Below are 62571 nucleotides of genomic sequence, written 5' to 3' on the forward strand. Positions count from 1 at the left end.
CTCCTAAACCATCCCTTAACTCTTCTCTTTATTACCATTGTTCTCCTTATGTTCGTTACCATTATTTCTCCCATTACAACAATCCACTACCCTCCTCTCATAACTCCCCATCGAGTCTGAAGGAGTTGGTGCCAAGTTTCCTATTCTTATATAATCCTATTGAAACATGGGTCACGAGACATTCTATGAGATTACTCCAACTATGATAGTAATCCTTGCTCTCAAAAGTATCTTACATGCCTCATGAATGTCCGCGAGTAAAGTGCAAGAATTGTTTCATGGGCAGCAACCTTCAAACTAATCCAAATCTATGGCCGGTTGTTCTTCTCAATAAGAACTAGCTGTTGTATATCTTGAGAGAATCCTCTTTATTTGTCTCTTCAATGCTAGCATGGAATACTTTCTTTTTTCAAATATCTAAGCACCAAAACTCCATCTTGGTGGCCTTTTCATTCCTAAGAATTCCTTCGTGGCTAGACTACATTTCTTCACCGAGTCCCACACTAAAGCAACAACTCCATCTGAGCCATTATAAACCCCTAACTTAATTTCTATCAGCCCTCTAAAGATCATTCTTGCTGCAGTCTCTTTAAGCAGAAGAGAGAGAAGGGACGAGAAGAAATCAACGAGGATAAGTAGAGGTATAAAAAAAGAGAGAAGAAGAAAAAGAAGAGAAAGAAGATGACATTTTTTATCGATTTTTAGGCATTCTTCTTTCTGTTAATTTTTTGTTGACCTTAAAAGGTTGGTTTTAATAATGCAAAATACTTGAGCAAAGGGATCACTAATCTTTTGCCTTGAGTAAGCTTGATTGATTTCAGAAAGTCAACAAGAAAGTATTCAGTACAACTCTAAATGAAGAACATTCATCTGAAGCTCTACACCAAATAATACAACTTCAAAAAGGCCTTGAAGCAATCCTTGGAAGCTCACATGCAAATACTGGAAATTTTGTATTGAGCTATCTCAAAAGTAGACCCTTAGTTTGCAATGAGTTGATCCTAGCACACTGTCATTGACTGATATGCTTTCACAAGCTGAATCCAGGAGATTGTGAGTCATGCCAGAATAGTCTCAAAAAATAGATAGAAAGTTGTAAAATTCATCATTTTGGCAAGTCAACCCATAAAAAACATGAGCCGAATCCAGTCTAACAAGAGTCGACCCTAGAGACAAGCAAGTCAACCCCTGAATGGCCATAAAAAAAAGATGGAGAGCTAAAAATTTTATCACATCAGCAAGTTGACCCTTAAAAAACACCAGCCGACTCTAGTCAAACATGAGTTGACCCTAGCAATAAGCGAGTCAACTCCTGAACGGCCACCGTAAAAAGATAGAAAGCAGTAACACTTAATCCGTTGAAGAGGCGATCTATGAAAATATTGAGTCGAATCCTGCCACCAGACGAGTCAACTCTTAAATAGAGAGAGCCAACTCCACAATGATCACAGAAGAAAGATAGACGCAAGAAAAATAACAACAAGTTCGAGTCGACCTTTGAAGATCACGAGTCGACTCCTGGAGATCACGAATCGACGTTTGAAATGCTGAGTCGACCCTTTGCGCCTAACAATAGTAATAGCTAATTTTCTGTAAAACAGAACAGTTGTTTTCATCTCACAATGACTCTTTCAACTTGTCTAACACCTCCACTTTCAAATGGTGTAAATGCATGGGAACACTGAAACTTAGGGAAAGATCCATCTAAATAGTAAATTAGATTGTGTTGAGCTTGGGGATAAGCTCGGTGTTGGTTTTGGTTGATTGTCTATAAAAATTAACTGGGTTGATTATGAGCTCCTATAAAACAATCGAACCATAATTCTGAAAAGATTATAGTAGAAATTTCTAAGAAGAGTGTCTTAAAGAGTAGATGTAGGTGCATGGTTGGCACCAAACTACTATAAATTTTATTTATTTGTGTTGCTTGATTTGTTTACATTAATTTTTTGCATATTTACTTATTACTTAGTTGCTAAAATTAATATTCATCTATCAAGTTTTATTATATTATATTATATTTAAGTTTTCAAAAAGCTCAATTCACCCCTTCTTGGGATGCATAGCTAGGTTACAAGTGGTATCAAAATCTAGTACTCAAGTCTCTCATTGACCTGACTATCAAACAGTTAAGAATCTATGGCAGCCCCAATTGAAATCTCTTTTGCCGAGAGACAATCTACAAACAGACCTCCACTTTTTAATGGCACAAACTATACCTATGAAAAAGCATGCATGTGCATCTTTGTTTAGGCACTAGACTCTGACATGAAAAGTGACATAGTTAATGGTCTTCATACACCCACAAAAATTATTGATGGTATATCTCCTTCCAAACTCGAAGGAAAATGGGATGAGTTTGATAAAAGATGGCACAGCTAAATATTAAGGCTATGAATATTCTTTATTGCTCACTAGATGCTAATGAGTTTAATCACATATCAACTTGTTATTCTGATAAAGAGATTTAGGATAGGCTGGAAGTAACTCATGAAGGCACTAACCAAGTCAAAGAATCTAAAATTAATATGATTGTACATAAATATGAGTTAGTTAAAATAGAGTCCAGTGTGTCAATAACTGAAATATTTACTTGCTTTACTAATATCATTAACGGTCTTAAAAGCTTTGAAAAATCTTATGCTAACAGTGATTTAGTAAGAAAAATTCTTAAGTCACTGTGAAGAGCTTGGGAAGCTAAAGTCATAGCCATTCAAAAAGCAAAAGACCTCAACACTCACCCTCTAGAAGAATCATTGGGTTCTCTAATTGACTCATGAGCTATCCATGAACCAGAATTTTGAATAAGATGAGTCAAAAAAAAAAGAACCATCACTCTCAAATCGATAGCTCAAGAAAAAAAAAGAATGAAGAATCATGTCCTCAAGTTAAATAAGGCATTATGTAGTTTAAAGCAAGCTTCTAGAAAGATTAAGTAAATTTCTTTTAGAAAACAACTTTTTAAGAGAAAATATAGATTAAACTCTCTTTATAAAAAGAAAAGATGATGATACCTTGATTGTACAAATATATGTTGATGATATTATCTTTGGTGCTACTAATGAAGCTTTATATCAAGAATCTGCTAAGCTCATGCAGAAAGAATTCGAGATGAGCATGATGGGTGAACTCACATTTTTTTTCGGACTTCAAATCAAAAAAACAAAAGGTAGGATCTTCATTAGTCAAAGCAAGTATAAAAGAGAAATCTTGAAAAAATTTGGCATGGAGAAAGCAAAGCACATTGGTACCCCTATGTGAGGACCCGTGCGAGCGTGTGTTTAGTCCCACATTAGTTATTCGCTGGGTAGATCTTGGGTATTTATACAAAATCAAGAAACCCAAATAATAGCCGGAATGTGAGGATCCGTGCGGGCGTGTGTTTAGTCCCACATCGGTTATTCGCTGGGTAGATCTTGGGTACTTATACAGGATCAAGAAACCCAAATAATATCTTCCGGCTAGCCATTTTGGGTGAGATCCTGGATTTTATAAATAGTATCAGAGCGGATCCGGCCCATAACCTATGTGGACTAGGGAATACTGCAGCACGGGTCCATTGGGGCTGACCACGAGCCAATCGTGTGTTTGTGATTAGATTTGAATAGATATGAACCCTTAGCCTGATGAGGACACCAGGGCTTGAACGGGGGGAGTATGTGAGGACCCGTGCGGGCGTGTGTTTAGTCCCACATCAGTTATTCGCTGGGTAGATCTTGGATACTTATACAGGATCAAGAAACCCAAATAATACCTTCCGGCTAGCCATTTTGGGTGAGATCCTGGGTTGTTACACCCTATGAGCTCCTCTTGTAAATTAGACAAAAGTGAGCATGATAAAAGTATTGATTTATAGCTTTATAGAGGCATGATAGATTTTTTATTATATCTACCTGGTAGTAGACCTAATATCATATTTAGTGTTTGCTTGTGTGCAAGATATCAATCTAACCCTAAAGAATTACACTTAATTACTATTAAAATATTTAAATGGAACACAAAATCTAAGTTTATGGTCCTCTATATAATCCTCAGTCAACCTAGTTGAATATTCAGATGCAGATTTTGCAAGTTGCAAAATTGATAGAAAAAGTACTAGTAAAACTTGTCAATTCTTAGAAGTTAATTTAATCTTCTAGTTTAGCAAGAAATAAAATTTGGTAGTTTTATCTACAATGGAGGCTAAATATATAGCAACCGAAAGTTGTTGTGCTCAAATCTTGTGGATTAAGCAACAACTTGAGAACTATGGTATAAAATTTGATAAAATATTCATAAGATGTGATAATACAAGTGCTATCAACTTAACTAAAAATTTCATACAGCACTCATGGCTAAGCATATTAAGATAAGACATCATTTCATAAGAGATCATGTTCAAAACAATGATTGATTTTATTTGTTATGAGAAGCAACTAACTGGTATTTTTACAAAACTCATTAGTGAAGACAAGTTCTGTTTAATTAGAAGTGAACATAAAGTTTGTAATCATTTTTGTTAAAATATGTCTGTTAAACTCCTAATTATTGTATTGAATTAACTCTATTTCAATTTCACTCTAATGAAAATATTGATTTTTTTTCTTTGTGAGCTTACTCTGAATCTGAGAAGTTGACTCTAGAACATAAGGAGCCGACCTCTTGGAATAAGGAGGAGCTTCGAGTCGACTCGAGAGTTAACTCAAAGCTCTGTAGGCTATAGGGGAGTTGACTCGTATCTAATGATGAGTCATCTCTAGTGTGGTGGTTGATCTTCTAGGTCGACACTTGGAGACCTAGAATGTCTTAAATCGAGCTAACATTTCTCTTTCCCCTCTCCATCACTTCCAAATTTGCCTTCTCCTCAGTGATCTATTGTTTGAATCTTCTTTACCTTCCTTTTGCTTTCACTGCTCTTTCCCGCTCACCTAATTTCATCGCCCTTAATCCCTCTCAATGCCCCCAAGGAAGATGCTCCCTTAGAGAAGAAAGCATTTTGAAGAAGAACAAGAAGGAAGAAATAACAAAGAAATGTCTCCAATCCATTAGGGGCTCACTCTTCTCTTCTTCCCGTGCAAACATCCTCTTCAAAGATTCTGAACATGGTACCCCTCTCCATGAGTAAAATTGCTTCTAGAAGAAACATTGATTTCTATATTTTGGAGAACAAGGGTTTGACTATTAGAGTGCTTATCAAAAGCCAAGGATGGAAATACTTCTGTAAGCTCAGAGGACTAATATATCTAGACCTTATTCAAGAGTTCTATCAGAATCTCAAATTTGGAATAGAAAATATGTCTTCTGTAAACTCGATTCAAAATACTCAGGCTTGGAACTCGACTCAATTCAAGTATCAATCGAGCCATACTCGAGCTCGAGTTTAAGCTTGAATTCGAATCTTGGTCATAATAATAGCCTAGTGAACCTTTGAACTGACTATTTTGTTACTCGAGCTCGATTTGAAAAATTGTTCGAGCTACTTGAGCTCCACTCGAGTTCGGTAATAGTTGAGTCAAGCCGAGCTTGAACAGCTTATGACTGTTTGGCTCATATGCACCCCTACCTGCAGCACCTGTGCCCTCTTTCTCTTATCCAACATGCTTCTCTGGTCCTCTGCCTTCACTGGTAACTTCACCTTCCCCTAAGTGATCAAAGTGTATGCCACTTGAATGCCATCAAACAAGGGAAGGAGGTCCATGGCTTGATTTTCACATTCAAATCAACTCATATTCATCGAATCAACTCGTTTGATTAGCTAGCACAACTTTACATAGGAGAGATAGTGAAGTTGGAAAATTGAACTACTTTTATATAGTGTTAGGAAGGCAAGGCGCACTAATTAAAATATTGTCTTAAAAATAGTAGATGCGAGTGGGCTACTAGAATTTTTGTCCTCATGATACAATGCCCAAACAATTAAATTATTCGGTTCTGCAACATAGGTTAATGACAAGTACAATATGAAAAGAGGAATAGGAATTAGTGAAAATTTTTTGAGAGATTTGTAGGTATGTAGAGCTGCATGGGCATGCTCATAATACAACCCTACTTATAAATAATAAAGGGTTGAGACAGGTGACCATTCAATGCCTAATAGTTATCACTCAACAAAAAGAAGTGACAATTAACCAAGCAGCCATTTTTTCAAAAAATATATAAATTAAAAAAATCAAAGAAAATAGTACAAAGCAAGTGACTGTTGGAAAAGAGACATAAATTTTGAAAGAGATTTAAACTACTCTGACCCAATAGTCAAAAGTAGTAATCCACCAAATCAAACATTAGACAATCATTGGGACCCATCCTTTATGTTCCCAACATTTACAAGTATGAAAATAGGAATGCTATGCTGGTTAGTTGAATCTGAGCTGTCAAACCTGAAACAAAATTCAGAAATAGTAGTTAACAATATTAACAAATAGGTTTAGCGGATGCCATCAAATTATATTTTAGCTGACTTAACTTGACTACCTTATACTCATGCTCCAAGCTCATAAATTTTAAATTCATATTCCTTTCATCCATTACCCCCCATTAATTAGAATTCTAATATTCTTATTCTCTATAAAGTATTTCTATGTATTAATAGTGCATCGGTTTGATTAGTTTTGATTATCTAGTCAAGATTTAGTTGATTAAGTTGATTCTCCGACTACTCAAAAGTTTAGAAAAGGAAAATAAACTACTGCCGATTATTCAAGAAAAACACAAGTTGAATAGAAGGTAAATTTTATATAAAACAATAAATAATACATCAGATAACATCTAATAAAAAAATCCAAAACATCTATCAATCTAGAATACAACACAATTCAATTACAACAAATGCTACTTTAAAAAAATATTTAATCAATCATGAGTGAAGAATTTATGAAAATTGACTAATATATATATATATATATATATATATATATATATATATATATATATATATATATTTATAGTCCATAATGCATGTTCTAAAATAAATCCAATAGAACTTTAACCTATTCAACAATATTGTGATCCTCATCAAGCATAAAAGAGAATTTATTACACAAGATGTTTTGCAACAACAATAGATAAATTCAACAACAACCACAACCTAAATATATATCTTATAGTGATAGGGGAAGTCTTGGAGCTGAAAATTACCGGAAGTCACAAGAAGTTGAATAATTTTATATGTGAAACCATGCCACACTTCAACATTTAAACTTTATCCACTTGTATATCATCCAACTTTCCCCTTCCATATAGGCTCCCAACTTTCTTAGGTTTTCATAGGCGCTTTGATTTTCTTTAGGATTTTTTCTACGACACTTATAAATAACTTTTATCCATTTTATATCTCTAATCTCTTAAGAGAACCCAGTTACCACTTCTACTTTAGCATGCAAGTCTTGAATGTCCCCACATATATCCTTTTCTTCTTCTTCTTCTTGTTTTTTTTAATCTCATCTATCCAAGGGTTCTCCATCCAAAGCTTTATCTTTATTTACATAGGTGCATTACAAGAACATATACAATCGATGGTCAAAATTTTAAGTCTAGCCCATGCTCATGCTCAAATTTGCTTCATGCTATTATATGGAGAAAAGTGACTTCAAATCCATATTGAATCTCAGCCTATGCAAGAAAGGATTTTATGAGATCATTCTGTTTCACGTTGCAATTAACATGATGAAGAAGAAATTAGGACTAATGGCAATCTTTTGGAGTAGATAAGTAGAAAAGAATTGATTCTGTAATATATTTCAAATTATGGATTCTTTATGATTAATCATCAAAAGATTAGTGTGAAATCCCTTGGTAATAGTCAAAACTTAATTCAATTTTTTCATTATTCATTTTAGATGTCTATAGAAAATTATAGCATTGCATATATCTATGCACTTTAAGCAATCTCTTATATGCCTAAGTCTTACTATTTTTGACTGATAATAGTACATGCGAAGCGAAAGTTTCCATACAACAATATCTTGGTTAGCTTCAATATATTACAACATAATTAAGCATGTTGATGTTCATATCACTATATATTAGTCAAGTATTTTCTTTTTTCATGGTTAGCATAGGACATTTGTGTTAGCATAATTTTAGGAATCATGTAACAACTTGCATTGCCCATAATATTTTTCTTTATTAGCATTATTCTGTATCAACCTATATTATTTTTCTTTATTAGGACGGTCTTGTTAGAGTGATTTTAGGCATTACATAACAACTTGTACCGGTCGATAATATTTTCTATTGTTAGTGTGATCCTATATCAGCATATATTATTTTTCTTGTATGAAATTTGTACACAAGTATATATAACTCTTGAGATGTACCAAATATGATGGAACATAGAAATAAAATTATTTTTGCTCTATTTTTCTTTTGTTTCTCTTCTTTTGCAAATATTTTAACATGGTATCAAAGCTACCGATCACATAACCTGCTGCCACCATCTCTTCCGCCTTTGCTATGGCCGTTGTCGCCATGTCTAGAAGCTTTGAAGATCCCTATTGTCGATCTATCGATCTATGTTCCTAAATGAATCAACAACCAAAGATCTTCTAGTTTTTGGTGGATTCGCAGATCCTCGGTTTCTCCGCATATCCTCTATTTGTGGTAGATTAATACCTAAAGATCCTTTGTTTTTTAATGGATCCGTAGCTCCCCTCCACTACTTTTTTTTAGCTTCAGATCTTCAGTCATCTCTCCTCACTTTGGCTCGGACCCTTTCTCTTCATTTCTGATTTCATTTGCTATCTCCGGCTTCTTCACTATCTAATTTGAAGTCTCTTGCTCCTCTTTCATGGTGCCTCCATTTATGAGAATCATTGATCTTTGGTTGCCTTCTCTTTAAGCTTTGTCATCACTACAATAATAATCTTTTATGTGTCTTCTCGCTACCACATCATCAAACAAGTTAATCAGCTACATCGATAGATATGTCAGTCTATTACATCAGCCTACCATATCAACTTCTGAGTTACTATGTTAACTCTTAATCTGCTACATCAGCTTTTGAGCTGTTATAATAACTCGTGTTCTGCCATCAGGTTCTACGCTGCCACGTCAGTTTTTGATCTACCACCATGTCAGTCTTTGAGCTGCTATGTCAGCTCCTAGTCTATCACATTACCTTCTGAGCTACTACTTCAGCTCTTCATCTAGTACGTCAGTTTTTCGGTACATTCATGATCCAGTTTCCAAACTCAAGTTGGCACCTATAATACCATCTTGAGTTTGAGAGAGGATATTAGCATAATTTTAGGGATCATGTAATAACCTGTATCGCCCATAATATTTTTCTTTATTAGCATGATTCTGTATCAATTTATATTATTTTTTATTAGAGTGATTTGAAGAATCACATAACAACTTGTATCAGTCGGTAATATTTTCTATTATTAATGTGATCCTATATCAGTCTATATTATTTTTCTTATATAGATCTTCTTCTAACTTAGACACTCAAATTGATCTGACATGGTTTCTAAAAAGAAGAATTGGACCAATCAGATTTTGTTTGACACCAAACCACACGGTCAAGCAATCTGCAACCGCGTTTGGATCGGTTCTCGGATTGACGGACCCAACCCTATTTGGCTATTTGCAGTCCTACCGTGCATGCCACGGCTCCATTGTGAATTCCAAATCCCCTTCGACGCAGGCATGGGCATCCAAACGACTCCGCGGTCTCCTCGCCGCTCTGGAGGCGACGAATTCAAGTTCTCGGGTCCCCATCGTATCTATCCGGATCCGGATCTAATCCAAAGCCTTTTATAGTAACCCGGCTTCGTGCTTTGTGGTGTAGGGTTTAAATAAAACCTTTCCCCATTTCGCACTCGGCAGCGGCGAGGCGATTCAAAGAATTTGGCGAACTTGTCGTCGGCGTTGCAAATTTCGGCGTCGATGGCTTCCAATTCTTCTTCCTTTTTGGGCCACCGCGGCTTCGGTATCAGGTCCATTCGGAGTCCTTTTTGTCTTCTCTTTCCCTCAAGTCCGATCGCTGTTTCTTTATCTTTTTGCTTCGTTCTTGGCAGACCGTCGAAGTCTTCTCTTCCGCCGGCGTCGAGAAGCCATGGGATTTGCCAGTGCGTCGCTGCTCCCTCTGAGCAGACTGGTAATTTTGTTTCTCTTTCTTTCTTTATATCTAAATCCTTTATGATTGATTTACTGCTTGTCTTTATGATTCATGTGCTTATGTTGTTGATGTATTCTGCTCAGACTGTTTTAACTATCTGTGATTATATGATGGTTTGACAATATCTTTATGGAATTTGCCCGAGAGCATTCTGTTTTTTTTTAGAACAAGGAATTTTTTTTCCTGTAGCTGATATATGACTCCAATACCCGTCTGGAAGTATCAAGCCGCTTGTCTGTGTTTCTAATACCCGTCTGGGAGTATCAAGCCACTAGTAATGTGTGCTCTTGGTAATGCTTCTTGTACTGCTTGCAGTATTTGCTCAAGAAAAGTTTGGTGCTGATAGGTGTTTCTGGAGTGGCTCAATTGATGTAGGTAAAGCCATGAAGAAACAATTTGATAGAAAAATATGTGGATAGCTTTGTTGTATGTGTACTAGTCTAGTGGATTGTGTCGGTATAAGATGAGTGTACCAAAGGTTCAAGTTTGTAAACTGGGCAAATGAAGACGGAATTAATAAAATGGGGTGCTTGAATATATTGAAGGGTCAAAGGATGTAAGGCCAAATGCTGCCCTGATGAGGGCATAGATAAAACTAGCACGATCAGATTGTAAAGCACTTTCTCTTTGTGGAGGGCTTGATCGTTGAGTCTTTGACAAGAATGATGGCAATTATTCAGACCTCTAACAAAAGGGATAAGATTTGTCATTTATATTTATAGGCTATCTTATGCTGAAAGGAAAAAGAGCATGGGATGCTCTAGACATATAATAACAAAGTAATTTTGCTTCTAGTGCTTCATCCATAATGTTGTCACCAAAGAAGGTCATGTAACTTTGTTTATTTGATTTTTTTTTTTTTATTTTCTTTCAGACTGGCTCTCTTTTGGAGAAGAAAATTTTGCTTTTGTTGGAGAAGGTTCTGGTCAATTATTTTCTCTTTATTTTCTCTCCCTAAGTTTTTTTTTAGTAACAAACAACAACAAAGAAAATTTTTGCCCACAAATTTTTGTATATCACTTTCTAAGCAACCAAATAGAACCTAAGGTATTGAGTTAGGATAGTTATTGCATATTACTTCTAATAGGTTTGCAACATTATTCGACTCCAAAAGAATGAAATGGATTCACATAAAATGATCAAAAAAGCCATTTAGAGTCTTAACTTGTCTGTTAGAACTGTTAGGCCTTATATCAACTATTATTCTTCTTCATCACTTGTTCCTATTAAAGGTCTCATTTTCAAGGTTCTAAATATTGATACCGAACCTTGTACCTTTTTTCCATTGGAACGGTATGATATCGATATGGTACTAGTATTGACTATACATACTGAAATTGACAGCTTCCAAAAATTAGAAACCCATCGGTATTGACCAGTATTATCAATAAGATATTGCTGATATGCATTGGTATGGATTGGTACAAACTGGTAAGGCGGTATGTACTAACCATACTGGTAGGTACCCCATACTTGGAAAGGGTTCACCAAAGCCTTTCCAAATGTCTCCTTAAAACTACCATTATGTCATGCTAGGTCTTTCCTTTCTCATATATGAACCCTTGACACAATTATGATTCCATTTATTGGGGTTCCTTTAAATTTGATCTATTGCATATGCCTATTGTATGCTAGTTGATTCTCGATAAACTTGTCCTAGATTGATGTTGCTCTTGCTTCTTGATTGCGTTTGTTGTCATGCTATTTGTATTAAGTTGTTCAAGTAGCTAGCTTAATATTCTCATATCTTCCATGCTCATCTTGTTCATTTGGACACTTTTATGTACCATACCAAACCGCGGCGTAACGGAACCATGGGGAGGAGAGGGAGAGTGCCGGAGAGGAGAAGGTGAGGGAGGGAGAGGGAGAGATGGGCGGGGGACTCATCTGTACCGACAAGCTTCAACAGGATTGGACATTCTTCGATGGCTTTGTGATGAGGGAGAGAGGCTGGAGAGTGGTCGGATCCGGAGGGAAGGAGGAGAAGGGAAGAGAAAGAGAAACCAGAGTTGATTTCGAGCGGATCCACCATCGTCTTCCGCTAGAGCAATGGTATTGGAGCCATTCTAAGCCCACATCTACTGATTTCTTCTTCGAGGGTTGGAGAGAAGCTATCGAAGTTCTCATTTTCTGATTTCAAGCCCTCGCCCTCCTCTCTCAGATCATATTGGGGGGATTTGTGGATGTCTTAAATCAAGCCTTTGAACGATGACGGTAACCAACATGTTCGGTAACCCTGAAGGAAGAGTTTCAAAATCATTGCTTTGGCATGCTCGAGGATGAAGGAACTTGTCTAGCCTATTATTTAAATGGCTTACGATTTTCGATCTATGATGAGATTTGCAGAACACACGATATGGTGTGAGTGATACTTATCAAAAGGTATTGCATGCTGAAAGGAAGCTAAGGACGGCTCAAACGCTTTACTATCCCTCAGCAAAGTCACAAGGTTTGCAACGAGAACCTTGCTCTAGCCCCATAGGAGGTGTGCATATGGACAACTCCAAAAACTACACCAACACTAGCCAAGGAGTGACAAAAAGCATGCAAGAACAGAGACTAACTCACAAGCATCCCAAAATGTTGGTCGTCTCATGACTTTGTATGTTATACATGTGGGGAATGAGGGCATCATGCTTTTGAATGCCTATGATGATACAAATGATGAATGAGATGGTGAATATGAAGAGCATGACACTAATCGAGCTTGATACAGATAATGGTCAAATCCTTATTCCACGGAATATGATGATGCACCTAATGCTAAAGAAGGCAGTGGCTTCGAACTAACATTTTCATACTTATTGCACTACTGCTGGATGAGTTTACTGTGTCTTCATTGATAGTGGGTCAATGTGAGAGTATTATCTTTCAAGAGGTCATCGACAAGTTTAATCTAAAGATAGAGAAATATCTCCAACCACACAAAATTGCTTGGTTTGAAAAGGGTAATGAGGTAATTATCTCCCCATTGTTTTGTTAATTTCTCAATTGCTGACATTTACATTAACATCATATGGTGTGAGATAACACCGATGGATGCTTGTTACATACTATTGGGTCATCCTTGGCAATGAGATCGAGAGACCATGCTTGACGGAAGGTGGGAGACTTGCACTTTTAATAAAGATGGAGTAAAGATTATTCTCAAATCAATAATAAAGGAAAAGAAAGACTTGATAGTTGACTGGAGCACAAGTTCCTAGTTGACATGTATTTGGGCACTCCATTGTCTGGTACCGGGTTGAATATAGAAGATCTTTCACCTATCTTTGATATAATTAATGGAAGACTTCATAGCTAGAAGTGGTGACAACTATCATTTGCTAGTTAGATAATTTTGTTTAATACTATTCTGATTTCTACTGGTTTATATACTCAATATAGGTGTGTGATCCCTGTTAAAGCTTTAGATGGCATGGAGAGGATTTTCAGATCATTTCGGTGGGGACATTCATTAGAGCAAAGACAGCTACGTCTTGTTGCTTGGAAACAAGATTGTCAATCTAAAACTCAGGGTGGCAGTATGAGACATAAGCAGTAGGCTTTATTGGCAACAAGTGCTGAGAACTTGATTCCTCATCCAGACTGCATATGGAGTGAAGTGATTAGGTCCAAGTATGATTTAAATTTTAATGGCAATTGGATGGGCTATTCAGTTGGCTGAAATGTTTCATGTCTCAAGAGAACCATATGGTGTAATGCTCCTTTGGTTCAAAATGTATTTCTTTGGGTTGTTGCCTTATTGATGGTGATGGCCAATCTATTAATATCATGAGCTCTCCTTGGTAGTCTGATCTACCCTTTAGTATAAGGCCAATTACTTTGAATTCTGACCTTTGCACTAATAATATGCAAGTCTCTAATTTCATTACAGATACAAATGGTTGCAATAAGCCACACTTGCATTCATGATTCTTCCCTGATATGGTTGATCGTATTCTCTCAATGGTGATCCCAGTTAACCAAACAGCTAATATGTTGGTCTGTGCTGCTACTAACAGACCTAAGATGAATTTGGAGGCACCTATCATGGCCAAGGTTCACTGAATTGGTCTTGGAGGGGGTATGGGTGGTGACCAGCTCGACACGGTATGGGTCCATACTGTGTTGTTCCTTGGTATAGCAACACAAGGAGAGCTGAAGAGGGAGGAGGAGAGGGAGGGGAGAGAAAGAGGGAGAGGAAGGGTTGGAGAGAGAGAGGAAGAGGAAGGTGGAGAGAGAGATGTTGAGAGAGAGAGAGCTCGAAAGCCCTCATCCATAGGGGGTTGCCCTTGTTTCATTTTTCAATAAGGGATCTCTATTTTTTTTCCTGATTTTGAATTGAAATCGGCAAATGGTTTGCCGATTTCAACCTACATGAAGTCGACATAGATTTTAATTTAGGATCGGCAAAAAAAAGTAGACATATGTTTCAAACTGATGCAATGAATTATACTGGTAATCGATCGGTCTGGTTCGATACGCCTCGAATCAGCCGGTTTGGTATAGTTTAGCCAACCTTGATCATGGCAACTGGGAGCAACAATTTTAGGTGGATTTGGAAATGTCAAGTGGCACCAATAGCTCAAATATTCTTGTGGAATATAGCATGGAATAGATTCCTTTGTAAATCAATCTTGACTCAAAAAGGACCCCTCTATTATGGCTCGGATTTTGATCTTTGTCATAGTGTTGTGAAGGATGTTGACCATATCTTGACTACATGTGTTATTGCCAGCAAACCTGGGAGTGAAACTCTCGCAGTTTCTTACTATGGCTTTACCTACTACTTCAAGGAATGTAGTTCTAACCTATCTGGCCTATTCAACTACTGATGGCATGCCAGGAATGATAGAATTTCAACCTTGACAACATTGCCGCTGCTACTATGAGATCGGCCATAGAATTTCAACAGATCAAATCAGAAGAAAATTTTGGATGTGAGGTAAGGTATTGGTGGTTCTTCAACAACATGAGCTCATCCCAGCACACTCTGCAACCAGTTCAATGGAAACCCCGACCCTTGACATGGTTAAGATTAGTTTTGACTGATCTGTCACTAACACAAGAGAAGTATCATAAGTAATTGTCAAGGAAGGATGTTATATGCCCGATACATCCACTTATCTCCATGCAATGTGCCAGAATCTGAATTGCGTGGTTTATGGGGAGGACTTAATGCAGCTGTTCATCATCTCCAAGTTTCAAGAATCTGGATTGAAGGGGGTTTGGCAGTAGTTGTCCATTGGTTATGACAAATTGAGGAGCAGAGATCTCAATCTTAATTCCGTGGTTTGTGGGGAGGACTTAATGCAGCTGTTCATCATCTCCAAGTCTCAAGAATCTGGATTGAAGGGGGTTTGGCAGTAGTTGTCATCGGTTACGACGATGTGAGGAGCGGAGATCTCAAGAGCACCCACAGCTGAAGGATATGGCCAACACTCCCTGACATCTAAGTCATGTGTACAGGGAAGGTAACCAGCCAGCAGATTGTCTTCTAGTAGTGGGGAAAATTTTTGTATTTGATTAGGCGATTTCATTCCCCCCTGATCTAAATTATATGATTGTAGTGGATTCTTTGGGCACTAGTTTTATAAGATCTTGAGACAATCTCCCTTCTATCCCCCTAACAAAATAAACACAAGTTAAACATTTAGGTTAAATTTAAGATATTTGGAAATTTACATTTATATGGGGTCCATGTTCCATCTAAGTTGTGTTTTCACTGTCTAAAGTGTTAAATATTTGATTGACATTCTAGAATGGTTCAGAGAACAAATTTCTTGTCATACTTTTTTGCAAAATCAAATGATTAAAATTAGTAACAATCAACAAATATGCTTTAGGTAAGATCATCCTTGAATTGAAATTTCGAGCCACATTTTTAAACTGAGCAAATATTTAGAAAACATGCTTTGAATTACAAAATCTTGAGTGCTGAAACTTCTGTCGATTGTAGGTTCTACATAGTTCAATGACTGCAACTTTGTGAAAATTGCATACCCATTCATGTTTTTTCTTCTTATGTCTTCTTCATAAATCTCATGGGTGCAGCATTTTGTCCACTAATAATGTTCATCACCTACTTCTGTTTCTGCTTGTGTTTAAAATAATGCCTACCTTGTGCTTTTAGAATTTTGTTTTATGATTTTGAGGGTGCCTACAAAGCACTAAAAGGCAGTTGGTTTGTTCTGAAGCTTACAACACGAAAGTTTCTCGAAATGCAAATATGGCAAAACTTCAAGCTGGTTATCTGTTCCCAGAGGTAAGTAGATCCTTTTCTTTTCCAATTAATGGAAAAGATGATAGTTTGTTAGTAAATTCATGTTAGCCTTTAGTCAGAACTTCCATTATTTGTGGTTTTATGTCTTAAATCAGAAACAATTTACATCTGAGCTATTTTTATTCTAACATTTCATGCTCCTGAAGAAAAGTGGCATATATAATAGCTGATAGTACATATTTATATGGAAGCTTTTTCTTGTATGTATTATAGTTGTAACTGTATGACTCATGATTTGCTACACATGAACCTACCACACCTACTTACTATTGTTTGAGTTTTAATGTATCAGCAGTCATCCAATATTGATACCTTACGAGTATATTGATACCTTACGAGTATGTTATGGACTACCACACTAACATGGTTCACCTCCAAATGCTGGTACAGAAAAATGGGGATGCTATAGATATAGGGGGTGCAAATGGGTTGGGTCAGGTCGGGTCTTGAGTGACCCTGACACGACCCAATTTTTTGTTTGGGTCCTAATTTTGGACCTAGATCCGACACAATTGAAGATCGGGTCAGGTCGGATCCACGGCTATAATTTTTGACCCAACGGGTCATTCAGGTCGGGTCGGGTCGGGTGCATGTATAACCCGAACCCGACCCAAAAAATTCAGGTCCATGGACCCGACCCAAAAAATTCAAGTCCGGGTCAGGTCCACGTCGGGGTCGGGGTCGGGTTCGGGTCCGAGTCTGGGTTATAACAGAAAATTTTAACAGAGAATTTTTGGGTCACCCTTCGTCACACCCAGTTGGACCAACCCTCATCTGGAACTCCATCGTTTGGGTCCACCCATCTCGCTTCCCCTCCTCTCATTCTATTCACAGGTGGTGGTCCTAGTGGCTGCAGAGACGTATGGAAGAGAACTCCATGGAACCAACATTATGTGGATCCGAGCGTTGACAAGGACGCGTTGCTCTTGGCTCTGAGCCAAACCACCACCCCCGAAGAGCTCCACACTATGATGTCTCCTTATCTCGGCACCCCCGACAGCTGCCACCATCAGCTCTCCCCTCGCTTCATGGTCTCCCTCCTCTCCCGTGAGCCCGACTAGCGCCGCTCCCTCGACCTGCTCGACTAGATGCTCGATGTCGCCTCCTGCCCGCCTTCCGTCTTCGCCTTCAACGTCGTTCTCCGCAACACCCTCTGCGCCTGCCAATTCACCCTCGCCCTCGGCCTCCACGAGATGTGCCTCTTCCTCTCCCTCTCCTCCGACGCTGTCACCTACTCCACCCTCATCTCTGCCCTCGGCCAAGTCGGCCACCTCGACGCTGCTCTCTCCCTCCCCCTCCTCGACATCGACGGTGTCTCCCCCGACCTCCCCCTCACCACCCTCATCGACCTCGCCCGCAAGCTCGACAACCACTCCAAGGCCCTCTCCCTCTCTCCCGCCTCAGTCGCGCCCAGATCTCGTAAATTTTTACGTCAAGTAAAGGCGTCTCTAAACCAATGCTCAAAGGATCATCCAACAATCTTGCCATTTTCCTCTCCCGAGCCTCGTTACTTGCCCGTGGTCATACCTTCTTCGCCCCTTTAACTTCAACTTCAAGAGACGACGGTAATCCACCACCTCCGCCACTTTCATGCGACTGATGGCGAATTTTTACTGTATTGCTGCCTCTCAGGAAGGATAGCGTGCTTCTTACACCACCACTTCTATGATAAGAGACTACTCTTCTACTTTGAAAGCACTATAGCTAACCCGTTGTTTGGTATCAAGTGGTTGGTTGGCAAAGAATAAGAAGCAAAAAGTAACTAAGCTTTAGATTTGCTTTAGTTGCCGCTAAGGTTCACCGTCTCGGTACCGAACCTCATACCGGTGCCACACTGCACAATATTGGTACGATGCGGTACGGAATTTTTTTCGTACCGAGTGCTGGTACATCACCCATATCGGGTATCGGTACTGAACTGGTACGGTATGGTACGGTATGCTCCGTTTTTTCCGATTTGGGCCGGTACGACGTACTATAGCTGCCGCTTTTTTTCAACACAACCGAGAATAACAACCTACACAGAAGTTTCTTGCACGCAAGGAGATGCTGCTGCCGGATGTCATGGTTTTGGGGTGCCATGATCCTTCTACCTGGAACAATCAAGGGCTCGACTGACTAATTGCATCAATCATCGCGCATTGAGCTATTAATTGCCGCCAATAGCGCTTCACTTGCATGCAAGGTGGCGCGCTAGGTAGACATGCGCGGGGATGCATTTTGAGTACTGGTGGTATTGGACAAGCTCTAGGGGAATAATCTCTTTCTTATATCTTTTTGCCTTTCTTTTTCATGGCGACTAGGAACGAGCAAATCAAGAATTTTACTTTGAATTCCGAAACTCAACATCCTGCTACTCATGGTGCTTCACAATCAATGTTTGAAATGAATGGAGAAGTGGTGGAACATGCGGAACCACATATTGGATTTCTCTAGTATGGCACGAAGCTGCCGACGCTAAGTAGGCTCCTATGCCGCTAGTTATGCCCTGCTCCGTGTTATCTCATTCACTTTATTAGTATATTTGGACATGCTATTTATATGTCAGATATATACCATGCTATATCTAGGTTTTCCAAATAGTAAGTGCTATGGTTAACATTTCTTTAATTACTGTTAGATTTAAATTTTAATTCTTGGTCCTCATTTTGCTTGAAGCTAGATTGCTAGAAGAAGATCAGCACATATGTTAAAGTACCCTGATGCACAGGTGATAAGCCTTGGTATTGGTGACACTACAGAACCTATTCCAGAAGTTATAACCTCTGCCATGGCTATGGTAATCCATTTTGATTCAAAGATTATGTCTATGTTCTTCTTGTAACTGGAGATATATGTTAATTTTGTAGTCATACAATTATATAATGGGAGATCCTAATTTCATGGAGTTTTGTTACTCTGATATAATCATGTGGTTAGAGTTTCCTTATCGTATGACTAGGAAAGTAATGCCACACATCATGCTGCTTAAGTGAAGTATAAGACCTACTCCCTTTTTCTTTTAATCATTCTAAAAATTGCACAAGTATTTGTTTACTAAAATATTACATGCATCTGTACCATAACCAGGCACAAGCTCATCACTCTACCCGCAAGCTGAGTTCCTTGGTCAATTTCAAATGCTTGTTTGATCATTCATTTGTCATTCTCTACTTTTATAGCTCTTCCATGATTGTTAAAGAGTTCATGAAATTGTTGCTATTAATTTGTTTATTTGGATTTGTCTTTTATTACATGCTTAGAAACAACGAAAAGAAATTTGACCAAACAATACATGACAATCTCATTTTTCTAACAGTTGTCTCTTCTCTGTCTGCTGTCCAATTTTGCATAGAAGATACTGCTATTGGAGCAATTGAGACATATTAGTGTTCCTTCCGGTCAGGTTTGAATACAGAAATTAATTTCTAAGAATGATTTTGCATATGTGCTAAACTGAACGTTTCAAGTCAAGCTTCCTTTTGAATGATAAGAGACTGTTACGTGAAATATTTGCATGCTTTATGTTTTCCTTTTAGGCTAGACAGCAATCTACTAAAAAATATACCTGGAAATAGTATTCAGATAGGCTTTATCACGTAGGAGAATCCAAACTGTTGTCTCTCAGCATCGGATAAAGTTAACTAGAACTTGATCTGCTATGTGGAAAGTTCCTTTTTTTTGTAAAGAAAATCTATCATGGACAGTTCTCGTCAGTTTCCTTGTCTAGTTACTACGCTTCCTGGTTTTTATTATCTAAGAGCATAATGATGATAGAATAGATTATGAGCTATTATTTTAACTGTGAAGCGTTTTTTATTTTTGCTGCCTTTAAAAAAGTTTTTGTAACTAACATTGATGTCTGCTTCTGCCATGAAATTAAATATAATTGTTCTAATGTTTGCAGAGGGCACATTCCCTATCAACAGTTGAGGGTTATAGTGGTTATGGAGCAGAACAAGGTGACAAGGTCGATACTTTTCCTTTTTTCTCCCCATCTTTTCTGATAATCATCTAGTTTTGTGTTTATATACTAATTTATTTATTCATGGTTGTTAAAGTTTCGAAAGGAACCTTCTTCAGTATGTCAATGCTGAGCCATTATTTGTGCTGCAGTTGAGAGGGCACTGTTTCCTGAACATGTACCTATACATAGCATAGCATTTTTGAGACTAATTTCCTGTCTTTTTCTTCCTTAGAATGGCAATTAGAGTTGTTTTCTTTCTTGCAACATTTCTGTTCCTACATATTAACATTGTATAAGATGGATAAACATGCATACCTGTCAATAGAGCTAGTGCATTTTATTTTTAGTGCAAATAACTGGTAGCTATTAGTGGAACTCATAATGGTTGAACTTGTTAACAGTGGAGTATTTTGGGATTGAGGTGGGCCACTTAATTTGTTCTGTCGAGACACTTGATTATGTTTACTTATGACCAGGTCTACTAACTGTTAACTACAGTTTGTTTTCCTTATTGGTGATGATTTCTTTTTGCTTGCATTAACTTTGTGGACTCTACAACATGCAGGAAACAAACAAGAAAAGTAATGCACCAAAACCTTTGTTCTATATGGTTTTTAACTCAAGTTTTCTGTCAATTCTAAAGTTTCCCATTTTACCAGCATGGTTAGGAATTGCTGCTTAGGTTATAATCAATTATGTAAGATGTTGCTTAGATCCTTTGCACTTCTTTATAATTCCAAGTCCTTACAAGCATTTTTCAGCATTTATTAAAACATGAAACAATTTTAGAGCCCTCCAGACCTGTAATTTTCTTTTTCTCGTTCAGACCTGTTTATTTAGTAAAACTAGGGGAGATGAGGATAGCAAGGTGATTTACAAGGAATTGATTTAATGATTTACCTACAGCTGTCATCTTTTTAATTACATTTATAAGATAAAGAAGATACAAATTTCAAGAGTCCAAAAGTGCCCATGAAAGTATTTTTATTACAAGTGGTTGTAGGCTGTTGTGCAGTTAAATGTATTTTATATTAAATTTTTGATTTGGCGTTTGATGCTGTTGTGACCTTTTGGGAAGTTGGGTGGAGGACATATGGTAGGAAGGACTGTAGCGCTCTTATGCCTATGCTTGCCTGGGGCCAGCATAGTAAACATGCATTGTCTTGCTGATTTTTTGATATACATAGATGCAAAAAGATACATGATACAATTTTCATGCTAAGAGGAGACGTAATCTTGCCATGCTAGATTCTTACTAACCTCTTGCTAAAGGTCATGCCATCTCAAGAATTGGGAGATGATTTTCTAGATATGGTTGATGACTTGATTCACCGGTACGGGCCGGTATGTGGAACTCCAAAATTCGGCCATTCAACGGGACCGGTACATGATCGGTACAGGCAGGTACGGGGTTGGTACGGACCGATACCGTACCGGTACCGTCCGCCACCGATATGCCGATCGGTACTGGTACGGCGGATCTTGATAGTGACATTAGCTTGATGGTCTCATAGCCTCTTGTACAACTACTCGAGAGATCTGTAGAATTTTTGAGGAGGATGCTTTTTTTTTGTCTCATACCTGACCATGTGGCCGGTGGCAATTTTAATGATGCCTCCCATAGAAGTGCAAGTAAATGTCCTTGTGTTGAAATCTTTTGGTTCTCTTGTGTATTGGCATATGGTTTGAAGATCTTTTGCCTTAATCTCTACAAATATTTAAACATTTAATTTAGAACTAATAATTAAAGAATATTTAAATATTTTAGATTAATCAAGTTCAAGATTTTATTTTTATTATTAATATTTTGGTAATTCATGTTTCAAGTTTGAGTGGAAAAGTGTTATAGGATCTTTATTAATTTTATCAACGATTTCATAGTAGTTTTATGATAAGAATTCGAGATTTTGCTTATGTCCATTGGTGAGCTCCACCAAAATCATGCTCTTTACAAGGGTCCATATTTTTTATATTTTTTATTTTTTTTTGTAAAACAAAATCTTATTTATTTTAGTTTGAACTTTTTTTTGGGTGGGGGAGGGGTGATGGGGGAGGGAGGATGGGCAAGCGATGGTGGAAGGCCCCCAACGAATGATCGGATGATTGTTAATGCACTTGGGGATCTCTTTGCAAACGGAAAAAAGACTTGCTTAACAGTGTTGGAGTAGGAAGATCGGAGAAAAAAGCAATTAGAATACTGATAACTTAGAAAGAGAGAAAAAATGACAATTCAATTTAACTTGAGATGGATATTTAAAATGGTAGAGCACACCTACATATTGATATAGAGTTCTTCAAATGTAGCCTGAACATGTTCACATTCATTTGTTCTAAATAGAAAGGCAATTCGTCATCTTTGGAAAAATAAGGTAATAGAGAAATCGCATCATGATAACCTAGAAGCAACGTCTAGATAATTCTGGTGTTGGATTCTTCAAATTTAGCTAGATTAGATGATGTTGGTCTTATGTGACCAATCCTATCAAATCTTCAGCATCTATTTCCTGGATCAGATCCATTTGCTTCACTGTTCACCTTCTATCTACTCTAAATGTGGAAGATCAAGAAAATTGGAGAAAGAGATTTGGGTGCTCCAATAAAATTTTTGGTATTTCTACCAAAAATACCGCATCATGATTGATTCTCTCAAATCAATCATATATTACAGCTATTTTTTCAGCCTTTTCCTTGAGTTGGCCTAGTTTTTTAGGCTCTAAATATGGCCTCCTGAGATAGGTCTTGGCTTGATTCTTTCCTCTTGCATTAAGTATCCTGTTGGACTGTTTTTTAATTTTAGCATGATTTTTTAAAGTGAATTTTGGAAAGATTATTTCCTACTCACGGTCTTTCAAATCTTGGTCAAATTCATGCATCTATTTAATTCTTCAACCAAGAATTTGTAAATGTATTTTCTATTGCACAAATTGACAGAATGAAATATTAAAAATTTCAGGTTTTCTCAAAGAGGAAAATATCCAATATTTGTAATTCAGCTGAAGTATAGGTCTAAATGGCAAATACGGGCCACTTTCAAGATAGATTAAGGCCCTGTTTGGTAGAGTTGTTGGCAATAGAGCTTTTGAAAGTATAGCTTTTAGAAGTAGAGCTTTTATAAAAAACTGTTTGTTGTTTGGTAACTACATTTCTAAAGTGTTGTGGTACTTTAACATGTGTTTGGTGAACAAACTGAAAAAGTACTTTTGGTATAACAAAATGACCATAAAGAATATTGCATAGTATTATACAATAGAACGTAATAAAATATAAGAGCATAATAAAATATAATATGTATTAATACATAAATATATAATATAGTATAATATTATTGTAATATTATATAATATTTTTAATATAGTAATATAATATTCTATACTATAGCATAATAATTTAATATAATATTAAATTATTTAACATAACATATCAATGTATTATGATATAATGTAATATAATATTATATTTATAGTATAATACAATAATAAAGATATAAAATATTATAATTATTAGCGTAAATTAATTTTTCATAACATAACATAATATTAAATTAATTTTCTTACATCATAATTCGCATGGAATGCTCAACATTGACACATAGATATTTCAGCAACAAGAAAAGCAACCTTCGTGAAGTTAAGAAATTGCATTCTTCTAACTGCCTAAATATCAAGCCTCAAAATCTAGTTGTCCTAGGGATGAAGTAATCAGCCACCAAAATAAAAAAAACTTGTACTGGAGTGGCTTACCACCATTAATCCATATCAACATCCACGATGGATGGGAGGTGACCAAACATGAGGTAGAATATTATCATTTCCTCCTCAAAATATGAGCAACTGACACACTCTCCTTGAGACTTCATTGCTCACCATGTTCTCAGAAACCATAGATCTCTCGAAGACATCTTAAAGATGCGGACAACTTTCTTGAGATGAGGTACCAAGTAAAATCCTTCAGCTGTTCAAGCTGATCATCTGACTGTAGTAAACTATTTGATGAAAGATCAGCAGAAACTATTGAATTCATTGCATCTTGGTAAGGTTCCTTCTGCTGGCTAAAAGAGCATCTTAAACTTCAAGCACAATGCAGTCATCTAGCAACAGTTGGCACCACCAAATACAATCTTTGAAATTTATTGCAACCCATGTGAGAAAATATGGGTTTCAGCAATGCTTTAATATCACCAATAATCCTTGAATGAACAAAGGCTACCCTTGAAATGGTGAAAATGGATCTTCATCTGATATCTCACAAGAATTTGTTGTGCATGTAATTTTGACACATGCTTTATAAATAAATGGCAGTCGCAGTCCCCACATAACCGTAGGTTCTTCACACTTCTTATTGTTGACAGAAGTACAGCCCTTAGCATGGCAAATGCTAAAGCAAGCTTCTCATTGTACCTCAAAAGCCAAGTCTCTTTATCTTCCTCGCCTAAATCTAACAGAACATCTTCAGTCACTGGGAAAATCCTTCATGTCTTAGCTTTCTCCCGATTTCATCTAGCCAAGAATATAGCATGCTGGCCTCTGGATGGGAACAATCTCCTGCAACAAACTCATAAGCAACTCCATCTAATTCAACCGAACTAGACTGGTTCAGTCCTGATGTCACTATGCTTCAATAAAATCCTCATATTTTGAGGCATCATCCCATCTACTGGCAGTAGCACAGATATTAGATAGTAGAACACCGCAATCAGATTGCTGATGCTCTAGTTTGAGAACTTGACTTCTCACTTTATCGACAATTATGATCTCTATGTGAATCCTACAAGCACCAAGAAGGCACCCAACACCATCACATCTGGCTTCATTGTCATGCTTCTGACGATCCCTTCTGCCTCTTCCAACAACCCTGCTCAAATCAACAAATCAACTATGCAACCATAATGCTTCATCTCAGGCTGAACCCCATAAACTTTTGACATATTCACAAGGTACCTGCACCCTTCATCCACCAACCCACTGTGAGTACATGCAGTTAACATCCCCACAAAGGTTATGCCATTGGGCTTTGTCCCTGATCTCTGCATCAACACAAAGGCTTCAAGAGACTCACAAGCTGCCACATTAATCGCTAACCCTATGATCGGAGCATTCCACCTAGAAATAATCTTTCTAGACAGTGCATGGAAGAGTTTAACTGTTGTCTCGATGCTTCCACACTTGGCATTCATATGAATCAATACCCTAGACTATAGTCATCATCCTAAGTCACTTGGTTCTTGTCGATGTAAGCACGGACCCACATCCCCCGATCCAAGGCTGCAAGATGTGGATAGCGGACAAGCTGAGAGCATATTGATCATTGTAACTTCAATCAGCTTTGCACTCTTCTCCAGTTGCATCTCTTTAAAGAGGTGCAGTGCCTTCATGAACCTGTTACTCTGCATAGCCCAAAATCATGCAGCTCCCGGAAACCACACCTCTTTTTGGCATTAGATCAAATAACTCCCTCACCAAATCCATATACCCATTCAAAGCATACACTGAAACCATCGAATTTCATGACATCACATTCCTCATTGGCATCTTGTCAAACAGCTTCCTTGCCAACAACAACTCATGCCTTGTGAACGCGGACACCATTGAATTCCCAGTCATGATGTTCCTCCCAACTGGCATTTTATCAAATAAGAATTGAGGGACGTCCAACTCACCCTTCCTGGAATAATCCAAAATGATCGCTCTCCAAGATACCTCATTTTTCACCGGTATTTCATAAAAAAGCCGCCTGGCGACCTACATTTCCCCGAATTTCATGTACCCATCGACAATCGTGTTCCAAGAGACGATATCAAATGCCTCGGAGCCGAATCAAAGAGCTTCTGAGCCGAATCCATGACCCGACAAGAACAATACAAGTTGAGAAGAGTATTTACAACATAGAACTCGGACTAAAACCCGTGTTTCAGTGCTTGGGAGTGGGTCTGCTGGCCTTCTAAGATGAGATGGAGATTGGAGCTGGTCTTGGCGAGGATAGGGATGGTGAAGCCATTGGGGAGGGAGCCACCTCTATGGTCGGAGACATTTTGTGTAATTTTTATATTTTATCATGGGTATTTTGGTCAAAAAAAAAAACTTCCCGCTGGGGCCTAAAAATGCTTTTTTGGAAAGCTTTAAAATGGAGCTTCTCCAAAAAAACTGTTTTTAGCTTTTTAGGAAAGCTAAAACAATTTTTCGAAATTTTTACCAAATACTCCAACTTCATCTAAAAGTACTTTTGGAGGGCTAGAAAATGCTTTTTGGCTCTCTAAAAGCTCTGCCAAATGGGGCCCAAGTATCTACCATAACTAAAAAGGATGGAAAAGGCACTTAAGTAGATGAAAGTGATTTGTTGGGTCATCCCAAATAGAAAACAATGAACCGAGGATGGTGCGGCTAGGTTTAAAAATCAAAATAGTGCTTAACTGAGATATTAAGTGTTCCATCTTTTTTGGCCTATATGTAAATGATATTTAAAGAAATTGAGTGTTTATGTTTTTTTTTGGAATATATTAGTAGTAAAGGGGGAAAGGACAGGGTTAACCTTCTAAAGAAATATGTCTTAGATTCTGCATACCAGTCATCCTTCAGATTTTGTTGAACCTCAAGTCAGTCATATATCTCATAATAATGATCAACATTTTTTTATGGTTAAAAAATTATAAAAATTTTTAATGGTCCATTTTCTTTGAAAAATGATGCATAGGATTATAGGATGTTTCCCTATGGACTCAGGAATTTAATTAACAGAAGAATTTAGAAGATTTTTAAATGTGTTGTTACCACTTCGGTGTCTATGCATCTCTAAAACTAATACCTCATTTTGGTAGAAGAATCCATGATCTATATGCCCTCTGATAAGCATGTTCTTTTTCCTTTTTATTTCTCATTTCTTATTTTGTTGAACTTGCATTCCCTTGAACAATATTCTCAGTTTATGGACATTATTGGATGCAATGTATCACATAACTTTATTGTAGCATGTGGGCTATTTTTTGTTCTATATGCATTGGAATATTATAATTTCATTGTCATAATGGCTAGTTAAATATTTTGTGCAGAACCTAAGAGCTGCTATAGCGTCAACCATGTATGGAGACCTTGGTATTGAAGAAACTGATATATTTGTCTCAGATGGTGCAAAGTGTGACATCTCTCGTCTTCAGGTTGCATTATTTTAATTTGGGACTCAACTTTATAGTATTTGTTTTCCTTTCTGCTGCGCCAGGATCCTCCAGTGTACTGTTCACTACTCATAAAAATTGATCATCAGTGCTGAGTCATGATCACATAATGTTTAACAACATGCTGAATATTAAGTAAACTAGCCTTTGTTCTTCATTTAGAAAATCACTAACCCACGTGAAATTAGTATGACTTACCTGCTTTCTTTGTATGCAGCTACTTTTTGGATCCAATGTGAAGATGGCAGTGCAAGATCCATCATATCCAGTAAGTTACATTGTACATTTTTTTTCTTTTTTTCCCTTTTTTCTCTCTTTTTTGGAAAGTTTAACAAGTAAAATTAGTATGGAAGTTTTGCATCTGCTGTATGGTTTTTAGTATTGTCATTTGGAGTAGCATACTTGATATTCATGTGTTAAAGTTAGTCAATGAAGCCATAAGCTGACTTCCTAGTGGATGAACTTCATACATACGGAAATAATCAAATGTATCTTGTCCTAAGATGCTTTTGATTTCATCACAGACCACTTCAGTTAATAAAATAATATTTGTTCACAGGTGTATGTTGATTCAAGTGTTATTATGGGGCAAACTGGCTTATTCCAGAAGGATATTGAGAAGTATGGAAACATTGAGTACATGCGATGCACACCTGAGAATGGTTTTTTCCCTGATTTATCAACTGTTCCAAAGACGGATATCATTTTCGTTTGTTCACCAAACAATCCAACTGGTTCTGCGGCATCCAGAGACCAGCTAACGCAGCTTGTGCAGTTTGCAAAGGACAATGGGTCTATCATAGTCTACGATTCTGCTTATGCCATGTATATTTCAGATGACAGCCCACGATCTATCTTTGAAATTCCTGGTGCAAAAGAGGTGAACTCAATAGTGCCAGCACTCTTAGTCATAATATGCTGAATTGATGATTCTACTAGGTTCTGTTTTCATGCCTCTAGCTAGCTGCTGCTTTGGGTCAATTCTTTGCTTATATCTACCATCATATCATGGATTTGTAATTTAATTATAGTTCATTCAACCCTATATGCCTGTTGCTTTGAGATATAATCTAGCAGATAGAAATAAGAGACTGGATGTCCTTGTAAGAAAGCTGTGCCCATTAAATTCAAGTTATATTTAACTTTTCATTAATGATAACCAATAAACCATGCTTCTATCCATGGCTTATTGTTGTAGCCATATAAGGTCGACTTCCTCACAACTTGGTATGCATGCTAAACAGTGGTCCTAGGGCTGTCAAACAAATCGAGCAGCTCAAGTCCTGTTGGGGCTCGTCTCGAGAGAAGTTCGAATCAAGCTCAGAGTAAGATGAAACAAACCAAGCTTGAATCAGCGGAACAGGTTGGAATTTAATTTCAAACTGAGCCAAAAATTGACCTGCAGCTCCATAAAGCTTGATATATTTGTATCATATACTATATATAACTATAGATTATATATAATAGACCATTGGATTAAAGCTTTGATTGGCTCCTTTTTCTTTTCTTTTCTTGTTTTGGTTCTTTAGGTCAATTAAGTATGAATTCAAGTCTGAACTAAGCTTTGAATCAAGTATGAAATCAAGAATCAGGCTTTAATTCAAGTTCAAAGCAAGCTTGGTTCAAGCGTGAATTGTTTTCAACTCAAATCAGGATTATCAAGCTGATCAATTAGGCTCATGTTTGACTTGATTCAAAATTAAGCTCGAATTGAGCTCAAATTGATTCAAAATTCATGCTTGATCTCAGAGTTAAAGCTTGAAATTAGTTTCAAACATCATAACCAAGCTCAATCAAGCTCGCTCAGCTGCACCCCTAAGTGGTCCCCCTTCGCATCTGCATTCCTTCTTCTGCAAGGAAAACAAGTAACACATTTAATCTTTCTTATAACTGAGTCTTGGTTATTAACTAACATATTCACATAAATATAGGAAGGACTAGGGCATGAATTGTTTCTTTGGATATGCCTTGCCTAATGACCACATGTGTGTTGCTACATGACACCAATATCCATATCAGCCATATCATGGATGGAAAGCCAATGCCTTCTCAGATATTTTTAGCATTGAGTCTTTTACAAGTGCAAACAGGAGACACTCATATTATATCAATAATGATTATTTTAGTGAGCTGATGTTAGTTTGGTGCCAGTTTGGACGATTAGCAGTTTTGCAACATCAGCAGAGTGAAACATTGAGCCAATTTTAATTAGTAGCTCCTAAGTTTAGAAGGTTTCTATGTTGTATTTTGCTGATTGGCGATGTTCTTAGTTCAGCAACATAAGTTCCTAGTTACAGGTCTAGTCAGTTTGGTTGAGGACAACTAGATATAGACTGGTAGTTCAGTGTTAATCATGATAATTCTTGCATAGTTAATTTTATGTTTCTTTGGATTTGTCTCTGTGTCGAGTGTCTTACTGTGTACTTTATCCATGAGCTACCCGTTGTGATCCAACAAAAAATCAGAACATCAAGAAGAAATGATGTTACTTGCAATAGCAGATTGCCATATATAGTTTTTCTTCTAATTATCCCTTTGTAAGTTTTGCTTAAATCTGTTAAGCATATTAAAATGGGCTTAAGGGTGCCTCAACCTCCACCTCAATGTGGACCAAGTATAAAGCTCGGTAAGGAACTGAATGTCAAATTTATATGAACTCTTTCCATTATTTTAAAAAGTGGCATAAACTGCAACGGAATTTGGACCCTTTTGCAGGTTGTGATTGAAACATCATCTTTTTCTAAATATGCTGGGTTTACTGGTGTTCGTCTTGGTTGGACTGTCATCCCCAAGGAGTTACTTTTCTCTGATGGATTTTCTGTCGCCAAGGATTTCAATCGCATAGTGTGTACCTGCTTTAATGGTGCATCTAATATTGCTCAAGCTGGGGGTCTAGCTTGTCTTTCTTCTGAAGGTTTAAAGGTGAGTTTAAAGACATCATGATATTTGTCATTCATTAACATTACATGTCGCACATGTCGCTCAGATTTCATTTTTGTGCAGGCCATGAAGGATGTGGTCAGATTCTATAAAGAAAATACTGAAATAATCGTTGATACATTTACTTCACTTGGTTTCAATGTATATGGTGGGAAGAATGCTCCCTACGTTTGGGTGCACTTTCCAGGTCGAAGCTCATGGGATGTCTTTGCTGAGATTCTGGAGAAGACGCATCTGGTTACAACCCCTGGCAGCGGGTTTGGGCCTGCAGGCGGGGGCTTCATCAGGGTCAGTGCCTTCGGTCATAGAGGAAATGTTATTGAAGCTTGCAAAAGATTGAAACAGCTGTACAAGTGAGTAAGAATGGCGCCATGCAGCTATTGCTATTTTACAGGAGTTTGCAATATCCTGGTATCTTCATTGACAATTGTCTTCTGTTCTATGATATTTAAAGTTTGGGCCGTGGATTAGGAGAAGGAAGCAATACTCTGGTATAGAATGAGCCGTTCTCCAGAATGTAGTTTGCTCTTTGGGGTTCACACATTTATTTAGGAGGAAACCTTCTCCTTCTGGGAGTTGATCAAAGCCGATGCATGACTTCAAGACTGTTGAATATCTGCAAATAACTCTATTCCTATTGTTGGTGCAGTTGTTTCATTAATTCCCCAGTTTGACGCCTCTGATGCCCTATCAGATCTCTTGCGCTGTTTGTTGCAAATGCTTCTTAGATCCTCATAGGGTTCATTTCCGATTTGGCTTTTCTAGGAAAGGTTGCTCATGCAGTCCGGTAGAGCAACTGTTCGTGGAGCATTGCAATTTGATTTTGGATGCCCTATCATTTCTCCCAAGTATGGGAAAAGGTGATTGTTTCTATGAACTGGAAATGTCACTGAATAAATCTTTTTGTCATGTTATGTGGGTTGTTACATCAATGGAATGTATAATGCCAGCTTGGAAAGGATTGATGGAAAAGTACTGTATCAGTAGTGAATGAGTAGAATTCTTAATCATGCTAATCTGACGTCCAAGGTTTGGGTGGAATTGTTGCTGTTCTCAGGTCTAAAAACTGCATCTCTTCGGTGATGACTCGGGTAGCTAAAAGGCTGATGCTGGGGAGGGAAGGGCTTAATGTGTCACACTATCCGTCTAAAAGATTGTTAAAACGGTAACACAGGAAGAGATTAGTGTGTAGCCATATTTAGCCTGCACCCTTACGTTTGTTCGCAACCCACTTATTGCTCTGTAATTGAACCTGACGAACTTAATTGTGGATCATTTGTTCTGTTTGTGGATGTTGGAATGCGATGCAGAATTGGAATAGGATCCAGAAAGAGACTATCAGCTCTTATAAGGATATTTACAGAGATTATTTAGGGGGAATAATGGGGAATGAATATACACTTCTTTTTTTGAGTTAAATTCAAAATAAAAATATATCCATGACTTTTTATCTTAATGAATTGTAGGTTTTTGTATTTTATTGCAGCCTGCTTGTATCGTGCATGTCTTGCTAAACAGTGTAAATGCTGAATTCCCTGACTCTGACACATGCAAGTAAATTGACTTTTAGTTAACTATCACTTTTAACATTCATTTCTTGTATCTTTCTGTAATTTGGATAAAGCTCGGTCTAGGGAAAGTTAAAAATTGAAGGAGATTAATTTGTCAGCAATTAAAGCAATAAAAAAAAAAGGCAAAGGAGTGAATCCGTATGAGAATGGTTAGGCTTTCTTTTATTGTTTCAATCGTTGACAAAGATCTCCTCCAAGTTTACTATTCTTTGTACCTTGATCTGGTTGCGGTTGCAACAAATTCGGGAAAAGTGGGCCTCAATATGTTCCAATATATCTACCTGAAAATGAAAAAAAGGGACTTTTCTGAGATTTCTGAAATTGGTTATGCTTTGTGACTTTGACTATGATTTCTGAAAAGGGATTTGTCACTATGATTTTTTTTTTCCATTTCCCTTTCAACTTTATTAAAGATTAGCTGACATTTTTTGAAAGTTCGATTTTTTAAATGAAATTTAGCAACAAAAGAATGGTTTTCAATGTCTTTTTCCTATGAACTGGATTTTCTAATAAACCCCACTTAATCTTTACATTATCTTCAAAAAGATATAAATTTGAAGGGATATATTAGTCTCTCTTCTTACCTAAGTTGTTTATGTATGGTTTTGGGCCAAAGTTTGTGCACAGATCCGCTTGCTTGGGTGATTTTCTTTCTACAATTTGGAACCAATATTTAAATTGACATGGTAAAGAATGATGTTCAAAACAAAATTTTGCATGAGAAAAATTAACTTGATTTTTCAAATTTAAATTATTGAATTTTAAATTATTATGAAAAAGAATAAAATGTTGATTGTGTCTCATCAATATCCTTTTTCTTATTTAGTTGATTTACTCATTTTAAGTGTAATTTCACTAGAGTTAGGAATTAATATTTAATTTCATATCATCAAGAATGACTTTCTTAGCAAAAGTGTGCATGAAAACAATTAATTTAAAATTTTTGAAATTTAAACATTTACTTTTAATTTGTCATACATTGGGATTGTCTCTCCCATTTAATTAGATTTACTTATTTTTTAGTGTAATATTTAGTTGATTTTCTTACTAGAGGTAGAAATTAATATGTAATTTTCTAGGGCAAAAGTTTGCCCTAGAATGATTCTCTTAAAATTTTTGAATTTTAAACCTCAGATTTTAATTTACTATAAAAGATTAAATAGAGATCATCTCATCCCTTTTATTTTTATTTAGTTTTTTTTTTTTTCTTGTAGTAGTCAGTTGATTTTCTAAGTACAGGTGGGATAGATATTTAATTTAATACGGTTAATAATGATTTTTATAGCAAAAGTTGACGTGAGCAAGAAATGGATTAAAAACCTTTTAAACTTTAAATATTTAGTTTTAATTAATTTATTTAAAAAAAGAATGAAAAACGGAGGTACTTTGAAGTACCTCATTCTCTCTCTTTTCTCTCTCCCTCTCCACCACGGTTCGAACCCCTGCCCTGGCCATAGAGGAACCTTTCAACTAACAACCGAGGACAGGGGGAAGTGGTGAATTATTTGGCAAACTAAATCGTAATATGACAACCACTTTGGATCGCATAAAAAAAAGATAAAGATTTTGATCCTCAAAATGATCACTTTGATCACCTAAAGCTTTAAATATTTAGTTTTAATTAATTTATCTAAAGCTTACTAGGATCATGATGTGATTACTACACTTGCCTTGTTAGGTTTAACAATGAGTTGGATGAAACATATGATAGAGAAAAAAAATATTTAAAAAGAAAATATTTTTGTAATTGGACTCTCAGCACATAACAAAATGATGGAAACTTAAAGGAGAAAACCTTTAATTTTTATTACATACTTGTGCAATTAAAAATGTTAATTTTTATTAAGTCTTGGATTAGAAACTAATGGCAAAATAGGAACGAATGTTTATCATACAGAAAGTTTGTGGAGCATTCTACAAAATCAAAGTTCCCTTTATCATGCAGTATAAATAACAGCGACTAATTGTCCGGTTCAACTATCAGATCAGGAATAATGGTTGAATAAGAGCATCATTCGCTCAAGAAATATATAATCTGAACCAGCATTTCATTTTAAAATGTCATTACTTCAATCAGGTGAACAATGAAATATCAAGTTACCATTGTACTCCCATCATATACAAGTATACAACAGCTGTTATAACAGGACAGCAACTAAATAATACCCCTATCATCTAATTCTCATTATGCAAAACAAGACATGAGCCTCAAAAACTGTTCCAATTGCTAGTATGCAAGACCATACATAGAACTGAGCTGAATTCGCTTCAAATCTTACAATTGGACGGAAACCTCATCTTTGGTGGACCAAGATCGGATACGAACCAAGGAACTAAATCTGAATATTTGAATTAAATTAGTTGGTCAAATTAGAATGAGGTCAGGTCCAGCTCTGGGAAGTCCGTAAACAACCTGAATTGATCCATGCAAGATTTACAGTTCTGAGCTTCAGAAATGAGCTTGATTTTTGTGGGGTTGACAAGGGCCACATTGCGTTCGAACCAACTTCAGATGCTGATGCAAATGAAGAGTAAATTTATCTACAGGGTTTTCTCATGCAGGCAATGCTTTCTTGATCTTTATTCAACTAAGGGGATGATCAGGCCTTAACCATGTAGATATTCAGGAGCACTGGATAATCAGAGCTGCCAAAAAGGTTCCAGCGACGCCCAAGCAGTCACCACAACTTGCTTTTCCTGTTTGTTCTGGCAGTGTCACAAGTTCATGCTTTTGCTGGTATAATCTGATGTCACTGATAAAATATAGCCTTGAAGCTCCGGAGCAAGCATTTTCCCCCACCTTTTGGCGGACTACACTTCTACAACCATTCATCAACAAACACAACAGAAAGAAGAATAGAACTTCTGTATGAATAGCAAAACCAAACAACTGGAAACCAGAGCTGAACACAGAGAATCTAATATCGCAGCTTTCTATCCATCCATTACAATGTCCTAGTGTCGATGGAACAACAACAACAAACAACAAAAAACAAAAACTCATGCGACTTGTACAAGTGCAAAACCATACAAACAAACACATGTTCCAACAATGTTTTTAAATGATTCATTTGCAACAATTTCATTTTGATCTAGCAAAAAGAAACGTGGTCACTCGATGAAGTAAATCTGTAGCAGAAACAAGTAGTCCTTGATCACTTTCCAATTGCACAGTCCTGTGCAGTTGCTAAAACACTGCTTTGATAACAAAATCTTGAGGGAGGGCACATCAAAATCTGACTCGTTCACTTAGCAGGCATGTAATGCCTTGTTCTGAAAGGAAGACTTGTGATGGTTGTTCTTCACAAATATTAAAATCGTAGCATCTTTCACTGCTTCATAAAAGTGTGATGATCGGAATTTCCTATAATTTTCCTCATAAAAAGCTATATCTTCTTGGATCAAGCCACAACAAAAACCTATATATGAAAAATTGATCAACAAGTACATAACACAGCGACTAGAAAATTATATATAACAAAACAGGGATAAGCACAGCTAAACTGTCTGCACACCTAAAACACCTCATAACCCACTAGCCCATAGCAACAACATGCCATTATCCCAAAAGTTAAACAGGGAATGAAAGGGGATTGAAAAACAGAGGCGCAAGGGAAAGGTTAATGGGTATGGTGTAGCATGTGAGGTAAGGTGATTTCATGTAGAAGCTCAAGGTTCCAGCTTCAAGGAGACAACCCGAGACTGCCTATTGCGCTTGGCCACCCTAACAAACACCACTGACAGGCATGATGGGGCCCACCATGGCCTGCGAACTGCTTGCTCTCCTTTCAGGCATGCAACTGCATGTACATGCACCAAACAGGTTAATAGTGAACACTTGCTGCATTAAAACCAATGGCATACAGCTTAATCACAGGTTGTTAGCATACAAAACAAAAATATCAAACGGAAGGAAAAAGAAATAACAAATCGACCACCACCACTGTATTGAAAATCATGTGATAGATGGGATAGTTTTAATTTGCTTTTCTCTAAGTGTCCTTCTATTTATTCTCTCTTTTCGTCGAGTCCCTTAAAAATAGTTGATGTTACACTGTTACTAGAGGATTATATGCTGATTTTAGCATGTCTAGAAACTATGGTTGATGTGGCCTCAATTTGGTGGGTGATATATTTCAGATAGACCCAAAATTATTTAAGCTGAAAAAGAATCAAGCTTTAGACTATGATCGGCTCACTAAATGCATCCAAGGAGTGTTCAAGCTCAAGCAAAGCATGAACTGACCTCACTGTCAATGTTCAAGCTTGCTCGTTTCCTACTAAATGAACTCAAATGAAATTGTTATCAAGCCAAAACCTAGCTTCCACCAATTATTTTTGCAAACCAGGCGCTGTTTGGTCTTAGCATGTTCATAAACTGAGCTTCAACGTAAGGCTTATGCTCCCCTTGTCCTCTGGCTTGAACAAGCTTGAACAAGCTGGTTATCAACCTTAACCTAAGCTGTTAGTAAACAGCTCAAAAAAAATATCAAGTCCCACTGATTTAAAAGATAAATAAGCAGCTGTGGCTATCAGAAGGAGATGGGGAAAAGATGAGCAGATAAATGGCAAGTTTGGGGTTCACATGAACCAAATTTAGAAGCCTATATTGAGGCAAAAAGGTTAGCCTTAGGTTAAACTGACTGCCCACACCCCACAGTCTACATATTCAGAGAATCTCTCTCTCTCTCTCTCTCTCTCTCTCTGTGTGTGTGTGTGTGTGTGTGTTGTGTGTGGTGTGTAAGCAGTAAGTTTTAGTGTCCAAGGAGTTCCATTCAAAGTTTAACTTGTCATAAATAGAAGGCCAATTTATCTATATAAAGGAAGGTCAAATAGATGTATCTCTAGTTTTTCTCTTGCATAATAAATTTATTCTTCTTTTTTGGAGAATAAGAAAAGGATTCAACTCATTATTCTAGGGTTCGACCAACAGAGCACAGATCCAGACAAAAAAAAGAAAGAAAGAAAACTAATCAAGCTACATTTAAGTGTTAGGGTGCAGCAGTTGTATTTCTCATCATTGTCTCTACCCTACGCCCCAATATTTTGATTTCAATAAAATGTTTAGCTCATTCTAAAATCTTGACTATCAATGTCCAATTTTCCACCTTTCTACTTGAATCACAAGAAGTCATCCAAAATCTAAAGAGCAAACTATCTTTTTTCAGGGAAAACATATTTGATTCATCCCTAGATAAATCACACTGAACCAGTATGAGAATGGAGGAGTGTGCAGAATTGCAATGGAATGATGACGGATTTATAATACAAAAACAACAATATATGCAATTACCATTTGCACAAGTCTGAAAAAGGGACAACAATGTTAAATTCATATGGAAGTGATATATCATATGGAATGATAGCAACAACCTAAAACAGCTTCATGTAAAGTTCAAGCCAGTTTTATAGAATGAATATCCAGTAGATACACAAGAGAATTAATTTTGACTGCTGAAAATCTCCAAGACACTAAGAAGGGGAGAGTTGCAAACTTCATCTCTTGTTCATATCAAAAACCGATGTTTCCACACTTCTTTTTTTTAAAAAAGGCTCTAGATCTTCCAATTATCCCAAAATTATTATTATAATAGTATTATAATATTATTATTATAATATAATAATATATATATTATAATATAAATTGTTATTATAAAGTATTGTTAACTTATTGATGGTATATACCTTCTATAGATAAGGATGGGAAGAGCATAGGAGGACAGTCTGACACTTTTCTCAAGTTGGGAAAAGTTTGAAACTTCCAAATCTCAAAATTATAGGGATAATGGAGACAATCTTCTTGGCGAATCCATTACCTAGAAATAGCTTAAATCAGGGGATCAGGAGACAATCAGGAGGTCTCAGTGTCCTGTTCAACTAAGTCCCGCAGGATGATTATAGCTGCCGATCAATAGCTTGTCAGGGGGACTAGGAAATATCAGCATCCAAATGAGCCCTAAAACATTAGGTTGTTTGCTAGAGGCAATAATACCTACAAATGGAATGGTAGCCTCTAAATTCCTAGGTTTCCTTCTTCCTTGACATGCCCAGCTTAAACCATTCAATACACAAGCAACAACTGCTTTCATTTGCACGTAAGCTACCTCCTTCCCAGAACAAGTGCTTAGTCTAGCATGAAAAATTAAGAATTGGAACAAACTCCTTAACTGGAATGAATCATCTTCCAGAAACATCTCTAGCTTGGAAACTAAGTAGACCTTTCTTCATAACTCCACAATCACCGCCCTGAAATAGCTATTGCATGCAGCAATCTACTCATTTATCATCCCATTCAACAACATGTCATCCATTAAGGCAGTTTGCAAATTAAGGGACATTGCATGTCCAGCCTCGACATATCCAATGGTATAGACTAGAGATGTCTCATCTCTCTTAGTTTGTCAAAGGTCCCATTTGGTCAGAATTGGCATGCCTTGAAGGAACCAAGGTAATCATAAATCTTCTATAGAATTGACTATAGGAAATGAACAACCACAAGAACCTTCTCAAAGCGTTTGATGCGATTTTTCTCTTGACAAGCATGAAGTTGATGATAAGGAATAACTTTATGCAAGATCCATGGGAAAGTGTATCTCATACCTCTAAATACACTACGAAGAAAATGACTAGACTGAGTCAATATCAATACCTTCATTTCAAAATTCATCAATTCATCAAATTACTATTCTACCAACAAAGAAAATGGAGGCCTCCACTCCCATGCCATATTACTCCTCACTCTCACAACTGCCTTCTCCATTGGCTTCTCATCAAAGAAGAGGAGCATTGCTTGCCAATCCACATACTTCGTGATTTTGTAAAACAAAATCTGGTTGCTAGAGTGGACGATGGAAACATTGCTCCCCAATCCCAACAACACCATCGCAAGGTCATTAAAGGTTGTCATTACCAAAACACAAAATGTCAAGCAAGTTCCTGTAATGAATTTCAGCAATTACTTGCGGGCAAGGACTTCACCACCATTGCTTGGCCATGGAATTTTTAGTGCAGATTGCAATCAATGGAAGCTCCAATCAAGAATTGCTAGGGGCAGGTTAAGCTAAATAAAAAAAAAAAAGAGCAGCTTTGCCTTGGAATATGTTTATTTTGAGATCGCTACTCGCCTTATCCCCCTCCTTAAAGAAATTGCTGCCACAAATAGCACCTTGACTAGCTTGCCATTGACAATGTTTGCCAGTCTGCCTTCTACCAGACACCATGTGGTTCATGTTCAAGAACAACAACACAACAAATTTCATTGAAGCTTTCCTAACAATAATGGAAGTCAGGAGCAACTACACTTGGCAACCATGTCAGAAGTTTAAGTAGGCCCTGAGCATTAGAGAAGAGTGGCAGCCAAAGGAAGATCTCACCAGCAACAACCAGTTTGCCATGAAAATCTTAAGAGGAAGGCAAAGTTGGTAATATTGTTTTCCTCTCACAGTGCATCACAAATGAAGTGCTTCTCTGACCAATTCCTCTGCAATCTCATCATCAGTTTCATACTGGTCGGGAGAGAAATCACATCAAACACCATAACATGGTTATCTTATCTGGTGGGGAGAGATGACAGTTCCATATTGTCATTTTAAAAACCAAAGGAGATGAGATACCTCCATGTTATACTCTTAGAGACACTAGGCCCTGCCTGTAATGCCCCTTCTAGGATTGCCTTAGTGAGTGACATGCTGCTGATATCAGGAAAACAGTGAAGAAAGAGTGTGCTATTATTTACAACAGCTACACAATAAGGTGGATGACAAAAATATGTAGGAAGGAATGCCAGAATTGCGAGTTAAAGAGGTGGTTCAAAAAGGGATTATTCCAATCAAGAGGCACATTCTAATTCCTGATTTTCCATGTTGCACAAGAACTTGCTTGGAGAACGAGATGAGTTTCATGGAGATGAAACCAACGATACAGCAAGAATGATCGAAAGCTTCAAGCTGGAGGTGGCAAGGAAGAAAAGACTAAGTTCAAGTTCAAGGAATGGGAAGCTTTTATATTTCATGTGTTTTTATAAGTCTTTTTGTTCGGTATGTCTATAATTTAAATCGTTCTTGCTTCCATAATGAGATATTAACATCTATTTTTTCACTATTAATGTAGCCCCCTTTGTTTGGACTGTCGCTGATGTTCAACACTCAATGTGTTAGTCTTATGACTACTACATCTAGATTACAACTCATACCTTAGATTTGTTTTTTGTAATATGGTTTGGCATACCCTACGATAATTAATTATATCTATTGTAAATTTTAATTCTACATTTGCTAATGGATTTCAATTGAAAAAACACATTTAAAAAAGCATCTAAGTATAACTACCAAATTTTTACATGGAACTTTGATGATATCATGATTTGTTTATTAAGTATCAAAGATTTAAGTATTGCATTATATCAGTCTGTACCAAGCATAGCAGATCATACTAATTAGGTACGGATACCGCTATGCCCCTAAACTAGTATAGTATTGACACATAGTATTTCAACTCTATTTTATTGTACTTGCTTTAAAAGGCACATTGTGCCTTGGTACGGTACCATGCAATTTGTACTATACCAATATGGTACCAGTACTGATACTTCAACCCTTGGTTGAGAACGGTCATGAAGTGTCAGGGTGTACAAGTGTTTGGACACATCAAAAAGCCAAAATTTTAAGTGTCTAGATAAAACTGCCTAGAGACCTGAATTTATAGTGCCTTTGATATAATTTCTTCAATTTCACCATTCTATTCAAATTAAACATGGATTCAATTGATTTTTCAAAGAAAACCTAAAAAGACCTCACTTTTCTAACTTAGCAATGCTACTTTAGGTTGCTTCATCATCAAGGAAGTTTAGGTGTTGAAATTTACTCTTAAGTCAAGAGTATTTTAAGCAATTTATTTGCATGATCAGCAAATGGAGTCTTCCCTCTTAATAGCAGTAGTCAATTTATAGAATTTTTCAAAATGCTCATTTCATGCTTATTCTCAGCTTTAGATTACCCTTCAGTTATTAATTAACACAAAAGGAAGAGGGTAAAGATCAACAAGAAGTAACAAGATGTTGATGAACACGGTCAGAAGGAAAAGACGAAATGAAGGAAGAAAAAAAGCAGCAGCTTAATAATCAACCTCCATGGTCCACAAAATCTACCATGACAATTAGAACTGAACGAAAGAAGATTTTCCATCATAAAGTTTTGCATACTAAATGTAAAGGACAAATTATTCAACCTGAAAATCATCAAATCATATCAAAGCCACTAATTTCAGACAATTCCATAAGCTTTCCGAGACGAAAAGAAACCAAAAATGATCTAGTGAAGCTCTAACCAAGCTTCTAGACTGCAATATAAATAACCTAAAATAAGACCCTGCTTGGTTCATGCCACTTCTTATCTGCCGATAGCATGCGCGCCGGTGGAACGACGAGAAAAGATGCAGCAGAAAGGGAAAAATTGCTGATCAATAGAAGCTTTTGGACATCAAATCCCTTAATTTCATCGAGACAGTTATGAATTATCTATGGTACTTAAAAAACGAATTGGGAAGAGTGATAGAGAATATGAAAGAAATGAAGGAAAAGATATAAAAAAGGAAAGAGAAATCAGAGGAAAAATAGAAGAAATATATATATGTTTGAGCTACTGCTGGCCATGCCACCCCTCTCTCTCTCTCATGTATCTTCTAATCTAAGATATTCATGTTTAAAGTAAGTTTTATATTATAAAAAGAAAAGAAAAGGAAAAAATGGTGTAACTAAGTGCATGACAAAATTTAATGAAATCCAGTTTTCTTATTATCTACAATCTTTCCCTTCTTGTTTGTCTACTTGATTGAACAAAATAAATCTGGGACCTGAGTATGTGCCCCCTGACCAAATTATAATCAATCTCATGTACAGATTTTCCATGTAAATATTGGATTTCTGCAATTGTTGCAGATCTGAAAACTTTATTATGTAAAGAATCAACCATCTGGATCTTTTTCATCCCGAACATCAAATGAAATGAAATTTCACCCGAAAAATGGCAAGAAAAGAAAAATGGTTCAATTGCCAAATGCTGCAGCCACACATGCAAACAGTTGTTTCCCCTCTAAAATCCTAAGCAACTACTCAGCAATACAGGAGCTATCCTTTCTTACTAGCAATAATATTTATTTCTTAATAGTTGCTGACTCAAAATGTGAAAGTGCAGAATGCGTAGGCATACAGATGCACATATTATTCAAAAAATGTATATTATTCTAAGAGTATTTTTAAGTATTTTTAAGTGCAAATACAAAGGACTAAGGCCATAAGGCATTTGCTGGATCTACTGGGAGATTAAGGACAAAACAAACAGATGAAGTGTATTTATTAATGTTAAACACAGATATGAACAAGAAATGGTAGGTTAGCAAGGGATTTTTGTACATAAGCACAAAGATCATCCCAATTAAGTCATTTTGGAATATAGTGTACTCAGATCAGAACTATTCTTTTCTTGTATCCTGACTAATGACGAGGAAACACGGCCGTTAATCCAAACCACATGAACCATCAAATGTCATACAGGTGAACTGCATTTCAAAACTTCTAGCTTGACAACCTAATAAATGGACTTGCCTCTTGACTGCTGTCAGCATTTTATGTTCAAAACAGACACACGCTAATGTTCATATGACAAATACCACATGCTAGAAATCTATTGAGCAAATCAATGTCCAAACACCAAATAATTTTACAAACAGGTTTCTGCAACGTAATCAATCCATAAAGTGTTGGTTTCATTGAGCACAAATTCAAAGAATATTAGTCAGAAAATAAAAAATATAATCCACTCAATTATGAATAAAAAAATGAAGATAGGTGAAGAACAAAACCTTTAATGCGCCGTAACTCCTTGCAGAGTGTAATAAAATCTCCCCATTTCATGTGGCATCGTCTGATAAACCGCAGAATCTGTTCCGTTGTGAACATGGATAAGCTCTCTAAGTACTCTCCATTGACAGCATTATCTTCAAAAACCTGGCGGTAGCTGCCCAGATTTATTTCTTCCAGCCATAACCCAACATCCTGAAATCATATTTATCTATCAGGCCATGAAAAAAAATAGCAATACAATATTGTGAACAATTTTTAATTACTAGTTATATCGTGCAAGCATATGCATGCTTATCAAATAAAAATTATTAGGCTGGGTTTTCTACTTCTTTAATTGGGTTTAATTTGGATTGATTATAGCTCAATCAGCCCACCCCTGTTACTCAATAGGGCTAATGTCTATGAGTATGTAATTCTTCTAAAAAGCGTTAATGTCCCAAGTAAGCAGGCTGCCCGTAAAAACTTCATTTATACCAAATAGTCTCGTGGATATCTCATTGCCATGGAAAGGTCATCATGAAAGGGTAGTGGATGGAGAAAACCCGTAAATTGAGCAGACCATGCAGGAAAAAGCACTGTCGGATCCCGGTCATGGCATTGGTAGACCCATATTAGCTGGGCCTTTGTGAGAGGAAGCATGGACAGGAAAAATCTTGCATGAGGAACTGCGCCCATAAAGAAACTTGCTGGCGGCTCCTGATCTCTTGGTTATTTTTGGTAAAGCAGGCACCGCCGGATCCTAATCCTATTATTTTAGCCAAAATGGGTTATTTCAAGAAAGGGAGGATCATTTGGGGAATGCGAAAGTGTTCACAAAGAAGGAATATTGAACCTTATATAGTTCTAAAATAAAATGAGCAGCCATCTATTCCCAAAGCCCTTATTTTAATTTCTACATCTCCTATAAGCAGCTTAGTTATCTAGATCAAAATCAAAATGCTGGACAATCCATTGAAGATTGAAAGGAAGTAATATGAGTATAAGATCAGTTTATAATGAACTACATTGTTGAGATGGGTGAGTTTGAGATAGAAAAAGATACTTTACTAATAAGTACAAAAGAAGTTTAGGAATTGCTTGCTGATAGAAAAGAATGTGAAGTAGGACCCCATATAGTACTAACCACGTGTGACCTATTGTAGAGAGCGCCCTAGAGTCAGGTTAAAATGTCTAGAAAAGAAGGGGATAAATACAAAGTAAAGTTCAAGTAGAACAAGGGATACCTATTTTTAAAAGTTTTTCTTATTATATGAAATTATCGAAGGTTGTTGAGCTAACACTACTCAACGAGATGGGAGTCGCTTTGCTTATATTTCAAACAAAGCTTAGCAAAGAAGGATACCTGCTTTAAAAATCTGAGGTGTGGACAGTTCTTTACAAAATACACTAGTCAAATCAATGAAGCAGGTCACAAATGAGGCAGTGTAGTACTTTAAGTATTTGCCTCTGCATACTTTCTTTTGTTAAATAGACTAGGTCACACAAGAAATAACATTAAACACAATTGAAGTTTATCAGTAAATATCTGAGCTATCTGATAATTAAAGAAACACAAGAAATAACATGCCATTTTTTACTCCTAAAAGCCATGCATGACTACCTTCTCTATGGTAAATACTCTGAAATAATAAAAACTCAATAGAAATCAAGGTATGCCAATTGATCAGGTGGATGCAACATTACACAACAGTCATGAAGTGTAAAATCAATTATCTGATATTATCTACTCATTGGTGGATAAAAAAATCTGATGATATGCATACTTGATCAACCAACCAAATATACAATTGACCATCTGGACTCAATAGAACAATCGACGAAATAGCAAGTTATGAATTTTCAATAAAGATAATCTAATCACTCGTAGCACCAAAAATAAAAAGGCCTACCATAAGAGAAAAGATACATGTTTCGATTGCTTTTTTTTTTGTTTTTTTTTGGGGGGGTTGGGGGGGGGGGGGGGGGGGTGTTGCATAGCATTAAGTTTCTTCTATAAGCATTACATTCTTTTCTGAGTTAACAGAGAAGAGTTTCTATCAATATAAACAATACAAAGAGAATCATATAGTGCTACCATACTAATATTTAGAGAATTCATTATCTGCTAACACAAAAGAAACCTGAGTAATGATATTAGAACTTTTCAACAGCTGATGGTATACATCCATCAGAATAACAAATTGTAAATGACAAAAGTAGCATGCATCTTCACTAAATTTTAGGTGGAGTAAATGGATAGCTCTCTCCTTCATCATCTTTCCATTAGAATCAGAAAGTTTTTGGGGATCAACATTAGCAAAGCAGTGCCATAAATAATTAAAAAAGGTAAAAGATGGTGTATATGGCAATAGCAGGGTCCGTGCGACCCTCATAGTGATTTAAGACAACCAATGGCATGGAAATACATAAATTCTATTCCGAGCCCTTAGATCTATTAAATTCTGCTTATACATCTCCTCCAGCTGATACCAAGACTGTGTCTGTGGAGACCAATAACCCATCTACATATCTCAAGGAGATGCAAAATACAAAAAAGAGCACTTGGCCGACAACTTTTTTAACGTTTAAGCTCCAAGATATAACGCCAAGCTAAAAAAAAAACTATGAGATTACAAAAGGCTTGAGCAGATTATATGATGCGAAATACTTGGACATTTCAAGTTAAACAACATTATCAGGAAACGGAAGACAACTACTTCACACTCCTTATGGTCCATTCACACAAATAATCAATATCTGCACAGCACCTGACAAGTTTAAATTGTCTTTTTGGTCCAAAATAATTTGAAAATGTTTATGAAATGTAACTTATTAATTCGTTAGTACCCCTGATAAGTCAGGCAGATAACATGCATATGTTTAATTTTGAGTCATCAAAAGCAGTCTTATTTTTCCTCCAAGATAGTTATTTTTTTAAAACATGATTGATTCATCAATATTCATAGTCACCAATTTTTCACCATACATGATTGCGTATCAAACCAAATAGGGGTCACAATACACCATTCCACATATGGAGAATATGGATTTACTGTCAATGTATAGTTTAACTTACACAAAGTAAAAAAAAAAAAAACCAATAATTCTGGTATGGCATACCCATACAGCAATTTTTTAGCCATTTACCAATAGTAACTTTAACTTCCTTTCAAAGGACTACAGTTGATTAGAATATTTCATGTATACGATGTTGGATGAAAACAAGCGAAGGACTCCAATTGGTAAATGCATCAAGGGAGTATGAAGGAAAGTACAAATCATATGCCATCATGTTGATGCTTCTAAACAAAAAAAAAATAAAAGGAAAAAAAATACTAACTGGTAGAAGTAAACTGTGAAACCAGGATGTTAAGTAAGGAGCACTTGTTTCATCATTTCACATATCACCGATTAAAACTTCACTGTCCATCTTATCCTGTCAGTTTCATGTTAGACAAGAAACACACCTGTCAATGGACCTGCTACAATCATGCGCCAGATGTGACAGAGTGGCCTCTAAACAACCACAACACCCAGAAAAAGAGGACAAGAAAAGGATAACAAAAAAGAAAATCACAAGACCAAGAATTGTCAAATGAAATTGAATCCACAAAATCTTAATTCTTTCGAAGAACCCCAAATCGTTCAATTACTCCTAATATTTATGCGTTCTCTGTCCCAATAACTACATGTTTTTTGCATCATGAACCTTACACTAAATAGTTCTTCCACATATCAAGGCACGCATATATTTCAGAAAACAAGCAAAATGCCTACAGGCTAGCTGGCAAAAAATCCAGTAGCATGGTATAAAACTAGCCATGCTTAGTTCCGGAGGTGATCCAGTTCGGTCTGACCACTGATTGTACAACAATACCACCATTATACATCTGATAAGTGGAATTTCAGATAAAAATTTAGCGAGCTCACAAGTCATGTCACCAATTAAGATAAAATCATATATTAATTGGCAACTTCAGCCACAATCAGGAGATCGAAAAAAGAATGGCGAAAAGAAATTTAAAAGGGAAAAATCGATCTTTCTCCCTTTCCAACATGTCCATTTATGAAATTAATCTCCAAAACATCACTTAGATCTGATGAATTCTCTGAGATTGAAAAAAGAATGAGCAGTCTTTTTGTCCATTCTAACACGTCCCCTGATGCAATTAATCTACAGAAAATCACTTACATCTGATAAAAAACTTTTAGAGAGACGAAAAACATACCTCGACGGTCCAGATGAAGAAATCTAAAGGCTCCGGGGACCGGCCCTTGTGCATCTCCCTCGTCCGCAAAAAGAAACCCTAGAATTCCAAATCCCAAGCCATTCCTACATCAAATTCCCCACCGATAGACACAAACGCTTATAATTCTACAAACAATCTTCAAAACAGCCACAAAGATTACCGTCGTGAAAGATTCAAATCTTTAGAGAAAGTGACCGACGATCACCGATCGATTGGAGCGGAGATCTCTGCAACTGGCGAAGAAACGAAGCTCGGAAAATGGGATTTGTGGGCCAATCTCTACAGGAAGCTTCGTAGGTTTTCTTGCCACTGCAAAGAAGACAGGAGAGAAAATGCGGTGCTCTTTGCAGCTAATTCTTCTACATTTACTATAGGCAGTGGATGGGATTCGGCTTTTTTTAAAGGCAAAGGGAGATTGCGAGAGGGTTGAGAGTGGAGTGGGAGGGGACCAACCTCGGCTTGTCACCGAGAGACTTTTGACCGGCAGCGTGTCCTAGTTTAAGTCCTCAGGGGGACCACAACTTTTTATAGCATTGGATGGGCTCCGTCATCTGATCCATGAGGCTTTTAGCTGTACATATGCATGCATGGGGAGCATGCTCAATTGCAATTGATATTTCATCATCAACTTAGCATGTGGGTTTTGTAGCAAAATTGGGGGAGAGAGAGAGAGATATGAACATATTGATGCAAGAACTATTAACACTCCCCCAACTTTTCTTGCAAAATAGAAAAAAAATTTATTGGCAGTCCTACATTTTCTTAACGTACATCTTTGTACATGTCGATGTGGCAATCGACTTGGTATTTTTATCATGGTGGCCTTTGATATGGCAATACTAGGTCAACATTTACCAACGAACAATGAATTAGAGGAAATATTTTCGTCTTATTGAAGTTTAACTCCTCAGCTACTGAATGCAATAGCAACTCACAAAATATACCAAATGCTTGTTATTTTATGAAAGAATACCGAAAAGGTGCACAACTTTAATTATTTGGCATACTTCTTTTTAGATAGAGAAGTTCCAGTATATCAAATATGTGGTAAGAGAAGCAACTGGTTTCATGCTAGGGTCGTGATAAAACATAAGGTTCTAGAATAGCAGCTGCTTGCTTTTAATGATAGGCATTTTGTTCCATCTTACAAAGTAGATGAGCATCTAAATCCTTTGTTATCTATGATATGATGTAGAAAATTTTAGCAAATATAATCACCAAACCCAATGGTATACATCTTGTAAGTATATGCAGATGCTAGCAAGCAAACTCAGATTATTTTTTTCACCCTAACTATCGGTTAATAGTAAGTATTGCAGCAGATGAGAGATTTGGTCCCTAATATACAGGACGATATTGACCTCCCATGCATGCTCAGCAATCTAGCCTACTAACGCAGAACCTCATCCAAAATGGCTATTCAATGAATTCGTGTTGCAATGTTTTTTAGTCCGCATAGATTATGAGGTAAATTCGTTTTGATATTATTTGTAACAATCCAGTATCTCATCCAAAATAGCTAATCGGACAGTATTATTTGAATTTCTTGATTCTATATAAATATCTAAAATTTATTTAGTAAATAATTGATAAAAAACTAAATATATGTTCGACGATTTTCATTTCTACTCCGCCATTGGCACTGTACATTTGTCTAACTTTGATGGTCTCCGGTGATAAAAGAAGCAAACTCAGATTATTACGGCTCGGGCAGTCTTCTAGGTGCATCGCTCACATTTTATGCATGCATCTCCTGAAATCAAATAAAACTATTCTTTATTGGTTCATTTACTACTCCCCGAACGAGCTAATCTCCCAGCTGGATGGGGGTAGGAACCTAGTCCCATCGAATCTCCCACCAAAGTCTCCATCAATCATGAGGACGGAAAGATACGACCAGGCTGGCAGGTGTAATTGTGACCATCAAATTAGGGGCGCTACCAATCATGAAATTTGGCACGTCCTTTTCGATCCTGACAAGTTAGGGGCCCACATAGGGCACAGGTCCAGTCCATTAACTATATGGGCTTGGCCCCAAATAATGGTCTCGCCTAAGCCTGGGACTGTGGGGCTCTCCACGCGCCCAACAGGCTAGAACTGTACTAGATTCCATTCTCCACTCTCGTGCATGTGTTTGGCGACACAACTCAAAGCGTGAATCTAATCTAACCCAACCCCGTCCCTAGCGGCGACGCCTCCGGCCATCTGCCGGTCATTACCGGCTAGCGGGTACACAAATGGATTCTTTTTTCGACATTAAGTCCACTCTTGTAGTCAATTTCGGTTTTATTGAGGTAGATACAAAGAAAGAAAAATTGCTCCTATTGAAGTAGCCCCACAAGCCAAGAAGTTGGATATAGGTTGATGCAACAGGTTATCTAATGCATTAATACCTTGGTTACTAACCAACTATGTCTAGATAACTACTGGCTTGGCTTAACTATATTTCTAGACTCTATTGTCTATTTGCTTTGTGTTTGATCTCCATGTTTTCTTGTGACCACACAAATTCAAATTTTCATATATGCATTGGAGGATTCAAATCTCACCTCGCCTAGTATGAGAAAAGAAAGGGTAGCAAATCACTAGCTAGCTTATATATATTTTTTCTGATAAATTGGATTAATCAAACTATTCAAGTATATATAAATCCGTGAGAATCAAAAACTAAAATATGTAATGATTGAACGGAAATATTTGTTAAGGAATCCCAAAATATAAATCCAATATGGTTGACTACATAAAATGCTATCCAATTAACTGTACTATTAGTTTCTTTGTAAATATGTAACTTTAATAGAAAGCAACTTGCCCATCATCCGCCAATAATCTTGTCAAAATGGATAGAGTTTAGCATTAGCATAAATTACTATATTTTAAATATTTTAGAGAAGAATCTATAGTAAATTACAAACATGTGAAAACAACTTCTCTACTTGCCAGCTATCTTGTTCTACCTTATGAAACAAAGCTAGGTATAGAGCAGTCATTGTAAAGATTTTTGTTAACTAGGTGCTTCCACTTCATATTAAATCTAGCAGTGCTATTGCTTAATTACAATTGAAAGATTTTTATATAATCAATGGCAGCGGCATCTCCCTTTTTTTTTTTGGTAAATCGGATACATCATATCGATTTAGCATGAATATATCCAATAAAATCAGAAAAAAATGACGAAGAAAAAGGAGAAGACTCGTAACTATCCCATATACAATCACTGGAGTGTTGAACAACATATGAAGCGATCCAATTAGCTGCCATGTTCGCCTCCCAGTATACATGGGTAACTCGGAAAGCTACACAGTCTCTAAGCCAATTGTGGATATCCTGCAGTAGCAGATGCTCATCTCCCGCCCTGGAATGGCCCAGAATCTACCCAATTACAGTCGCCCCACTGGTGAGATTAGAGCAACTGTTCAAGAACTTCCTTTGGAGAGTGCACGATGGTAGGGGAGGAGTTCATCTTGTAGCTTGGGAGGTGGTTTATCAGCCTTGATGCAACGGGTGACCATGTATTCATTCTTTGCTATTGAGGAGGAAAGCCTTGGCTGCTAAATATGTCGCTCGGGACTTGCTGGAGTCGGAGGGCCTGTGGAATTTCTTGATGAGGGCCAAGTACAACAACCAGACCACGACATCTGATTTCCAAGCTAATCGGCATTGCTCATTCATATGGCAGGAGATATGCTCCCAGGCTCTGATGATGACTTCTCGGATTAGGTGGGTGGTCGGTGATGGCTAGACGATTGATATGCTGAACGATATTTGGGTTTCTGACCTACCACTGTAGTTGTGGCCTATGATGTTTGATGTGGAGAGCTCTAGACTTCGGGTGTGCAACTTCTTCATTCTAAAGGACAGAAAATGGGATATACCGAAGGTTCAGTGCTTCTTTGGGGTAGCCCAAGGGCAGCCCAAGTGTGGCAACTAGCCGGAGCTGACTGGTGTTTCCAACAATCTTCGACCCTTGTCGCAGTTTTCCTTGATCACCTGAAGGGTTCCTTGAGAGACCTGCTAGGGTTGCCAGTGGAGTTAGATCCGCTTATGTTGCTTATCATATTTAGTTGGATAGGAATGCAGGATTTTTGAGGGACGAAGATAGAGCCCGAAGGTTGTTGCTGATAGGGCGCTTCTCCATGCAAATGAGTTCACTCAGGCTCAAGCCGTTGGAGGATCTAGGATTGCAAGGGACATCCGAGTCTCCCATTCAATTGTTGTAACGATCCGGACAATATTTATCTGTTGGGAGCCCCCATTCCCAAGCTTTCTCAAATTATACTTCGATGGCAGTGTGTTTGATGATGGGGGAAGAGGTGGCGTTGGGTTTGTGATCGGAAATTCTGACTCTATATTGGTTGCAGCTGGAGTTGTTGGCTCTATAATATTTTTGTTGCAGGAGCTGCGCTCAGAGCCATATGAAAGGGGATCACTCATGCGCGGCTCACTTTGGAGCATATCGAATACATCTTGAAGGAGACTCGGCGAGTATGATTGGGTGGATCAAGCGGCATATCCTTTTGTGGCCCGGCATGTTGCATGGCATGTCTTCTTCTTATACCACCTTTATAAACCGGTTCATTTCCTAATGCCCGGTGACATGCTAGCAAAACAATGAGAAAGTGAAATGAATGAGAGGGGAGAAAGTTCAGCAAAAGCCCAAGAGGTTCAGATAGAGAAGAGGTCAATAATTCTTTGGTGAAAAGACAGTTTAACCACTGCTAATTACCTTGAAACTTTCAAAAGCTCTGATGTGCAAAGCATGCAAAGCTTGGTAGTCTGATCAGAAATATTAAATCAATTTGGCAAGTGGACATTGGCCATGATGGAAATATTACTACCAGAGTACCAGTATATTACATTATGTCATGTCTTAAGTACTGCCTACTTGGTGAATTTATTGTGAAGCAACTTTGGTTTTGCTCACCATGCATTTGCCAAGTACTGACCACCTATGGTTATACCAAGTAACCAACGAAGCCTAGGGTGCAAGTACCACATGCCTAGGGTCGCAAAATGGAAAGCACTATGATCAAGTTACATTTTTCTAGAACTTTTGTTTTTTAACAAACCATTGATGGAACAAAAGCTATTTCTTTTTTTTTTTGGTTGAAAAATAGGAGAGAAGGGCGAGGGGCAGAACTTTTGTTTTGTAACAAACCATTGACGGAACAAAAGCCATTTTTTTTTTTTGGTTGAAAAAATAGGAGAGAAGGAGAAGGGGCAGAACTCTATCCGCGTAGCAGCCCCCACTGGGCTCCTCTTCCATCAAAAAATATTCGATGCGGGTTGCAAGTTTCCACGTGCCCTTCCCAATTCGTAGAAGACCCCACTTGGCCATCCATATGTGAGTACGTCACCCTAGCACCACCTCAGTACTGATAGAAGGAAAGCATATCCACACAGAGCCATCCGGACGAGGGGCATGCGGTCTCCTGATTTAATCGACGCCTGTGCGTTTCGAACTCAGACAACTCGGATGGAGTCCAAGTCCCTTTACCACCAGGCTACCACCTTGGTGGCAAAACCATTTCTTTTGAGAACTAAGGATGTTAGAGCTATCCACAACCTAACTACTAGGTACATGGGCAGTTTGCTCCTTTTGTTTGCAAGACTTGGATTTTTAATCTAGAAAAATAGTAGACATGGCCAAAATCTTGAAGGACAATGACATTCAAGATTTGGTAACCAGACCCCCTGCTTTCAAGCTAGGGGTTTAACCATTGAGGTAAGCTTAGGTCACTTGATGGCACAAAAGTTATTAAGGGAAGCTTGGGGAATTCGTTTAGGTGTTTTATTACATATTCACCAATATCTTAGCATTTAAATTATTCCTCTTGTAAGGTTTTTCTATAAACCTCTGTCCACATAGATTAGTTGTTATTGCTTTGAAGAAGGTGCTAGTATTTGTTGTACCTAATGGTTAACTTGTTTCTATACTAGTTTATGCCAATCTAGCAGAGAAACAAAGTATTTTGTTAGGCATAACGAGAACATCCAAAAGGAAGTTAGGAAGAGGATTCTAGAGCAAAAAGAGTAATATAAGATGAAAATCTAGTAATGGATGCATGGATACAAAATTTAAGGAAGAAGGCTAACTCATGGTTCAAAGTTTTACTTGAAAGAAATTTTTTTACTTTAGCTGGATTGTTTTAAGACCCGAACGACATCATATGCCTTTGAAGATTTTGAGAAGTTACTCTTTTTAAGGCATTCTATATGGTGACTTTGATGAAGAGATGCATACATATACTTTTACTTGTTGGGGGAAAAACCCCAAAGTCATACCACTACGGAGGCGCTCGGCCAAAAAGCGCCGACCAGAAAGGGGCTCGGCCAAAGGGTGCCGACCAGAGAGCACCAACCAGAGGGGTGCTCGGCTAGAGAGCGCCAATCTGAAAAGATGCTCGGCCCAAGAGTGCCGACCGGAGCGCCAAGAGGCGCTCGGACCAACCAACGCTAGAAAGAGCCGACCAGGAAGACGCTCGACTAAAGGGCGCCGACCAGAGAGAGTGCCAAGAGGCGCCCAATCAAAATAACCGAGTAGAGATGCTCGGATAGGAACAGCCGACCAGCGGACGCCGACCAGAGAAGCGCTCAACTAGAAAGCGCTGACTGGAGAGCGCCAAATAGAGGCGCTCGGCTAGGAGGTGCTCGCCCAAAGGGCGCCGACCAGGAGTACTTGAAGCAACCCCGCCACAGGGCGCCCCTCTGGGCGACCAGCTCGGCTCGGCACCCTTGCCGAGCCGATGCCTTGACTAATACTCCTCCCCGCCAAGCTTTCTCAAAAGGTCCGGCGGCTATACACGCGACTCTACTATAGCCTACCACTATCTCCGAGCCATCAAGGCATAAGATCTCTGCAGGTATTCGGCATGACCTGCCATTAATGCATGAGACTCCCTCAAGTCTCCGATGCACCCAGTCATTTAATGAGCACGGCCCAAGACGATCTCCGGATCACTGAACCATCAGAGCGTATGGCTCTCCCTGACCGCCGGTTCATTCGGTAATAAATGCACTTACCATCCACGGACCCCAGGCCCACCATAGCCGGCGGTTCAACCACTCCAACAGGTCCGATCGACCGTGACAACTCTCTGATTCCGGTCCGATTCGGTCCCGTTTTCCACTACGCCATTAATGGGCCAAATCGTGCCCAATTATCACACAAAAGGACAAACCTCCTGTCACCTCCCAGGTAACAAAAATCCTTCTATAAAAGGAAACCTGGAGGGAAAGGGAGGGGGCCCCCGGGACAGAACCCTCCTGGACCGGGTAAAAAGAAGTAAACAGCACAGACACAATAGAGGAGATCACCCTCTTCATGTTCTTCATCTTATTCAAATATTCCGGCTGTCTTCTCCATATACTCTCTTCCTTGCTCTCTCCACATATCTGCCCCCTCTGACTTAAGCATCGGAGGGCCGGCGCCGGGGAGCCCGGCCACCGGCTTTTTTGCAGGACTTACACCCCTCCAGGAGGACGTCACCGGCCGGCGCACCGCCGTCCGCCCTTCCGGCAGCGGAGCTCCTCCTTCCCCTGGCTTCGCGGCAGCCCCCGGGTCCAATTTCCAGCAACAGTTGGCGCTAGAGGAAGGGCCCGAGTTCGCTGCCATGAAGCTAAGAAGCAAAGGGGCTTCCAACGCCTCTCGACGTCCTCCACCCAGTCCTGAGCATTCCGTCCGGAACTCACCACCTCCGGCCGAATCAACCCCTCAAGTCCGGCCGGAGCAGTTTGACGCCCTGGTGCAACAAGTGCAAGCCTTGGCTACCGCTGTCCAAAGCTTACAACCCAGGGGCATCCCAACGGCACCGCCTCCTCCGGCTCCAGCTCAACCGGAGCCTCCTACAAGCGGACTTCCCCTTCGAGGTCAGGACTCTCAAGTCCAGGCCTCCCTTTGGAGAGAGCACCCAGCCAGAGGCCACGGAGGCTGGCCACAGCCTTCAGAAGCTGAGTCGGTTCCAGGACAACCTGCGCTCGAACGAACCGCTGCAGCGATCCTCCAGAATGATGAACTCGACAAGAAGGTCGAGAAGCTGGAGCGCCAAATCCAGGCACTCCACGGGAGAAAATCAGGACGTAATAACGACTTCGAGTTCACTACGAAGTCTCCCTTCTTCCCGAAGATTGAAGATGAACCGGTCCCACTACGGTTCAAGATGCCCCAGGTGGAGCCCTACAACGGCAAGGCTGATCCCCTGGACCACCTGGAGAGTTATCGGGTCTTAATGGCCCTACAAGGAGCCTCGGAGGCCATGATGTGCAAAGCTTTTCCGGCGACACTCCGAGGGCCAGCCCGGCTTTGGTTCACCGGGCTGAAGCCGAGTACTGTCTCTTCCTTTGAGCAGCTCGGCAGGCAATTTGCTGGCAACTTTGCCGCCAGCCAGCCCCAGCGACGGACATCCGACTTCCTCCTTGACATCAAACAAAAGGAGGGAGAATCCTTCAAGGAGTACTTAGATCGGTTCACCGCCGCAACATGGGAGGTCCGGGAGCTTGACCAGTCAATCGCCATGTCAGCATTGAAGACTGGAGCCCGGTCCTACAGATTCCTCTTCTCGATCGAGAAGAATTTTTCCACAGACCTCACCGAAATGTTCGCTCGGGCGCGGAAGTATGCCAAGGCAGAAGAGGCAGTGGCAGTTAGGCGGGGTGGGACCGAGCAGAACCCCAAGAAAAGACGCCGCGAGGAGCGCGACCGGCCCAGAAGCCCGCCTCCGCGACGAGCTAAGAATCCGCCCCGCCCGAAGAGTCCACCCCGATTGAGAGGACCGCCACAGCAGAGGTCACCGCCCCGCCCGAGGTTCCCACTGCAGGCCCGTGCACCCCAAGGGAGGTATGAAAAGTATACTCCCCTCAATGCTCCTCGGGCTGAAATCCTCATGGAAATTGAGAGTCGGGATTGCATCCGGCTCCCCCCTCCAAAGCCAGACACCAGAATCCGGCGTGATCTCCGGAAGTATTGCCGCTTTCACCGGGATCACGGCCATGATACCGAGGATTGCTATCAGCTCCGAAATGAGATCGAAGCACTCATTCGCCGAGGGGTGCTCGATCGGTTTGTGCAAGGCCGGCGTGAAGGGAAGAAGCCAGCCGAAGGAGCAGCACAGCCTGAAGGTTCAAATGCCAACAGGCCCATCGCCGGCGTCATCAACACTATCCGAGGCGGGACCTCGGCTGGGGAAGCCTCAGGGGAAGAAGCCTCTTCGAAGCGCCCGCGCACCTCTGAAGCCATCTCCTTCTCAGATGACGATCTAGAGGGAGTCGAAACTTCCCATGATGACGCCATGGTCATCTCCATGATCATAAATAAATTTGATGTAAAACGCATCCTGGTTGATAATGGAAGCTCGGCGAATGTTTTGTATTTTGGTGCTTATTGTAAAATGGGGATGACAAAAGAACAGCTACGGAGGATGAATGCTCCGCTAGTTGGATTCACTGGGGATTCAGTCCCAGTAGAGGGCGAGATCGACCTTCTGGTCACAGCCGGGCTCGCCCCTCGTGAAAGTACCGTGGGTATGAGCTTCCTTGTGATACGCCTGCCCTCGGTTTACAACGCCATCCTCGGAGGGCCAGGACTCAACGCCCTCCGAGCAGCAGTCTCAACTCACCACCTGCTGATGCGATTCCCCACCAGCCAGGGAGTCGGTGAAGCCCGAGGGGACCAGATGGTGGCAAGGCGATGCTACCTAGCGACCCACGAGGCAAGACGACCAGCCGAGGAGCCTGCCCCAACGACTAACCAGCCCTCAACTGAAGTTATGGAGGCACGGGTCAACCCCCAGAAAGAGCGGGTAGAGCCTGGTGAGTTGTTAATTCAAGTTCCCTTACGAGAGAACTTTCCCGAGCTAACTGTGCAGGTTGGCTCTGGCCTTGGCGAACACGAGAGGAGTCGCCTCATCAACTTCCTACGGGACAATATGGATGTCTTCGCATGGTCGCCTGCAGACATGCCGGGGATAGACTCGGAGGTCATGATCCACCGGCTTCAGGTGAAGCCGACCTGCAAGCCCGTGCGACAAAAGAAGCGAGGCGCCGCTCCTGAACGATAACGAGCAGCAGCCGAGGAGGTCGGCAAGCTCCTTGAAGCCGGCTTCATCCGGAGATATCCTATCCGGAATGGCTCGCCAATGTGGTCCTCGTCAAAAAAGCTAGCGGAAAGTGGCGTATGTGCGTGGACTACACCGATCTGAATAAAGCCTGCCCGAAGGACAGCTTTCCACTTCCCAGCATCGACCAGCTCATGGACTCCACCTCGGGTCACGAGCTGCTGGCATTCATGGACGCCTTTTCCGGATATAATCAGATCCGCATGGCGCCAGAGGATGAGGAAAAGACAGCCTTCATCACCGACGGGGGAACCTACTGCTACAAAGGGATGCCGTTCGGTCTAAAAAATGCCGGGGCGACTTATCAAAGGCTGGTCAGCCGGATCTTCAAAGACCAAATAGGCCGAAACATGGAGGTCTACATGGATGACATGCTGGTGAAAAGCAAGGCGGCGCAAGACCACATAGCCGACCTCAATGAAGCATTCTCCACGCTCCGAAAGTACCAGATGAAGCTCAACCCGGCTAAATGTACATTCGGGGTCACCTCCGGCAAATTTCTCGGCTTCATCATTACACAACGAGGAATCGAGGCCAATCCAAAGAAGATCCGAGCCCTCCAAGGGATGACGCCTCCCAGGACGGTCAAGGAGGTACAGCGGCTCACGGGCCGAGTGGCAGCCCTCGGGAGGTTTATCTCCCGCTCGGCCGAGCGCTGCCTTCCATTCTTCGCAGCCCTCAAGAAGCCGAAGAACTTTTTATGGTCGGACGAGTGCCAGCAATCTTTTGAAGAGCTCAAGCACCTGCTGGCTTCCCCTCCCCTGCTCACGAAGCCTCAACAGGGTGAGCTCCTCTACTTGTATCTAGCTGTCTCCCCTGTAGCAGTAAGCTCGGTCCTGGTCCGAGAGGAGGGGAAACTCCAGAAACCAGTGTATTACACCAGCTGGGTCTTAAGGGACGCTGAGACCCGATACTCCAAGCTTGAGAAGACCGCCTACGCTTTGGTCATCTCGGCTCGGAGGCTCCGACCCTACTTCCAAGCTCATACAGTGGCTGTGCTGACCGACCAGCCGGTCAAACAGATCCTGCAGAGATCAGATCGTGCGGGTCGGATCACTAAATGGGCCATTGAGCTCGGAGAATTCGACATCGAGTATCGGCCCAGACCGACGATCAAAGCACAAGCACTCGCAGATTTTATTGTCGAGTGCACCATACCGGATGAGGTCGAGCCTGAACCTGAGCCACCGCTGGAGCAGACCCCGAGTTTGACATGGACTCTACATGTCGATGGCTCTTCAAACTCGGGGGGTAGCGGAGCAGGATTTATTCTCACCAGCCCGGAGGGGGTGGTCGCCGAGCAGGCCCTGCGCCTCGAGTTTCCTGCTTCCAATAACATGGCGGAGTATGAAGCGCTCGTCGCCGGGCTTAAGCTAGCCAAAGAGCTAGGAGCGAAGGACTTGAAGGCCTTCAGTGATTCTCAGCTCGTCGTCAATCAAATTGTGGGCGACTTCGAAGCCAGAGACCCGACCATGCAGAAGTATCTCCAGAAGGTACGGGATCTCGCCTCGACCTTGGACTCTTTCCACATTCAACATATTGCCAGGTCGGAGAATCTCAGGGCCGACCAGCTATCAAAGCTGGCGTCTTCTCGCATGAGCGAGCTTCCCAAGGAGGCAGTACTGGAATATCTCCAAAAGCCCAGCACAGACGAGCCCGAGCAGACCCTCTGCACCGAGCTCGAGCCAAGCTGGATGGATGAACTCATCAGCTATCTACAAGACAAAACCCTCCCTGCTGATGTACGAGAGGCTCGCCAAATCAAGCGCCTCGCCACCCGATACATACTATACGAGGAAAAGCTCTATCGGAAATCCTGCACCTCTCCCCTCCTCAGATGCCTTCGCCCAACGGAAGCTAATTATGCCCTGCGCGAAGTCCACGAAGGGATTTGTGGAAACCATCTGGGAGGGCGAGCATTGGCCCATAAAATTCTGCGCCAAGGATATTATTGGCCGACACTCCAGAAAGATGCCATGGATTTCGTCCAAAGATGCGACCGGTGCCAAAGGAACGCCAATGTTCAGCGCCGGCCCTCGGCTCCTTTGACTTCTATCAGCTCCCCTTGGCCTTTTGCCCAGTGGGGAATTGACATCCTCGGGCCATTTCCACTGGCCACCGGGCAAAGGAAGTTCCTGGTCGTCTCCATCGACTATTTCACTAAGTGGGTGGAAGCTGAGCCCCTCGCCCGGATCACCGAGCAGAAGATGCGGGATTTCGTCTGGAAGTCCATCATTTGCAGATTCGGGCTTCCCCGCATCCTTATCTCTGACAACGGTCGCCAGTTCGACAACATCCATTTCAGAGAGTTCTGCTCCGAGCTTGGCATTGACCACCGCTTCACCTCGGTCGCGCATCCTCAGACAAACGGAGAAACCGAGGTAACAAATCGTACTATTTTACAGGGTCTCAAAACCAGGCTCGACAAATCCAAAGGACAATGGGTCGAAGACCTATACAATGTCCTGTGGGCTTACCGGACTACGTTCCGCGTCCCCACCGGCGAGACTCCCTTCAACCTAACATATGGGACGGAGGCCGTCATTCCACTAGAGATTGGGCTCCCCTCTCCAAGAGTCGAGCACCACGATGCTAGCTCCAACTCTTCACAGCTCAGAGGCAACCTCGACCTGATCGAGGAAACAAGGGAGGTCGCCCGAGTGCGTATGGCGAGGTACCAGCAAAAGACAGCTCAGTACTATAACGCCAGGGTCAAAGTCAAATCTTTCAGACCAGGGGACCTTGTCTTAAGAAGAGCTGAAACCTCCCGACCAACTGAGCGAGGGAAGCTGGCCCCGAATTGGGAAGGACCATACCGAGTCACGCGCATTCGCCGACCCGGAACTTATCAATTGGAGTCTCTAGATGGGACTCCCATTCCGCGGAGCTGGAGCTCTGAAAATCTCCGCGTGTACCACCAGTAGAACCCTAAGGGGTTCCCCATTATTCAACCATTGAATTTCATTCTATGAATTTCATTTTACAATAAACTGATGGTTTGCGAACTTATTCCGAGCTCACCAATTTTCCTGATTATCTCATGGCATCAGGTTTATTCTTCTTCCCTGACCACGGTTGGGATGCCCCGATGCCTCGGGATGATGGAGTACCTGCGTAGACTCCCTGAAGATGTCCGTGAGTTTGTGGTGCGCTCTCCATCAACGAGCTCGGCTCGTTCTCCTACCCTGGCCACGGTCAGGATGCCCCGAGACGTCGGGATGCCCCGGTTACCGGGAAGCTCGAGACGTCGAGACATGAGTAGCGGTCCTCTCTGACCGGACGAGCTCGGCTCGTGCTCCATCTATTGAGTAACGGTCCTCTCTGACTGGACGAGCTCGGCTCGTGCTCCATCGATTATTGAGTAGCGGTCCTCTCTGACCGGACGAGCTCGGCTCGTGCTCCATCTATTGAGTAGCGGTCCTCTCTGACCGAACGAGCTCGGCTCGTGCTCCATCTATTGAGTAGCGGTACTCTCTGACCGGACGAGCTCGGCTCGTGCTCCATCTATTGAGTAGCGGTCCTCTCTGACCGGACGGGCTCGGCTCGTGCTCCATCGATTATTGAGTAGCGGTCCTCTCTGACCGGACGAGCTCGGCTCGTGCTCCATCTATTGAGTAGCGGTCCTCTCTGACCGGACGAGCTCGGCTCGTGCTCCATCTATTGAGTAGCGGTCCTCTCTGACCGGACGAGCTCGGCTCGTGCTCCATCGATTATTGAGTAGCGGTCCTCTCTGACCGGACGAGCTCGGCTCGTGCTCCATCTATTGAGTAGCGGTCCTCTCTGACCGGACGAGCTCGGCTCGTGCTCCATCTATTGAGTAGCGGTCCTCTCTGACCGGACGAGCTCGGCTCGTGCTCCTACCCCGACCTCGGACGGGATGCCTCGAGATGTCGAGATGCCCCGGTTCATCGGGATGCCCCGATACGTTGGGATGTTGTCTTTATTGGCCAAACGAGCTCGGCTCGTTCTCTACCAGCTTCAACCAACGAGCTCGGCTCGTTCTTCATCGCTGGATTTCTCTGCCGACATCCCCAAAGAACGGAGTCCGAGCAGAGAAGCGTCTTCAGTCGCCTCGGCGCCAGGACGCACACGGTACAAGGTACCCATTCATTTAATGTTTTTACATTATCTATTCTGCTTTTGGACTTCTCTGCCGACGTCCCCAAAGAACGGAGTCCGAGCAGAAAAGCGTCTTCAGTCGCCTCGGCGCCAGGACGCACACGGTACAAGGTACCCATTCATTCAATGTTTTTACATTATCTATTCTATTCTTGGACTTCTCTGCCGATGACCCCAAAGAACGGAGTCCGAGCAGAGAAGCGTCTTCAGTCGCCTCGGCGCCAGGACGCACACGGTACAAGGTACCCATTCATTTAATGTTTTTACATTATCTATTCTGCTTTTGGACTTCTCTGCCGACATCCCCAAAGAACGGAGTCCGAGCAGAGAAGCGTCTTCAGTCGCCTCGGCGCCAGGACGCACACGGTACAAGGTACCCATTCATTTAATGTTTTTACATTATCTATTCTGCTTTTGGATTTCTCTGCCGACGTCCCCAAAGAACGGAGTCCGAGCAGAGAAGCGTCTTCAGTCGCCTCGGCGCCAGGACGCACACGGTACAAGGTACCCATTCATTTAATGTTTTTACATTATCTATTCTGCTTTTGGATTTCTCTGCCGACGTCCCCAAAGAACGGAGTCCGAGCAGAGAAGCGTCTTCAGTCGCCTCGGCGCCAGGACGCACACGGTACAAGGTACCCATTTATTTAATATTTTTACATTATCTATTCTGCTTTTGGACTTCTCTGCCGACGTCCCCAAAGAACGGAGTCCGAGCAGAGAAGCGTCTTCAGTCGCCTCGGCGCAAGGACGCATACGGTACAAGGTACCCATTCATTTAATGTTTCTACATCGTCTTGGATTTTTCTCTGCCGATGTCCTCAAAGAACGGACGCCGAGCAGAGGAGCGTCTTCAATCGCCTCGGCGAAGGCGTACTCATGACACCAGCATATTATTATACTAAGTCCGGTGAATTCCCGTCACGAGTTGACGAGCATTCGACCCATTCGGTGGAAACGAATCTGGTCCGCCCCGGCAACGCGAGGATCGAAGTTCACTAACTTCGCCAAAATAAATTTGAAGTCCTAGAGACCGCCTTAGGGCTCGGTCGAATTCTGGACTGAGCTCGGGAAGACTCTCCGGGCCCAAATCCTTGGTATAAGCACAAGCGCTGCTATACCACTGGTTGAAGGACCGAGCACAGGAGCTCGGCAAGCCAAACTTAAACTCAAACCCTGTGGCGGGAAAAGCTGAGGCCCTAGAGCCCATATCCTCGGAACCTAAAACGGATCCGAGCAGAAAAACTTGGACTATGACAGACGAGTT

General features: G+C 39.9%; 2 protein-coding genes and 1 pseudogene across 8 annotated transcripts; 1 reads left to right on the plus strand and 2 right to left on the minus strand.

The window, feature by feature from the left end:
- The first annotated feature begins 9755 nt into the window (after nt 1-9755).
- Nucleotides 9756-31868, plus strand: LOC103714929 (putative LL-diaminopimelate aminotransferase, chloroplastic). 4 transcript variants are annotated; one of them, XM_039127426.3, is made up of 10 exons: nt 9756-9917; nt 9999-10078; nt 16279-16346; nt 19027-19143; nt 20251-20313; nt 27353-27457; nt 27693-27743; nt 28035-28355; nt 30191-30397; nt 30479-31868. In XM_039127426.3, exons 1-10 carry the CDS (start codon nt 9868-9870, stop codon nt 30770-30772), a joined length of 1356 nt encoding a protein of 451 aa, XP_038983354.3. In that variant the 5' UTR covers nt 9756-9867; the 3' UTR covers nt 30773-31868. The 4 variants fall into 4 exon arrangements, with proteins under 4 accessions (XP_038983354.3, XP_088557288.2, XP_088557289.2 ...); XM_088701162.2 differs by having other exon boundaries at nt 9803-9917; nt 9999-13055; XM_088701163.2 differs by having other exon boundaries at nt 9806-9917; nt 19023-19143.
- Nucleotides 24348-27113, minus strand: LOC148702886 (pentatricopeptide repeat-containing protein At5g48910-like; annotated as a pseudogene).
- Nucleotides 31869-34890: 3022 nt separating the features above from the next.
- Nucleotides 34891-47540, minus strand: LOC103714931 (uncharacterized). Of its 4 annotated transcripts, none has more exons than XM_008802406.6 (4): nt 47234-47540; nt 47053-47156; nt 42844-43036; nt 34891-35786 (listed from the first exon to the last, which is right to left on the minus strand). In XM_008802406.6, the coding sequence occupies exons 2-4, from the start codon at nt 47104-47106 to the stop codon at nt 35656-35658; spliced, it is 378 nt and encodes a 125-aa protein (XP_008800628.1). In that variant the 5' UTR covers nt 47107-47156; nt 47234-47540; the 3' UTR covers nt 34891-35655. The 4 variants fall into 4 exon arrangements, with proteins under 4 accessions (XP_008800628.1, XP_008800627.1, XP_088557290.1 ...); XM_008802405.6 differs by having other exon boundaries at nt 47053-47130; nt 47234-47445; XM_088701164.1 differs by having other exon boundaries at nt 35089-35405; nt 47053-47130; nt 47234-47445.
- Nucleotides 47541-62571: the final 15031 nt, after the last annotated feature.

Source organism: Phoenix dactylifera, chromosome 7 (assembly GCF_051530095.1).
Source record: "Phoenix dactylifera cultivar Ajwa chromosome 7, Ajwa_hap1_PhDact_Kaust_v1.1, whole genome shotgun sequence".
In the NCBI taxonomy this organism is placed as follows: domain Eukaryota; kingdom Viridiplantae; phylum Streptophyta; class Magnoliopsida; order Arecales; family Arecaceae; genus Phoenix; species Phoenix dactylifera.

What these genes read in the sequence shown, in the direction of transcription:
- LOC103714929 (XM_039127426.3), top strand. Translation starts at nt 9,868, where the DNA reads ATGGCTTCCAATTCTTCTTCCTTTTTGGGCCACCGCGGCTTCGGTATC. An exon ending in CACCGCGGCTTCGGTATCAG is followed by an intron (nt 9,918 to 9,998) that starts GTCCATTCGGAG and finishes CGTTCTTGGCAG; the next exon opens with ACCGTCGAAGTCTTCTCTTC. An exon ending in TTTCTTCTGAAGGTTTAAAG is followed by an intron (nt 30,398 to 30,478) that starts GTGAGTTTAAAG and finishes ATTTTTGTGCAG; the next exon opens with GCCATGAAGGATGTGGTCAG.
- LOC103714931 (XM_088701164.1), bottom strand. Translation starts at nt 47,106, where the DNA reads ATGCACAAGGGCCGGTCCCCGGAGCCTTTAGATTTCTTCATCTGGACC. An exon ending in TCTTCATCTGGACCGTCGAG is followed by an intron (nt 43,037 to 47,052) that starts GTATGTTTTTCG and finishes ATATGATTTCAG; the next exon opens with GATGTTGGGTTATGGCTGGA. An exon ending in GGAGTTACGGCGCATTAAAG is followed by an intron (nt 35,406 to 42,843) that starts GTTTTGTTCTTC and finishes TTTCATATATAG; the next exon opens with GTTTTTGTTGTGGCTTGATC.